General features: G+C 37.9%; 2 protein-coding genes and 1 long non-coding RNA gene across 3 annotated transcripts; all 3 read right to left on the reverse strand.

Moving 5' to 3' along the window:
- Positions 1-2,227: 2,227 nt before the first annotated feature.
- LOC121996366 lies at positions 2,228-41,521 on the reverse strand. The gene is made up of 9 exons (XM_042550316.1): positions 41,132-41,521; positions 29,266-29,500; positions 28,995-29,164; positions 25,963-26,105; positions 25,669-25,846; positions 24,941-25,508; positions 13,965-14,077; positions 5,098-5,341; positions 2,228-2,930 (listed from the first exon to the last, which is right to left on the reverse strand). Exons 1-9 carry the CDS (start codon positions 41,320-41,322, stop codon positions 2,709-2,711), a joined length of 2,064 nt encoding a protein of 687 aa, XP_042406250.1. The 5' UTR covers positions 41,323-41,521; the 3' UTR covers positions 2,228-2,708.
- A 10,363-nt stretch (positions 41,522-51,884) lies between these two features.
- LOC121993950 lies at positions 51,885-52,565 on the reverse strand. Its single transcript, XR_006115507.1, has 3 exons — positions 52,554-52,565; positions 52,364-52,464; positions 51,885-51,937 (listed from the first exon to the last, which is right to left on the reverse strand). It is a non-coding gene; the product is annotated as an uncharacterized LOC121993950 (long non-coding RNA).
- A 13,393-nt stretch (positions 52,566-65,958) lies between these two features.
- Positions 65,959-66,759, reverse strand: LOC121994803. The gene has a single exon (XM_042548720.1). The coding sequence runs from the start codon at positions 66,757-66,759 to the stop codon at positions 65,959-65,961; it is 801 nt and encodes a 266-aa protein (XP_042404654.1).
- Positions 66,760-72,089: the final 5,330 nt, after the last annotated feature.

Genomic DNA, 72,089 nt, shown 5'->3' on the forward strand with positions numbered 1-72,089 from the left:
ACACCACTTAATTCTAGGAGCGGTGCATATTTTTCTTCTATTGATATTATGTTTGAGACGTATATCCAGTACTACTAACTTATGTTGGATAGTTAAATATTTTTCAGATATGACCTTGCAATCTTTATAAATCTTTCTATTCTTCTTCTTAATAATAAGAAAGTCAATTTACGATTTATTATTCTCAATTTTGAACGTGACAAGCGTTCGTCTCTTTTCTTAAAAACATATTGGCTAATATAAGGTCATATGTTATTACAAAATCCAATATAATTTTCTCTCCATTTTTATTTCAAGCTCATAACCCTCATTCACTCTATCATATGTCTTATTTTTTACTCCTATGTGCTCATTTAGATCTCTTCTTATTAAAATCATTTCATTTGATGAAATATTTTATAATACCTCATCTAGATTGTCCCAAAACCTAGATTTGGTTTCTTCGCCTAATCTTATTTGAGGTATATATATGCTAATTACATTAATAATTTATTTCACCGATACTATCTTGAGAGTTATAATCATATCCCCTTTTTAACTATTCCTACAACTTAATCCTTTAATCAACTCTCTACAATAATACTAACTTCATTTCTTGTTACTTAAACATTAATTTTCCTATAATATTTATTTTTATCCAATGTATAGCGTAAGAATTCTTTCAATTTAATAGTACATCCAAGTTCTCTTGAAGATATAGCGGTCCTTGCTAATGCATTACAATTGGACTCCGCAACATGAACTCTCTTGTATTTTTAATACTACACTAGAGTTCTCATGGAGATATAATGATCCTTGTCAAGACACTACAATCAGACTCTATAACACGTTCCTTCCAAAGAACAACTTAGCATTAACACAATAAATTTGATGGATTCATTTATTGAATATTTATCTAAATTCAATGTAAGCTGACAATCTAATACAATCTTCACCCTTTTCTCATCCGAATTTAGGACCGTCCATGGTGGACCTGCAACATACTCTATAATCATCCAAATTCATTAAAGAAAGAGACTAAGAAGATTCATGATGCTTTGAAGGGGAGTATTGTCGCATTGTCGTTGGTAGCACAAAAGCACACAACGGTAAGGATGAGCCAATGCCTATTTACCAGGCTTCTGGTACCATTTAAGAATCTTTGAAGCTTCTACAAGCAAGAATTTAATCGTTGCTCATTTTATCTAGTTTTGTATATTAATTCTCTCCACTTATTCCTTGTTTGTATTTAGTTAACAGTATCCATAACTCATTCCCGTTAAATAACACATTTAACACAGTTAACAACATCCATAACCCATTCCCATTAAATAACACACCACCTTCTCAAAAAAATATCCATTGAACATATTCATTATATCAATATATCTCTTTCATTTATATTTCTTTTAACATTAATAATCATATTTATAGATCTCACAGTTCATTCAATTATTTTAAAATTATATCATATTAAATAAATATATTTTAAATATATTTTCAAATATTTAAATTATTATTATTATTATTTTAATAATAATCTTACTTTTTAAAAAATAATTTTACTATTTTAAAAAAATAATATTAAAATTTTTAATATATTTATTAAATAAAATAAATATTTATTATACTTTTTTAATAAATAAAATAAAAAAAATACATAGGGTGGGCTAGCCCTGGCCCACCCCACGTTATCTTGAACACATTTAAGACCTGAACATGTTCAAGAGAACCTTTCACATTGATTTTAACACCAAGGTGTTACCCCCAGGGCGTAGCGCAGACGGTGGACGCATGATATCTCTGACGTAATAGCCAGGGGTCGATTCTCAGGAACTGACGACCTGGGATTTACCCCGCCATGCGCCTATGGCCTGTGTACCTGCATGAACCTCCCTCCATATCCATGAGGCCGACACTAAGGAGACCGCTAAGGTAACGAATCTACCTTTTTTTAACACCAAGGTGTTATAATATACCATTAATACAACACATTATGGTTGCTCTAATAGACTAAATCTTAAATAGTAAGTTATCCTGTTGATGCTCCTTGACTTGTATAAATATGCCACCTTAAACACAGGCCAACATGATTAATCATTACCCAACATTATATCAAAATATAGCATGTATTACAACAGACAACCAAACAGTTTTTCAATTCTTTACGGAAGATTTAAGCTTGCATTGTTCAAGGCCAGCTAGCTAAAGAGAAATAAACTGCAGAAATAAACTGCAGAATAAAGCATGAGTTACAACTGGGAGAAAACACTTTCTCAACTCTTCTTTACAGCAGAATTAAGCTTGCATTGTTCAAGGCGATTGAGCTCGCCCAAGAGATAAAAACTTCCGCAAATTGAAAAACAATTCTCTTTCTGCAAGGAGAACAAGGTTCCATGGCAATTGTAGTTTCAGTGCTAGAAGCTATTGTAAAAAAATACAGAATTTTGTCAATATCAACAAAAATCAAACTCTTATGTATAAGAACCTCAAACCTAGAGAAGTATTCAAAGTCCTGTTTTATATGAAGGATATGATAGAACAGTGTTTAATTCATCGAGCATTCTCTACCATCTTCATCATGAAGGATATGATAGAACAAAGAGGAGTTTAATTCAAAGAACATTGTCTACCATCTTCATGGGCCACAGTAGAGACCTAGACAGCTGGATTCTTCACGGGTGATATGCAGATAACGACATTATGCACAATGGTCATGGACAATATGTTCACTTCTTTTTCTTATCATTTCCATCAAGAAGAAAAGGAGCTGCAGGTATGCTGAACCACCATTCTCTAAATCTTCTCATAAATTTCTCAGAGCTCACCCTTCGTGGAGGAGAATTCCGAGTAAATATTTCCAGGAATGCCATTATGAGTAAAAACTTAATAGGCAAAAAAGCTACTGCAAATGCCAGTAAAACCAGAACCAATATAGCTCTATCTGTTGCCTGCCCAGAAGAATCAAACAAGAAAACAGACACCAATTTAGTAATTAAAGTGCATGCACAAATAGAGGGAAATGACTACAAGATCAGTGAAAAAACTCCTAAAGGTAAGCAGATTGACAGTCAAGGGAGATTCACTTGCAGAATTTATATATATGTACATGATTACACTATTCACGTTTTATACAGTTCATCCACCAGGCACTACAATAATAACTGCTCTTTCGTGTTTATTTTTGTAATAATTCCTAAATCATGTTAAATTATTTTGATAACATTATGCCTTATAATGCAATCCATATCTTTCACCTTTTCCTGTAGGCAGGGATTAAAGAATCAAAAACTACTAAACCAAAAATAATCTTTCAAATTCCCAAGTACCAATCATTTACAAAAACATGAAGAATATGAAGCAAGAGAAAATTTACACAGTTATTCCTACTTAAGTTACTTGATTAACCTTCCAAAGAAAATTTAATTGCTTAGTCCCACTTAAGATACTTGATTAAACTTCCAATTTGCTTGGGATTCATTAATGATACATTTTTGACCTTATGCAACAATGATTAAAACACGATTAACTTCGCTTTTTTTACAATGGTGCACAGTGCATCCAGCCTCTTCTTAGGGTTGGAAAGGTTTGAATCCATGGACTACTGACATGGATGTACATACTAATTTTAAAGTTCCCTATCTTATTGAATAGTTATGAATAGTCACCCTGATGCGTTTTGTACTGTGTCGAGAGAAAAATTAGAATTTCCTCCTCAAGGAACCCTAGGTAGCTCCTTCGTTTACATAAATATTACAATAAACCTCTTACCTATTCTATATTTGCATAGTAATCCATATTGCTTCCCTCAAATTGATTCAAATATAAAAAACAATTTGTTGCAAATATATTCAACTAATACAACCTATGATACTCATCTAGAGGAGAAACTAGAGAAGTGCGCAGAATGAGAATGACATAAAAATTCTTAGAGTGATCTAAAGCCTATGGAATAACACGTGGTGAGAAGAGAGAATATATCCGTCTTGAAATGTCCATGTAATGACATGCAAAGAGAAGTACAAATTTATCTTAACACTAAAAGAGAGATGAGGTCCACAGAATGACACATGCAGAGAAGTAGGGCACATTGGCTTAAGATCTGCGAATGACACAGAAAGAAGGCAAGGCAGCTTGACATGCACGTAATGATACACACGTAGGGGCTCAGCCATTAATAATAACGTGTTGAATGAACTCACACGGGGATTGCTGAGAGATGATGGTGATGCACATGCAAAATGAACTTGCACGGAAAGAGGGAAACTCACACGTGCAAAGATCATAAATCCAGATCAACCACCTCACATGCACTCAGTTGACCCTATTTTATGCTATGTGAAGATGCATTTAGAGAGCTGCAGACGCATGTGGAGGTGGATGAATGGATGTGCATGGGTGGCTGGGGCAGGGGAGGCATCAGGACCATGAAGATCCAAATGCTCCTTTAGTTACTGATTTAAAGAGAGGACTAGAAACGGTGATCCAATGCACAGGCGGAGGGGCACAAGGCATTTCGAAAATCTGACAAAAAAAATTGGCGCATTGGAGCATACATGGGCGTGTGAGGCTCGAGTTGCATGAAGCATATGTTGGACAAATACACGTGGGTGGAGAAGAAGCACATACAAGGGGGGAGGTGGACCAATATAAAGATGCATGCACAATCATGCACAAGCAAAGGTCAAGCAATGCATGAAGGCAAAGAGAAACTGACACAGACATGGGCGGATGGTCATGCACAAGTGAAGGATAAGTGGGTTGGAGTGTACTAGTGGAGGTCAAGTGGTGCTATAGGGTGTCACAATATGAAGGAGCACATAGGCAGGGGGGTCATAAGTGGCATTGGACGTGGACAACACAAAGAAGATTGTGGAGAGCAAAGGGAGGAAGCTCAGATACCATGTTGAGGGAAAAATTAGAACTTCCACTTCAAGGAAGCCTAGGTAGCCCCCTCTACCTTTATATAGATATTATTGATCAATAGGAATATTACAATAATAGATATTACACAGTTGCATAATCCTCCATAGCATAATAATTTGTTGATGACAGCATCCAAGTGTGTTGAATATGAAAACAAATAACAAATGTAACTAAGGTGTGAAAAATCAAAACCTGGGAAGGAACAGCCAGTAGCAGTGCTCGTAATTTCAAAAGAATAATATTTCCATCCTGGACCAGCTCTTCAAGTTGAGAGATGGCATTCTGAACTGCCAATATCTGTTCCATTGTGGTCATTGAAGGTGGAACCTTAACCTTGAGCTGATCAATTGGCTTTCCTTGATTACTTATTCGAGTAAGCAGCATGAAGATGGCGAGAAATAAAAGTAACATAACAACAGCATATCCAAGCCATTCCCTGCAATCAAACAGTCAACTTTGTAGCAATAACTCTTGTTAGCTTCTTAATCTAATCGCAATGTAGCTTCAACTTTGTAATATTTCAAAAAAGCTTTTGGCCTAGAAACATTGAGTAGAAGAAAAACCAAATGTATGAAGAGACTTGCGGCACTTAAATAACAGAAAACATACATTAGAGAACTGTTAGAGCAACAGAAAACATACATTAAGTAATTATGTGAAATAGATCTATTAATATTCTCAGTGCTTTTGTACATCACAATAGCATACTGTGAGAACAAGATTTCATACGATCAAAGCATCAAAGGTCCTTTCAAAATGGAAACAGTACAATAATTGACAGAAACCATGTTCTACGTTTCAACTCTTTCTCAAAAAAAAAAAAGTAAAGCAAGAGTTTCAAACCAGTCAAAGTGTGTCTATCCTAAGAAATCAATAAATATAGCAACTTGCATTCCTGTAAACCTTGCTTCTTTCTAACACTAACTTAAGAACCAAGAAACAAACACAAGCCGTACAGCTCTGCTTGGTTCAAGAATGTGCATATGGATAGGGATTTAGTCTCTAATGACATCACAATTAAACAAATCCTGGCTTAAGGAATCTGACCTGAGGTGCTTGCTTTTTAATATTACCTGTATCTTCTTTTTCCTTAACATGTTACCCTTCAACGTGTGGGTTACAGGTGTTGTCATCGACTCTTTACATTCTACTTACGATATTTAGCCATATTCTAATGACCGCGACCACTCCATTTTTCATAAAATAGATGATTGCTCAAAAGAGAGAATTGGTTATGCTAGAGAATGTTTGAGGCAAGTGCAGAGAAAACTATGCCTGAACAACCTTGTAACTCACTAAATTATAACCTTGATATCACTGTCAAATTATAACTGGAAATTCAGTAAAAATAGTGGTTGCAATTTTTTGGCAGAATCGCACAAATTGCACAAATTGCAACTTTCTCAACATTCAACGGTGCCAAAATAGACTGTAATGCCAATAGCTCAGAGAAACTTCTAACCTAGCAATGAGAGTGATTATGTTTTTATATTACTACCTATCTTCCATAATAATGTGAGTTGTCTTGAAGAATTTCAAAAGTTAATTATGTGGTTCAAAGTGATATTTTAAGGACAATGGAGGACGTTGATTTGAAACCTGTCCTTGAAGATGTTGGTCCTCAGATGTTAAGATCACTTCTGCTGCTAGGTCTGTGGAAAATAATGGAAATTTCAACTTATTGTGTGAAGTCAAGATTGAAACTGCAGTGGACATGAATGAAGAGTCCAATCAATTTGAATTTGATGATGGGAATTCTATCACTAGAGAGGATGATCCTACTATAACTTCACTCTTCCATTAGAGTGAGGAGGTGGTGAAAAAGAACGGAAAATAGGAGGAATATGAAAGATGAAGAGGGACAGGAAGTGGGAAACCACCTGATCAAGGCAAGAATTTAATAGAAGATACAAGAAGCAAGAGATATTTTGTCATTGCATATTGGCAAAGTGAATATATTATGGCTGTTGCAACAACAAAATATCATAGAGGTTTATTTGCAACCTGATTCTTATACTGCATGTTACTTAGTAGATTATGACGATTTCTTGGAAGAGTAAAGGAACTGCTAGCACAGACTTATAACTATGAACTTGCAGCAGCAAGTTAGTGTTCTGGTGACATTTTCATCCATGGTGATTTTAAAAGGGAAACAAAATGAAATGAGACCCTTATTTTCGTTATTGTCAAAAGAGTGATCCATTTAAAAAAAATAATACTAAAAGAGCACCCCATTGTATTTTTCATCCCAAAAATGTCATGTTCCAGCGTTGTAGCAGTTTTGCCCAAAACTACTATACATAGAGCAAAATTGCCCAACTTGGTCCAAATTACTACATAAGAAATACTGTTCAGAATATCCTTATACAATTTAGTCAAAATTACTTGAACTTGGTCAAGATCTTCTATACTGTCGTCACAGTTTCGATTAAACTTGCTACACAAAGTACTATAACATGTAGTAATTTTGGTCAAAATTGCTACAAAGTGCAGTAGTTTTGGCCAAAGCTACTACAAAATATAGCATTTTTTATCTAAGCTGCCACAAATAATTTTGGTCAAATTGTTCCACGTTTAATTTTGGCCAAAGTTGCTACCCATTATAGCAATTTTGACAAAACTACTACAATAATGTGCTAGAACAACAGCACTTTTGGATGAAAAATAGGAAGAGTGCCCCTTTTATATATATATATATATATTTTTTTTTTCCTTCAAAATGGACTGCCCCTTTTGATGAAAATAAAAATAAGGGATGTCCTTTTGATTTTGCACAATAAAAATAAATAGAAAATGAGCAAGGCTGTATTTCTCTATTTTCCATTTGCAAAAACTTTTGAAGTCTAGGTCTTGAATGGGTATATAGATGGAGATATAACATGCACATACCAAAGTATATAGCAAATGAATAATTCTACAAGCATATTAAATGATGGAATATTCATTTTGTTGCTTGAATTCCTTTCTTAAAAACGGTATAATTTTCTACCCTTTTCTTCATCCTTGCTTTTTCCAATTAAAATGGATTGTATAATGTGTTAGGCTAAGGTGTTCTATGCCTAATAGATTTACATGAATAAGCTCGGTGATTGGTGATTCATTATGTCAATATCTTATCAAGATATACCGTGCCAAAAGATATTATTTAGGGATGCAATAGGCTTTGAGCTAGGCTCACATTTTAAGTATCTCTAAGTCATGATGCCTGTGAGAGGAAATGTTGAAGAAAGAATGGTCCATGCCCATTAGTCCCACAAAGAAAAGTACAATGGTCCATTCTATGTACTAAAAAGATGTCTCACTCTTCAAAGATGGTCATGATGGAATCAATGTTTCCAATAGTGACGAATAGCGCGCTACGATCAACGATTGTCTCGAATAGCCGATGTTATTCAGGACAACAGCGTCGATAGCGCACATAGCGTGTGCTATCGTGACCTAGCAGCCCATAGCGGGCGCTATGGTTGATTATGTTGGATCGGATGAGTGCGATAGGGGGGGGTGTGAATATCGCGCTTTTAAAATTTTTTTTTTACTTTAAAAACAAAGTCGTGCAGCGGAAAAGTAGAGAACAGATTCGGTTACTTGGTTCGGAGCTTAGGTCGACTCCTACTCCAAGGCCCGCGATCCTTGACCGCACCGATGGGCAATCCACTAAGTCTCTTCTTTCCGAAAACCTCGGAAAGAAGCAGTGCGTACAAAAGATGAGTAAGATAGTAACAGCCAACTATCTTACTTGAGTTAATTACAATGCAAGCTTATAATAAAAATATACCGACAATTTGATTTAGGATGCAGATTGGTCGGCACTTCTGGATGGAGTAGCTTGCAAGTTGTAGAGCAGTAGCATGATCAGCAGAAGCTTCCATAGAGATGAATTTCAAACCAAAACAGTGTTACTCAACCCTGGACCTCGAACTCTCTTTTATAAGAACCGTCGACGTTCAGTTGATCGATCCCTGGGTTCGGTCGACCGAACCCGCTCCCTTCCTTCTGTGCTGGGATTCGTTGAGATTTGATCTTCGAGCATTAACTGATCTTTAATGGTTCGGTCGACCGATAACCTTGTTCGGTCGACCGAATGGTGAACTTCCCTTCTCGCCGAGATTCGCACTTAATCCTCCATTAATGCTTTTACTGTTCGGTCGACCGAACCTCATTTTCGATCGACCGATCATGCTGTGATACCATGTTTGTGAGCCTGATCTGTTTTGCCAAATTTGCCTGTTCGGTTGACTGAACTTTTGTTCGATCGACTGATAAAATGTCTTTTTCGGTCGACTAAACCTCCTGTTCAGTCGACCTAACCCTTGGTCAAATGAAGGTTTTTGAGTGCTGGTCGCGTGGCCACTGACAGAGCCTGATTCTGAGTTCTGAGTCAAAAGTTATGACCATTTAAAGTTCAAGGGGTCATTTGATTCTGCAACACAAAGTTAGTTCGATATAACAATAATATTCCTGCAAAACAAAGTTAGCACAGTTATAATACATGAGTAGAAAAATGCATGAGTATAATAGTTAGGACTGTCTTGATCTCAACTTGGAAACCTTCCCAGTTTCTTCAGTTGGATCAGCGACCTTAGGTTGTTCCCTTCAAGAACCCGACCTCACTGTCGCTCCTCCAGTTATTTACCTCAACCTACCTGCCAAACGTTGGGTCCTCCAGACCTGTTTAGACTTTACTGTCTGGCCGTGACTAGGGCTTTCCCGATTGAGTAAATAGCCTACACACTTAGACAAATCATCAGATCATAACAAGACTTAATTTGAACCTTTGACAACATCAAAACTCAGGTTTGATTCTAGCGCATCTTACACCAACAGATTACAAAATAACTAGGGTAGAGGCAAGGAGGCAGAGGCGAACAGAATCGTGACCTTCGAGAAGGTAGGGCAGAGGCGACAAGCGATCGGCTAGCGGCGACCGGCAACAAGGGACGACCTTCCTTTTCGGTTTTCTTCGTTTGGTGTTTCCTTTTCGTTTTTCATTTCTTGAAGGAGAAAAAGCAATCGCGATTTCCAGTAGCTAAAGCCAGGCATCTGGATCGATCACTGCAAATAGAAAGGATCGGATCGATCGATCCAGATGCCCTAGATTGATTCCGAATTTTTTTCTAATTAATTAATTATTTGTTCTGATTTTTTTCTTTTGTTTTTCTAGGATTTTAATTATATATTTGGAATTTGCAATGTCTACGAATTTGTCAAAAAAAAGATAAAAAAGATATTGGTTGGAAGTATTGTTATCAAACGGAGGGGGAAAAATCTATTCGGTGCAAATTTTGTCATCATATATCGAATGGAGGGATTACTTGCTTAAAGGAACATTTAGCTCAAACTCATGAAGAGGTTGCACCTTGTGTTAGTGTTCCGGATGATATTAAGCAAGAAATTAGAGAATCACTTGACGAAATTAGAGCATCTAAAAGCAAACAAACTGAATTGTTACGAGAGATTGGTGAGGGTCCCAGAGTATGAGTACGCAATCATCAAAAGTTGGAAGTGTAAGTGGAAATTCAATTGGATGTTCTGGTAGTGGTGAATCAAAAAGTAAAGGTACTCTTCATAGGTTTGTTCGTTCGAAACCTAGACAAACAATCCTAAATTCGGCATACAAAAAAGATTTGCTTGTTGATGTGAAGCATAGAGTTAGTCATTTTATTTACTCTGTTGCACTTCCGTTTAATGTTGTGAATGATCCTTATTGGTTGCCTATGGTTGAAGGTATTGCGGAATATGGAAGAGGGTTCAAGCCTCCTTCAATGCATGAGTTAAGAACTTGGATACTTAAGGCTAAGGTTGATGGCATCAACCTAATATATGAGGAGCATAAAAAGGCATGGAAAAAATATAGATGCACTATGTCTGATGGTTGGACGGAAGGAAAGAATAGAAGTTTGATCAATTTTTTAGTGAATAATCCCGCCTAACACTTTCTTTTTGAAATTTATTGATACATTAGCTTCTGTTAAAAATGGGGAATTGATCTTTAAATATCTTGATGATGTTGTTGATGAGGTGGGAGAGAAAAATGTGATTCAAATTGTCAAGGATAATGCTTCAAATTGCATTAAGGCGGGAAAAAAAATTATAGAGACTAGACACGGAATTTGGTGGACACCTTGTGCAGCGCATTACACTAATCTAATGTTGGAGGATATTGCAAAGTTGAAGATTTTTTTTTGACACAGTTGAGCATGCTAAGATGGTTGTGAAGTTCCTTTATGATCATGGGACTATACTTTCTTTGATGAGAAAGTACACAAATGGTAAAGAAATTCTCCGTTCTACTGTTACTCGCTTTGCTACTTCATTTCTCACTCTTCAAAGTATAAGGTTAAAAGACCACTTGAACAAATGCTTGCTTCGAAGATTGGGTTAGTTCACTACTATCTCAAACAACTCAAGGGAAGATCGTGAAGAGAATTGTTGTTAATGATCCCTTTTAGCCACATGTTGCATTTTGTGTTAAGAGTGTTGTTCCTCTTGTAAGTGTGTTAAGGAAAGTTGATTCGGAGGAGAGATCAGCCATGGGATATATTTATGAACTTATGGATAAGGCAAAAGAGACAATAAAATTTAATTGTGGGGGAGTTGACAGAAAATCCAAACTCATTTGGAAAAAAAAATGATTCACGATGGACTCCACAACTTCATCCTCTATGCGCGGTCAGGTACTATTTGAACCCGCAATTGCATTATGAAGAAAGATTTTCTAATTGTGATGAAGTTAGAGATGGATTGTATGCTCGTCTAAAAGCGGACATCCAATTGGACTCGTATAACAAACCTAAAGGAGAATTCAGAAATCAAATAGCAAAACAAGCAAGAATGTTGCGGGTAAAATTTACTTATTGTAACCGTTTAAAATTATACTAGCATTCTTATTTTAAAATTATATATACATTCCTGTAATTTTCTTTATGTTATTAGCCTCATGGTAGGAACATTTTGGAAGTAAGACATCCGAGCTTACTACGTTTGCAATTCGAGTGCTTGGTCTCACTTGTAGTGCTTCGGGATGTGAAAGAAATTGGAGCACTTTTGAATCGGTGAATATTCTAAGTTTCTAACTCTACTTGAATTTTAATTGTTTTATAATTTTCATATCATTGTTTAATTTTTTATATATGTTTTCTTCTTTGTAATATTAGATTCATACAAAAAAAAGAAATAGTCTTGAACATGTGAAGTTGAATGCGTTAGTGTTTGTGAAATATAACTTCAAGCTTAGAGAGAGAAGCATTAGGACGAGAGACAAGATTGATCTCATCGTAGTTGATGAAATTGATTCGGATGATGAATGGATAACTGAAAAAGAAGGTCCCGTCCTCCCTGTAACTACTAAATGGCTTGAAGATGATGAATTATTTGAAAGTGGTACTATTGTGAGTGTGTCGTCGGCTCTCTTTGAAAGTCTTTTCGACTCAAATAAGCAAGTCGAAGATGTTGAGGATATAGTTGAAGTTCCTCCTACAAATTAAAAAAAAAAAAAGTTGTTGAAAATTCAAGTAAGCATATGCAAATTATTTACTTATATCTACTTCACCTATAATTGATTCTTAAATGTCGTATCTCTTATATAATAGGTGGAAGCAAAAACAAAAAAACAAGGTTGAGTCTTGCTGATGTGGAAGATAATCATCTTGATGCTGAAAATTATGATAGAGTAATTCCAACAACTTTTGAAAGTGGAAATTTTCTAACCATAGATACTATTGATGATGATAGTGATACAGACTTGGATGATACCGATTATTTGTAGGTTACGTTGTTCTAATTATAAGACTTTTTCAATTGTTGTTCTTGGATATTTTGACATGTAATGAATTATTATGATTAATTTTAGGTTATGTTATTTTTATTTTACTTATATAAGTATATTTTATTTTTTTAAATTTAAAAATTGGCGTGCACGAAAAGCTTGCACAATGCCCTTCGCTATTTACGCTACGGATAACAAGACAAAAACGCTATGAACCAACGCTATGCGATTTAAAACACTAGTTGGGATAGAATGGACTCTAGTCTGATTCATAATAGCGGAATTTTTTGAATCCTAATCACAAATCACTCTTATGTAGTTACTTGAAATTACATCAATACATGAATTTTTAACATGCTGAAATAAATTAATATTCCATAAATTCTAAACCCGCAGGTAAATTGTACAATAAGAGCATTGTAGATATTCAACAAAAATTATTTAGTAACTTAGCTTGATTAATTTTTTACCCATGTCATAAGTGTAGTCCTTTTATCATTTTTGTGCTCCCTTGACAAATAAGTCTCATAGTTTCACTAATTTTTTTTTATGATAACCTTTTCTCATTAAGGCAGAGGAAGATGAAATAACAAAATGGATCCCCACAATGAGGACACCAATTACAATGGAAAAGAAATATGGGAGTCATAATATTTGTTTTAATTGGATAATTTCATGCATATGAAGATAATTTGCTGACACTTTTCTGAATGAAAAGAATTAAATTTCTCAATGTTCATCCATTGAATAAATAATAGCCCGAGTTTTCTCATGTGGAATAAATTTAGCTGACAGAATGGAATATTCATCACTAAGCTAAAAGAACGCTATCCTGCCAAGAAGAGTATGCTGCATACTATGACAACAAAAGGCCGTGAGTCTGAGTATTTAGTCTGCTACATGATTTCTGTCCTGCCATTAAACTCTATGTCAAGCTATATTGTTAGCTGCAGATAATAATGATCCATATCTAGCGTTATGAGCTCTCAGTCCTAAATATTTATTCCCATATAAATCCCATAAAGTGAGAATCTTCATGGAATATAATTTTTAGAAAGTTCATATTATGTCCCTCAAAAGAATAGTTATTCCTAATTCCATATTATCAAACGTAAGCAGGAAACAACCATTGGTCCTTCGTGAAGCATATTTTTGCAGAAATATGAGATCTATATGTATAAAATGCCACTAAAATATATTGATGGTAACAAGCTGATCATAACAAAAATTAAATTCAGATTGGAGTAAACTATCTAACAACTTTCAGTAACAAGTAAAATTACTAAAACAACACCTGAAAATGATGAAACAAGATAAGGAACAGAAAACTATGGACTTGATAGGTTCATCCCACGAAGCCATAGAAATAAGGAAATCTCCCAGTTGGAGCATAGGTCGAAGGAGCTTCTGCAAAATTAAAGAAATCAAATAAGGAAGAAATTAGCAGTGACCGCTCCTTCAATGATGCATAAAAAAACTCCTTATGAAATGCATGTTATGGACTGAGCCCATACAACAAAAGAGAATCTGGAGCCCATCAAATATAAGAGATACACGCACGGCAGATTTAGAAAGGATGGTGCAAATCAAGAGAAGCAGATTTAGAAAGGATGGTGCAAACCAAGAAAATTGATTTAGCTATAATTATTTATAGTAATTAATTTTATTTGAGTCACGTATTTTTTATTTTAAGTAGAATTGAGTCTAGTATCTTTTTATTTTTAATAAGAATAAAACATGTCTTATTCAGGGGTTGTCTTATTCCTTCATTGAGAAGGAACGTCCTAGTTGTATTTAAATGGTTGAAATAATGCAAGAAAAATTATCATTGAGTTTTACAAAAGAAAGAAATTAAATCCATAGATCGAGAGGTTCTTTAATTTCCTCGAGCCTCAAATCCCTCCTACCACCATAGGCCGTCAAGGTCGTAAAACCAATAAGACGAAGGTTGATCCTGCCGACCAACCGGTAAACCGTCCCATTACACGATCCATAGCCAAGGGTCTCAACAAATTGGTATCAGAGCCCGTCATAATGGGTGACTCACAAGCACTTCAACAACGTTTTGATGCGTTTCTCAAAATCTACCAGGAGGATAAAACTTCCAATGAAAAATGGCAGCAGCTCATCCATGCTCAACTAGAGGAATTGTCGAAAAGCTTTTCTAATCTACACTCGCACAACAACCATCAAGGTGAAGAAAGCAGCAATCATGTCGATCCACAAATGCACCGCTCGAAAGGGTATCATGGTCATGAGGAGGGATCCTCATATATACCACGATATTCGAAACTGGATTTCCCACGTTATGATGGTGAGTCTGATCCTTTAGGATGGCTCAATCGATGCGACCATTTTTTTCTCCATCAACGCACTTTGGAGGAAGAAAAGGTGGGCCTAGCCTCGTTCCATCTTGAGGGAGATGGTCAACTATGGTTCATCAAACTCGAACGTGATCAACCTCATATTCAATGGGAGGAATTCAAATATCAGTGTAATTTGAGGTTTGGGCCACCTATTCGCAACAACAAATTGGGCGAGCTTGCAAAACTTCAACAATCAGGATCCGTGGAAGAGTACCAGCGAAAGTTCGAACAATTGGCGGCACGAGCGAGTTCCTTAACCTCAGAACAAGAAGTGCAAATATTCATTAGTGGCCTCCAAGATCATATTGCTGTAGAAGTCGAGCTTCACCACCCAGAAGATCTCATTTCGGCTATGAGTTTTGCTCGTCTTTATGAACACTGCTCCAAACGATCTGAATCAACGGTCACACCGTGGCGCACCCCCGTCCTGCCATCGAAGCAACCATTTATCAAACGATTAAATCGAACGGAAATGGAAGAACGGCGTGCCAAGGGCCTTTGTTTTAATTGCGACGAACTTTACATTCCCGGTCACCGTTGCAAACATCTTTTTTGGCTTGAGGGATTAGAAGATTATGATGAACAGAACCACGTCAAGGATGTTGAAATTTCCCTCAATGTGATCACTGGCACCCATGCTCCTCAAACCATGCGGATTCAAGGACGAATTAACCACACCCCTTGCTGGTCCTCATCAACTCGGGAAGTACTCATTGCTTTTTAAATTCAGCACTTGCATCAATCTTGGGCTTATCTATTGATAAAAGTCTAGCGCTCTAGTTGGTAGTAGCTAATGGGCGACGACTACAATGTCTTGGGGTATGCCGCAATGTATTAATCTATTTGGGTGATCACAAATTTAATGTAGAATTCTTCATTCTACCATTGGGGGACATTGGAGCAGTGTTGGGAGTCAACTGACTTCGCACCCTTTGTCCCATCCTTTGGGATTTCTCCCAGATGTGCATGAGTTTTCAACATACCGGCAACACCATTTATTTACAAGGATCGAGTGCTACTCTAACAATAGAAGTGGTCTCTCTCACAACAACTACCCTTCCAAAAGTTCATGAAAAACAACTACGACATATTTTGGAAAAGTATACTGCAATTTTTGAGAAACCCAACGGCCTTCCACCTTTTTGTAAGTGCTACCACAAAATTTTACTTGAACAAAGGTACCAATCGTATCGTGGTGCGTTCTTATAGATATCCCCATGCTCAAAAAGATAAAATCGAGCGTCAATTCAATGACATGATTGCCAAGGGCCTGATTAGACAAAGTACATCTCCTTTCTCTTCGCCAGTTTTACTGGTAAAAAAAGCAGATGACACATGGCGCTTTTGTGTGGATTATAGGGCTCTCAATGAAAAGATAATTAAAGATAAGTTTCCTATCCCTGTGATCGATGAATTGTTTGATGAATTACATGGATCCTTTTATTTTACTAAGTTGGATCTCAGATCCGGATATCACCAGATCCGAATGGAACCGGACAGCATTTCCATGACGGCTTTTCGCACTCACCATGGCCATTTTGAGTTCGTAGTAATGTCATTCGGGCTCACCAACGCCCCCTCAATTTTTCAAGCTCTTATGAATAATATCTTTGGCGATTTTCTGAGAAAATTTGTACTAGTTTACAATGCTTCTTGGGAGGAACATCTCCACCATTTGCAGCTCGTTTTTGGGATATTACAGCAGCAACGCCTCTTCCTAAAAAATTCTAAATGTTTATTTGCTCGAACGGAAATTGCCTATCTTGGTCACATCATTTCTCGTTCAGGGGTGGCCGTCGATAATGGCAAAATTGATGCAGTTCTCCATTGGCCACAACCCACTACTCTTCGTGCCCTTTGTGGTTTTCTGGGGCTCACGGAGTACTATTGTAAATTTGTCCAAGGATATGGAGTGTTGGCATCCCCTCTAACTAGCCTCTTGCGAAAGAACTCTTTTGAATGGAATGAGGCGGCGGAATTGGCATTCTAAAATCTAAAGATCGCCCTTATTTCCACACCGGTACTTGCCTTGCCCGATTTCTCAAAGTCATTTGTGGTGGATTGTGATGCTTCAGATATGGGGATTGGTGCAATTCTACAACAAGAAGGACGCCCCATTGCTTTTTTTAGCCGTCCCTTGGCCCAATGACACAAGAAGCTCCCTGCTTATGAGAAAGAACTCATCGGATTGGCCAAAGCTATACGACATGCTTATCTTTGGGGACACAAGTTTCTGGTTCGAACGGACCATTACAGTCTAAAATTTTTATTGGAACAACGGATTACCAACTCGCCTCAACAACACTAGATTAGTAAGCTGCTGGGTTTTGATTTTCTCATCGAATATCGAGCAGGCCGAAACAATGTGGCCGCAGATGCACTTTCATGTTGTGACAACAATAATGGACAGTTGACCGCTATCTCCATGCCTAAATTAAATTTAACAAAGGACATCCAATCTGAATACTCTACTTCCCCGGAAATTCAGCACCTTATTCAGGTGTCACAACAAGGCGAAGGTCGCATGGAGTACAAGGAAGGACTTTTATTCTTCAAAGGCAGAATCTATCTCCTTGCTACATCTCCTCTCACTTCTAAAATAATAACCATGATACATAATGAGTTTCAAGAAGGATATCAGAAGGCATTATATCAAATTACACGAGATTTCTATTGGTCCGGGATGAAACAGCAGGTTCACATATTTGTGCGTGAATGTCCAATCTGCCAACACAATAAAGTGGAGCATTTGAAGCCCGCGAGATTACTACAACCCTTGCCCGTTCCTCACCAAGTGTGGTCAGATATTTCCATGGATTTTATTAACGGGTTGCCTCTATCTCAGGGTAAAACTGTATTGTTTGTTGTTGTGGATCGCTTCTCTAAGTATGCCCATTTCATACCTTTATCACACCCATACACAGTTGTGAAGGTGGCTCGAGTTTTCTTTGATAACATTTTTAAGCTTCACGGTCTTCCAGAAACCATCGTCAGCGACCGTGATGAAACCTTCACTAGTTCTTTCTAGAAGGAGCTATTTCACCTTAGTGGGACGCAACTTTGTTTCTCGTCCGCTTACCATTCCCAATCGGATGGCCAGACCGAAGCCGTGAACAGGGTTATTGAGATGTATTTACGTTGCTTTACGGGAGAATTTCCAAAGAAATGGGTATATTGGATCTCTTAGGGAGAATTTTGTTATAATACCAGTTATCACACGTCCCTCAAGGCCACCCCGTTCGAGGTAGTGTATGGGTGATCGCCTCCACGCCTATTATCATATTTGGCTGGTACTTCTCATATTGAATCAGTAGATCAAGAGCTACAAACTCGGGAACAACTTTTGAAGAATCTACGAGGAAACCTTCTTGCTGCCCAAAATCGCATGAAACTTCAATATGATTCATCCCATCGGGAGGTACGGTTTGAGATAGGAGATAGGTGTTGTTAAAGCTTCAGCCTTATCGTCAAGTAAGTTTAGCGTCCAAGAAGCATTCAAAACTAACGTTTAAAATTTCGACCCGTGCCGAGGTTTCGGTCTCAAACCGGAACGATACGATTTCAGTATCGTATCGTGTCGTGCCGATACAGTTTCGGTATTTTTTATTTATCTATAGTAATTATAAGATAAATATATTTATTGTGTATATAAAAATAAGTTGTATATTGATTTATTATAAGTTCTCAATTATTGAATAATTTAATATTGTTAGAAAAAATAATTAAAAATAATTTTATTTAAATAGAATTGATATATTAATAATTCAAATTAAAATGGAAGTATCTATAATAATAATAATAATTATTATTATTATTATTATTATTATATAAATTAATACAAGATATTACATTATATTAATAATAATTATATAAATTAACTATTTATTCATTTAATTAATTATTAATTAAATAATATATATTTTAAATAGTAAAAACTATCAAGTAAAAAAAATTTAAAAAAAAATTAAAAAATATCAGAATATAAATATAATTTATTGGAATTTTTTTAAAAAAATTTAGAATTTTTTTAAAAATTTAAATGGAATTTAAATAATAAAAAATATATTAGAATATAAATAAGAATTATTATATATTTTTTAAAATTTTTAAATGAAATTTAAAACATTATTTTTTCAGAATATTAATTAATTAAATTTATTTAATTTATTTTAATTTTAAATATATATTTTATTAGGATAATTTAATTAGAGTTTATAAAAGTCTCTTTGAAATATCGCACATCCTCTACATATCCTCCTTGGGAATTTTTTAAAATAATTAAATAAAATAAATAATTATTAAAAAAAAAACTCGGGCAGTACGCGAGATCGCCTGCGATGACGCGATCATCGCAGGCGATCCCGCGAGGGGCGTCCGGCGGCGTCGGACGCCTTCGGCGCCGCAAAAACCATCGCGCATGACGCCTTCGGCGCTGCAGAAGGCGTCGCGCATGACGCCTTCGATGTCGAAGGCGTCGTGGGACGCCGCCAGAGGCGTCCTGCGTCTCCTCCGGCGCCGCCGAGACGGGAACGCCTCCCGTGCCGGTTTCGGCCGCCCGACGGAACGGTAAAAACCGTCCGCGCCGGGCGGCACGAAACGGCATTTCAAACCTTGTTCAAAACTATCTCCTCGCTTTTATGGGCCTTTTAAAATCATTGACCGTGTGGATCATGTCGCTTACAAACTCCAATTGCCAAACCACGCCAAACTCCACCCAGTTTTTCATGTGTCCTCTTTAAAGAAATATCATGGTAGCATCCCTAGCATCCCCACTCTTCCCCTCATACATCAGGAAGATTACATTCCTTCTCCTCTAGCAGTTCTCGACTATCGCTCACATCGTGGACGCTCCCAAATTATGGTTCATTGGGAGGGCTTATCCCCTGCCGAGGCTTCATGGGAAGATGCAGTGGCTATCATGGAACGTTACCCATCATTCGTGTTTGCAGACAAACCCGTTTCTAAGGGAGGGAGTAATGTTATGGACCGAGCTCATACAACAAAAGAGAATCTAGAGCCCATCAAATATAAGAGATACACGCACGACAGATTTAGAAAGGATGGTGCAAATCAAGAGAAGCAGATTTAGAAAGGATGGTGCAAATCAAGAAAATTGATGCAGCTATAATTATTTATAGTAATTGATTTTATTTGAGTCAAGTATCTTTAATTTTAAGTAGAATTGAGTCTAGTATCTTTTTATTTTTAGTAAGAATAAAACATTTCTTATTCAGGGGTTGTCTTATTCCTTTGTTGAGAAGGAACGTCCTAGTTGTATTTAAATGGTTGAAATCATGCAAGAAAAACTATCATTGAGTTTTACAAAAGAAAGAAATTAAATCCATAGATCGAGAGGTTCTCTAATTCCCTCGAGCCTCAAATCCCTCCTACCACCATAGGCCGTCAAGGTCGTAAAACCAAGAAGACGAAGGTTGATCCTACCGACCAGCCGGTAAACCATCCCATTACGCGATCCATAGCCAAGGGTCTCAACAATTCACCATCTAATTTGTAAATACAGAGTCTTCACTTCATGTTAAGCCTCTAGTAGAGGCCAGCAATAGTATATGTTTTTCCAAAATGGTTGGATTATCTAATATTATAATGGCACCACCCTTAAGTTTCTAGTTTCTAATTTGTGGCATCATGTTGCTTAGATTTTTCAGTTGTTTACATGAATTAGATTTGACAGGCATTATGACGACATTTTCAACAAATTTGGGAATCCTTAGGAATAAAGTTGAGTAGCAAGGAATGTGGAAATCAATCTTACTAAAAGATTTTCTAATACAAACACCCAAATTCAATAAACCTTGGTGGCTTCTGGACATTTGGGAATGAACATGATATACAGATAAATAATTTGTTTTGAATAAAAGAACCAACATGAAACTGGAAGAACAAGGCAATAACATCTAGTTTAAGAATATCCCAGGAGGCTTGTAAAAATTTGATGTTCAATCTTTCTAGGAACCTAATAGCATAGTGAATTTCCTCGTCAGAGAAAGAAACATAAAGAACAGAAAAATCAGTAATCACACCATCTAATGTCTCAGCCAACCAAGGTAGTAGTGCCCTGTGGAGTAGCCATTGAGTGAAGGCCTAGATAATATCTTCCTGTTTGGTAACAGGAGCTGTTCACTGATAACTGGTTAAGGAAATAGGTTAAATTTTCACCTTCTAGCGTTGCCCATTACCTTTTGTCCTTTGACTCTAATGAACCACTTTATTATGTGAAATGTGGTTCAATTTACCCTTCAAAGGCTTGCACTCTATTAAATCCTTAATTGAGATAAGAGTTACAGTTTCATTGTTTAATTTTATGTGATACACTTATTGAAGGTGACTCTGTTGCTAAATTATGCCTTTAGATGTGATTTCAACCATCCCTTTAGATGCTTACATTGTCTCAATTTAAATACCCAGTTTGAAGTAAAACCTGACAGTGACAGGCAGATACCAATTTCCCAATATTTCATCTACAAAACCTTCTTAAATCATCACTTTATTTTAAATTTTAAAGAACAATGTGGTGCAAAAGGACTACTCTCATTAGCTTGTAAAACTAGAAGATTGTCGCCTTATAGAAGTGCTAGTCTAGTAGTCCAAATTTGGAAAGGCTGTGACAAATTTAGGATTAGGGTAGAAGCCTTCCAATTTAACCAATAATGAAGAAAATTGTCCATTTAACCATGTATAAGTTCTTCCAGACAATGGAAGTTCATTTAAATTAATAGGAGCATTGCAAGTAGAAATAGCAAACAGCTCTAGTAAAACCTAAGTTCAAAATCTCAAGTCATGCCGAAATTTCAATTTTTGATTAAAATGATATTATTTCAATATTGTACCGATTTTTTTATATATGGCGTCTGTGACAAATTGGAGTTGGAAGGAGAAAGGAGATGAAGAAGAAAAAAATAAAATAAGTTAACTATATATTTAAATTCAGACGGTGTTCCACTTGCAATAACATAGCTTTGGCATTATCTTATATGGACAAAGCTAAAAATAACAACATTACTCAATTTATCTTATTTTCTGTTGTAGCATACCGGGGATATCAAGTATTGGCTTGACAGAATCATCAAATACTAGCAAGTTCAGTAATTTGTTGCAATAACACATTTGGACCATGCCACCCAGCATGGTACAAGATTTCAAATCATGAGTAATACTAATAAAGGTGTCTCTTGCTTGATATAGTGTGGCATTGGATCACCCTTAGTCACCAAAAGTTGATCCAGGATAAAGTGGATCAATGTCAACTCTGTGAAGTCTTCATAACAAGCATTTGAGGGTGGACAGGACTACTAATGGCCATCTTAAACCCAATTTACTGAATTAAACTAAGCTGGTTATATTGTGCGCATGTGCAAGACCAGATATAGTAGGGAACCTATTACAAGACCACCAAAAAACCCATTTGTTAAATGAGAATTCACTAACATTCCTATCATTTTAAAAGATCATTACCAAATACCTCAAAATAAATTATCTAAATTTCCTTGCTAGGATAAAAGCATTTCTCTCTTGAACGGCTCAGCCATAGAGAAGATTATGCTCTTAGACCTATCTAAGGCTACAGATATTTCCATAGAAAATGCAAAAAAGAATTTCAATGGATCTAGGAAGACGGAAGATCATACAAGTTAAACTAATTTCCAAGCCCATGCAACATCCCCTAACAACCAAAGAGTACAACAGCAACCAAGCCTTATCCCACTAGGTAGGGTCGGCTCCCTAACAACCAGTGTGCATCATGGAATTTAGAAGGAAACCAGCTAGCTTAGCAAGTTGACAAAACTCTTCATTTGAAGCATGTGAGCCATGGAGCCAATAGATCAGCTGCACAGAAGTTTCTAGCAACACAGTTATTATTCAAAACTGCAAAGAATTAAATGTCAACGAGCAGTAAGAGGCAATAACCATTCTTGAGGACATTGACAGGTGCAACTATAATGATCTTGTTGTAAGTAGAAAGCTTGGAAGGATAATCCCATCCAGAAGCCGGCCATCATCAATGAAAATTCCATCAAAAGTCTAGCATGAGTGTGACAGAGAGGGACTGGCCAAGGTCATCGCCATAGATGGAGAGTGTTGAATAAGTGTCAACTTCAAATTAGCAAAAAAGAACAATATCAAAAGAATGTGTCACATTTTTGCAGGAAGTCTTGATCGACAAAGATGTTCTACAAGCTTGGTTCTGGCAGATATGGTTGATTCAAAAGCGAAGACTGAAAATGGTGTGGTAACCAGACTCGAAAATGGGTGGTGGTTCTCCAATAGGTTTGTGGCACCATTGGAGAAAGGCTGTTGCAAAATCTCTACCTATATTTTTTGAATGTTAGCATTTAACAAGCCATTGTTGTTGAAGGGGATGATTAATCATGGAGGAAGAATACAATGCGAAGAGATGACAGAAAGCATGATGCAGAGGAAGAGGGGGAACTAGAAGGAGAAAAGAGAGAGAGGAGAAGCTGAAATCATGTATTTACTTGGCAAGAGTTGAGGATAGGGTCCACATGAGGTTGTCGTCCATCCTGGGCTTCAGGAGGGATCTATACCATTTAGATATCTTGGGGTTCCCCTTGTAGCTGAGTGGCTTTGAATTTCGGACTATAGCCCTCTCCTTGACTCCTTGGTCCAGCGTGTTAACAGTTGGCCGAAATACACTCTATCTTATGCAGGCAAGGCACAGCTTATTTCCTCAGTGCTTCAAGGGATGGAATGTTTTTGGGTCTGTCTTACCAGTGTCTATGGGGTCATAGACTGTATCTATAGCATTTGTAGATCTTTCATGTGGATATCTAAGCATCCTTCAGTATCTTGGGTTGATATGTGTAAACCGAAGGAGGAAGGAGGCTTGGGATTCCGAGAGTTAAAAGGTTGGAACTTAACTCTGCTAACTTAAGTACTTTGGCGGATTGAGATGAAAGCAAACACTCTTTGGATCAAATGGGTCCACCACAGGTATATGAGGCGTGCAAATGTGTGGTCCTTGGAAGTATCCCCTTCAAATTCACCTTTGATTAAGAGGTTACTGTTAATATTAACGGGACCGAATTCTTTTAGATGCGGACTTGGCGTCTGATGCTAGACAGACTGGCAGAATGGTTCGCACAGGACGATGGAGTGGCACGGGAATATTATTTCTTTAGACATCATAGTCCTAAGAAGGTATGGGCTCAACGGTGTGGAAAACTTACTTGAAGCCTAGTCATGCTGCCACTTGTTGGATGCTTGCCTTGGGGCGTCTTTGCAGTAAAGACAGGTAGGAGTACTCGGAGGATAAGCAATGTGCATTTTGTCGACAGGTTGGAGACATAGGAGCATCTGTTTTTTGGGTACCCTCCTATTGCTGAGTTATGGAAGAGTGTTTGGGATCTGCTACCACAGGAATAGGGTATTAATGAATGCTCGCTACTTGGCGTTGTCTTCGTTAATACACTATGTATGGAGAGCTAGAAATAAATGTATCTTTGAGAGTGAACAATTAAGTGTTGAGAGGATATTCAGGAGTGTGTGTACAGGTCTTTAGGGGTGCACTTTGATCTGATATTGCGTCAATCATAAGTAGCCACTATAAACCATTTTCTGTACTCTTGAACTATGATATGAAATGTTTTCTTATCAAAAAAATACTAGGAACCTCCCTGAAAAGTAAATGCTAACTCTAAGAGAGAATCCACCCTAATACCAACTTGAGGGATACAATCTGATAACATGGAAGACCCATATATAGTATATATTATAATACCTAATAACCAAATGGCAAAACTATTATCCACATATAGAAACTATTAATTATAATACAAATCAAACAGACTAAAGTACAAGGTATAAAAGAGTACTCTAAAAGTGGTTGACACTATTGAGTTGTAACAGCAAAGAAAAAATACAGTACCTTCATCACTGCAAAATTTGTATCAAGACCATCAACTTTGACTCCGTCTATTGTAGCCTGTGCTTTCTCTAACTGTTTATAGTTAATTCTAGTATCATTTACTGCCCTTTCTAAGGAAGTCAGTTCCCCGACAACTATTTCACCAACAAGAAGCTTGTCTTCAGTTGAAACTTGTGACACAAGCCCTAGATTTGACAAAATTCCCAAAGTAGAAATAGAGTACATTCCACTTCTTGAAGTGGATTGATTAGTTCGATCCAACCTCCTAGAGGCTATTACATTAGCTAGTGTTTCCAATATGTTGTCGCCTCCAGGAAGCTGATTGCAGAAATTGAACATCAGAAGTGCCTCATATTTGATAGCTGCTGACAGAAGTAAATCTCGAATGGCTTGTATACGTAGAATACCAAGAACAGATTTTGAAAGAGTTTCTTCTTTCTCAACACCTTCTATTTCATGTTTCTGAATGAATCGATGGGCATAAAGAACTTCTCGCATAATAGCTAGCCAATAATCACGACGCGAATGACCTGTAAGCTCAGGAAACTCCATGATCATTGGTTCTGATCTAAAAGGAAGATAGAAAATTATATTACTAACTGAATATTTACTGCTATGGGTTGTTCTCTAATAATTAATTAAGATTACCCAAATCAATTAGGAAAAAAAAATCAAAAACATTGACATTCAAAGAGAGTTTTATATTACAACTTAATGTAGAGACTCACAAAGATATTGACTTGTACATAACAGCCTTATCAAAAAGGCGGGAACCCCATGGCCCAGTCAACTCAGGCTTGATACTTTGCTTTAGATCATGTGCAAGTTCATATACCTTTGGTTTATCAAAGGTTACAACTCGCAGTGCTTCAAAATAGAGAGCATGGTCCGTCAGTGTCAATCTCCCTGCAATAAACAGAGCTTGAAATCATAAGAGGTGCTTAAAATAAGTTGTCCTCAACATCATAGATCATCTATATACTCTCATTAACTAAAACAAAGTGGGTCGTCAGAAGATGTACCAGGCCATGTAGAAGTTCCTATGTGTTCAAGCACTGGTTGGGTGGTCAATGTTCCGTCCACCTCAAGGATCCTTTCTTCTCTATGGAGGCGAAGACCCGAAAGAAGCGATGATTCGGTCTGAGTTTTCATCTTCTTTATTGCCCTGTAGAAGGAAAAAGGCAAAAATTATACATTCTATTTCCACTTTACAGTGCAATCCACAAGAAGATTCTTAAATTATGAGAAATGGCCATATGACATGTATACCATTTCCTACTTTCAACCAGACATCAAGGAATCGGCATCCAGTTCAATTGTTTTTAGTGGATGGAATAATAACTCTTTTACAGCTAACAAAATCGTAAGATTCTGGTAATCCAGATCAAGGAATGAAATGTCGTTCCGTGCCGCCCGGCACGGAAGGTTTTTAGCGTTCCATCAAGCGGCCGAAACCGGCACAAGAGGTGTCCACGTCTCAGCAGCACCGGAGGAGTCGTCAGATACGTCCGGCGACGCCAGAGGAGACATGGGATGCCTTCAGAGCCGCAAAAGGAGTCGCGGGACTACTCCAGCAGCGTTGGAAGCATGCCGCAACTCCTTCTACAGCACTGAAGACGTCGCAGAAAGCATCCAGGGACCCTACCAACGCCGCCGAACGCATCCAGCAACCCTTCCGCGCACGCCCCCCGAGCGACCGATTGCGGACGATCGCGGACGCCCAATAATTAATTATTTTATTTAATTAATTTAAATAATTTCTAAGGATGTGTGATATTTTGAATAAACTTTTATAAACTCTAATTAAATTATCCTAATAAAATATATAAAAAATAAATTTAATAAATTTTATTAATTTTCTGAAATTTTTTTTAATATTTTAAATTTCATTTAAAAATAAAAAAAATATAATAATTCTTATTTATATTCTAATATATTTTTTTATTATTTTTTATTATTTTAAATTTCATTTTAGATTTAAAAAAAAATCTTTAAAAATTCTAAAAAATTCTAATAAATTATATTTATATTCTGATATTTTTTTATTATTTTATATTTTTTGACTTGATATTTTTTTATTATTTTATATTTTTTTACTTGATATTTTTTTACTATTTAAAATATATATTGTTTAATTAATAATTAATTAAATGAATAAATATTTAATTTATATAATTATTATTATATATAAAGTAATATCTTGTATACTTATTATTATAAATAGATCCATTTTAATTCGACTTATTGATATATCAATTTTATTTAAATAAAATTATTTTTAATTATTTTTCTAACAATATTAAATTGTTCAATAATTGAGAACTTATAAAAAATCAATATACAACTTATTTTTATATATACCATAAACATATTTATCTTATAATTACTATATATAAATAAAAAAAAATACTGAAACTATATCAACATAGCACAATACGATACCGAAACTGTATCGTTCCGGTATGAGACTGAAACCTCGGCACAGGTCGAAATTTTAACCTTGATCCAGATTGCTACCACTTCTAACACAGACTATTCATAAGAAAACATATATAGTGACAACAAACAATTCAACTACCTTGGGTCATTCAAAAGTAATATTAGGAACAGCATGCACTTTACACAATGATGATTTATGAAATTAAGAATACATGCCAAAGGAAAGTTATGATAAAAGTGTGCCATGTCAGCAATTTAGAATCTTGTGTTGCCACACCCATCCATGTGCACGCTGAGACACAAAAACTGTCAGCATAGTGGCACCAGGTCTCAAATGGCATATCACATCACCAGCAACAATGCAAAAGTGATCTCCATACGAAGCATGGAGGAAAGTATGATAAGGCATTTGTGGTGGCTAGGAAAGGTGGTTAAACAATTTTCCAGCTGAACCCAAGTTTGAGTTGGCAGCAGTAGTAGGTACTATCCCTCCACTTCTTTTGCCTCTTCCTTTTTTTCTTCTTCCTATTCTCAAACTTCCTCTCCTGTTTTTGCCTCTTCGTCCTCTCCCCTTCTTCCTCTTCCTCCCATTTCATCACCACACCACCTTAACATGGTTTTCCAATACTAAACTACTTCAATCAGGAACCAAAATAGCCACAAAAGTGGTATTTTACACCTTGATGCATCTCAACTACAATTTTTGATGCAAGAGTTATTTATAGAAGAATTAGAAGAAAAGAATCAAAGGATAAAAGATGATTAATTGTTTTGATAATAAGTTTGGATAATTGATAAAAGAGGCAGTATTTTATTGCCAGATTCGCTTATCTGTGTCCTTAGTGTATGGGTCATTTGTATCCTACTGTTGAGGTTTCTTTCATCATTTTTTTTTTTGTCCCGGGTCTACGGTGCAAGGGAAGGGTGCCAAGTTATCAACTAGGCACTCATGGTTCGATCTCTAGCTACAGCACATTTGCAAGGATTTTTTCTCCAAATGGAGCACGTTATTATGGAATACTGGGCTTCTGGGCCGCCACCACGAGTGCTTCCCAATTTACCCTAGCCAGTAGGAAACTTCCGTAGGGTGGGACTGGGTTGATCACCTCAGATTCGGTGTTACCTAGTTCATCATTTCATCATCTTTTTTTATCCTATACAATTCACATATTGAACTGAAGAGTAAGCAAACTAAATTTACTTATAAGATGTGCAGATGCAGAAGGCATTCATGTCTCTGAGTGATTCATTGACATAAACACTTCTAAATGTATTTTGAGTGGAGGTGTGGTGCCATCCTTACGTATAACTCTTCCAAACAGAGGCACAAGATGTCTTTTGTAATAATTGCATATTGCAAATGGAGGGAAGAATAGAGTTGACCTAAGGTTATATAATTCATAGCTATTAACAAACATAGTCTGATAAGTAACTGCACAAGTAACAACCATTCATTAAGCAACAAAAAATCGTGAGTCCCAATTATTTAGGCTCGGAGGTAACCACCATTCAGTAACTAGCAGGATATTTCTAATTTAGACTACAACCAAATGCCAACCCAAAAATCATCAACAATACACAAACATTAAACCAGATTCCTTTTACGCAGAGGTACCTGTCTAATGCACCTAGGTATTTCTCATAGACTGCAAAAGTAAGTCGACCTCCAGTTGAAGTAGTGAGCACTTCAAAAAGATTGAAACAGGTAATTACATCTGCAATAGTGGGAATGGCAGGTGCTATTCTAGAAAAGGCCTCCACGCCTGCAGTTCTCTCTTTATCCACCTGCAGTAAAGCTAAGATCAGTGAACTCAAAACGAATAGGGAAACCGTTGACCAAAGTCATTGAGAACACCACCATGAAAAAGATGAATGTCAATCTTTACCTTGAGTGTAGGCTGACTTTCTGCTGCAGGTGCCTCCCAGGCTAACATCATATCAAATGTCAACCGTCGAAAGGTCTTGTCTGATAGATGGCCAGAAACTTGAGTAGAGAGAGCAAGGGTTCTAAAACAACAGTATTCCAAGAAGTTCCTTGCATAATTTGAAGAACTCTTTTTAGTATCTGAAGCAACTGAATTAAAATTGCTTTGGAGCTCATCCATAGTAACGTTGAGAATTCTGCAACAAATAAAAGCCAAAAGATACATCATTAATGCTGAAAGTAAACAGGTAAAGCATCCGTATGCCTTATTTTCTATATACCCAGATATCAAAAGGTGATAAGGGATTATTTTGAATTGCATGACATTAATGACATGAAACCAAAGTATTCAATATATTATTTGAAGAGAAAAACCAAGCCAGCAACTGCAAACTAGAACATCTGATTCTAATGGAAAGGTTGAGTTTGGAGATCAATGCTCAGGCTCAGACTTTGAGTTGAATGAATTACATACAAGATAAGCATTTTTTATTTTATATGACATCTAACCCTCAGAGACACAAGATTTCACCACTAGGATGTTTGGTAAGACCTAATTCGATATTGGACAAAAGATGATCAAAGACAAGCTTTAGGCTTGGACCCGAGCACCTCTGAAAGAGCTATTTCTCCAGTAGGATGCTATGACCCAACCATGCATTGTAGACAGAAAGGTTATACGCCAAGTCACATCAACAGTTGATACTTTTTGAGCATTTAGCAACATCAAACATTAAAAAATATACAACAACACCCTTGCATGCATTAAATATTGGAGAATAACTAATCCTAAAATAGCAGGCCAAGTAAGATTACACCCCTGCTAATAGGCACCAGACTGATATTCGTGTCCATTTCCTAGTTTCTACAAGCTAATACAAGTGTGTCTGAGATGCCAATGCCCCTATGCAACATAGTTTCCATGGATGCTAAGACAACCAACCACCTAATAGGCGTTCGGGGGTGGGGGCGGGGGCGGGAGCGGGAGCGGGAGCGGGAGCGGGTGTGGCACCCTCCTTCTTTCGAGCAACTTGAGCTTCTTCAATATTGATGAATTCAGTTGTCCGTTCAATCAGCAGATCAAAGTTGAATGGAGATTTTCTAACCAAATATCTAAAAAAAATCATTATCATTAAGTCCTGAAAAAAGAAACTTACTAAAATCTTCATAGTAGCCGTAGTAACATCGATAGCCACCTGATTGAACCTCTTCATGTAGGCTCGAATGATCTTCTTGGGCCCTGTTTAAGTGAGAAGAGGCTTCAAGAGGTTTTGTGATATCGCCGATTGCTGGAGAAATACCTTGCGAAAGTGGTGGAGAAATACCTTGCGGAAGTCCTTTAAGCGACGAATAAGGCCATCTGGCAACCGTTTGAACCATCATTGGGCTACTCCGCCAAATATGGTGAGGAATATCCGGCATTTTACACCGTCCGTAAATTACTGAAGAAGGGCAGCGTACTCAAATTTAAGGAGATGATCCTTCAGGTCAGTTGTTCCCGAATATTCTCCTATGTTCAAGTTCTAATAACGTTTGGGTAATGGATCATCCAACACCCTTTGAGAGAACGGAGTAGCAATTCGCTCAGGGGAGCTAGCTACAGCTTTTCCTTTGCACCTGTCCCGCACAGGTACATCTCCAGTAGACTCCTGGGTATTATTCCTTGGCCCAATTGTTCTAATGGCATACGAAAAAGTGCTCGGGGGCGTCGGATTGGTGAGAGAAGGGCAGGAAGCAAGCGAGCAAGGTCCTCCTCCTGAACCTCTCTCTCCCTTTGATGAGCAGTTATTGATGCTTCTGGATTTGGTGGTGGCAGCATACCACCAGTGTTGGCTTATTGTTGTTGAAGTAATTTCTACGCTCTGGTATTGATGAGCAACTCCAGATCTTCCTGTGTTAAGATGACGGTATTGAGTTTTCCAGCCTCCTCCATCGCAAAACTTCAGATTCAGGCGAAGATTCCCATAAACGACGCCAAACTTGATCCTGCACACAATCAGACGAGCCAACAAAGCGTTAGTGACTTAAGACCGGAGTAGGAATCCTTAGCTAGGCCCTCCAACGCTCAAGTAGTCTCCTCTCTTGAAAGTGGAAGAACAGTAAAGAAAATGCAAGAAAGTAGGACTTCAGATGCAAATGTTGGCATACCTTGTTAGTATTAGCTCTAGTACCAATTATGAGATAATTGTAAAGGGTTCATTTGGTATCATATATCATTATTAATAAAATACAAAGTTTGTTATTATATTTATTTCAGTTCAGTGTCGATTGAATAAGTATAATAATGTCCTTGGTAGTAGGTTCTTATCTACAACATATCAATTGGTTGAATTGATAGTGAGATATTGTAGATATACATGAAACACTGCTTTTAACTATTCCTAATCAAATATTAATAGACAAGGACAATATTAATGCATTAAGACTAGCAAGTAGGTCAACGGATAACCTAATCTCACGAGTCATGAATATGAGATATCAGGTTAACACATGGGTATATATTAGATAATATATATGAATAGTCCTTAGACCTGAAATCACTACGGTTCCCTACATAAGGAGTTGTGTACTTTGGTATCGGCAAACGTCACCTGTAACAAGGTGGATAATAAAGTCGATCACTGGATATGCAATGAATTATGCGGAGGAATGTAAGTGATGTAGATGGGATCTATCCCTTCCATATGACGGAAGCGATATATGTGGGCCCCTTGATTAGTACGACACAAGAATGCATGGTCATGCTCAAATGAGCCAATATGAGATATTGCGCTTATTTGATTGAGTGTCTACTCAGAGATCAAGAAACACAAAGATTGATAAGAGGATGACACATTCTATGCCTCATTCATCAATCTAGATATCGAGGATAGAAGGATTGAGTCATACAAGATAATAGACATGGAAAGATTAGGTCGGATCTCGACATTCTTGTTACTTGGGTAGCAATGATGCATTGCTAGATGTCACTCATTGCTTATGTTTCTAAAATGGTTTTAGATATATTGTCAACGTTACAAGAGTCTATTGGGTCACACACAAAGAATATGTTGATTTGGAGATGGATTATGGGGTTAAATTTAATCCGAATTATACACATTGAGTTAGACTTGAATGAATTCGGATTAGACTTATTGAGTAATGGATTAGACTCATTGGTTTATTGGGTTAATGGCTTATTGGGTTAATGGTTAATCCAATATTATAAATCTAACCCATTAAGATTAATGAATATTAATAGAGATTAATATATCATTAATCAAAAGGAAGATCAAGAGACAAAAATATTTTGTATTCATTGGATGAATACAAAAGTCATTTGAAAAAGTAACCTTTAGGTGAAGTAACCTTTTTGGTGAAGTAATCTATTTGGTAAAGTAACCCTTTTGTGAAGTCACCTTATATAGATGAAGTGACCTTTTGGGTGAAGGGGCTCTTCTTGGTTTTTGCTCTTTTTCCTTCGTCCACTCTTTAGCCAAAACTTCCACGAGAGGTTGCTAACACAACCTTTGGTTGTTTTTTTCTCCATTTCGTGAGTTCGTGAGATGGACGGAGAACATGTTCGTGTGGATACCATAGAGGCGCGGACGTGTTGATCGTGTTGAGATCTACATCCTAAAGAAACGTTGCTGTCGGGATTGCGAATGGCACGCAGCAAAGGTATATATCTTTTAACAAAACTTAGTATATGGTTTCCTTTGCATGGATCTTCTGGATAGGAACTTATTTTTCCGCTGCGCTTTTCAGCGTGTTTAGCACTATAGTTCCTTCCAGTGATATCAGAGCCACTTGTAAAGGCATATACTAAGTTGTTGTAGATTTTGATATGCGATATAGAAATGCATGAGATTTTACTATGATTTACGTGATTATGAGTAAGATTTAGGCCAACGGTCTTGGCTAAACTTTTGTGGGTAGCGGGATCTCGGGCATGACAGCAACTCATACAATGACTATGCAACTTTAGGGGCGCTGCCCCCTCACCCCGCAAGGGGCGCTGCCTCCTTAACCCCGCCCGCTAACTGGCTAGCGGGACCGTCGTGGCGTTGTGACTCATAAGTCTTTGTTTAAATCATAGTAGATTTTATGTCATAAAATATTATGAATGTTATGTAATATGGTGCATGGTTATGGCCCTTTACCCCGATGTGATTGGATGTGTGTTGTAATTCATAATACGGCTTACGTGTCGTGCCTCTCCCTTTTCTTTCTTGTTGTAAATTTAGACTACCCTCAAATGTAACTTGAGGTTTCTTTAGGTTTTGTAATGTACAAATTAGAGAAGAACAAGTCTACTAGACGACGGTGAAAAGAGAGGAGGACAACAATACATGACGATCGAGGAAGCACTTGGAGAAGATGCTTTGACCTAGGTTGACCTTACGATCTTCTCATTGGCTTGGTCATAACCATGTCACGTTTATTTTATGCATATATGTGATGTATGCCACGATATGCTAATTTTGTATGCGATGCATGTGTAGTTTAATCATGATTAGGTCTTTTTAAATATACCTACCAAAGTTCGATACTCACTACTACCTTGATCATTTGTAGTCAGGTTTGTCAAAGCAAAGTGACTCGTTTTATCTTGGTAGAGTGCGACAAGACAATAATAACATCCGACTATTAAACTTTGGGTGTGACTTAACTAAGTCGAGAACTTAGAGGCATATCCCATACGATGTAATTCAATTATACTAGTCTTGGGCGATTAGCCAAAGCTAACTCAAGATGTGTTATAATGTGGATTTCATAAGATGGGCAAATAAACAAATAGTCTTGTTCACCTAATGATACAAGAGTTACATAGAATGTAATTGGTAAACGTTGTCTATCTAAGTTATACAAATTTTGGGCGATTAGCCAAAACTAACTAAAGAAAAAGTATAATATGGATTTTGTCCTATTGGTACACGTTGTCTACCTAAGTTATACTAAGTCTTGGGCGATTAGCCAAAGCTAACTCAAGATGAGGTATAATATGGATTTTGTCCCACATGAATGTTATCGCAATTGGATTTGAAGCTAGTAGTGTGGGTAAAACCACATCCATGACTTGCTCCTACCAAAGCTTTACAATTTAGTGGGAGAATCATTTAATTAAAGGCCTAGTTAAATGATCAAAATATGATACTTATTTCTGTATTTTATTGTTATAGATCACCATGTCGTCAAATACTCTCACTCTGCGATCTGTCCTTGATAAGGGCAAGCTCAATGGAGCTAACTTTCTGAACTAGTATAGAAACCTTAGAATAGTTCTCAAACAAGAAAGAAAACTATACGTCATAGAGTAGTTCATTCCTGAAGCACCCTCCCCCCCACCACGACTGCTACTAGAGCTGATAAGGATGTTTATAAGAAGCATCATGATGATGCATTAGATGCATCATGTCTTATGTTCGCCACCATGAACTCTGAGCTTCAGAAGCAACATGAGAACATGGATGCTTATGATATGGTTGAACATCTTAGACAACTATATCAAGGACAAGCAAGGCATAAGAGATTTGAGATCTCCAAAGCACTGTTTCAATGCAGAATGCAAGAAGGAAGTCCCGTAGGGCCATATGTACTCAAAATGATTGGGTATGTTGAAAACCTACAGCGATTGGGATTTCCATTAGGCCAAGAATTGGCCATGGATCTTATCTTGCAGTCGTTGCCCGATAGCTATAGTCAATTCGTCATGAACTACAATATGAATGAAATTAACAAACCGCTGTCTGAGATGTTAAGCATGTTGAGAACTACTAAACTCAACCTTTAGAAGGCAAAGCCTAGTACCATGTTAATGGTGCCAAAGGGCAAAAGCAAGACTCATGCACTGAAACCTAAAGGCGGGGTAGCTAAGGAAGGAACCTGCTTCCACTATGGTGAAAAGGACACTGGAAGCGGAACTGCAAGTTATACCTAGAGAAAGTGAAACGGAAAGGAAGTGAGACTTCTGCCTCAAGTATAAATGTTATAGAAGTCAATCTATCTATTTCTTCTTCATGGATATTAGATACCGGGTGTGCATCTCACATTTGTACTAATGTGCAGGAGCTGAGAAATAGTATATTTTTGACAAAGGGCGAAATGGACCTACGAGTAGGTAATGGTGCAAGAGTTGCTGCTATAGCTGTAGGAGCATATTCTTTATTTTTGCTCACTGGACTTGTTTTAGAACTTGAAGAGTGTTGTTATGTGTTTGCCTTAACTAAGAACATCATCTCTGTTTCTTGTTTGGACAAGAAAGGATTCTCATTTATAAGAAAGGGCAAATGTTGTTCCGTTTATTTCAATGAAATGTTCTATTGTAGTGCACATCTCGTGAATGGACTCTATGTTCTAGACTTTGACAACTCAATCTATAATATAAATACCAAACGGTTCCAATCTAATGATTTCAACCAAATATATCTCTGGCATTGTCGCTTAGGTCACATAAATGAGAGTCGCATATCCCAACTCTATAAGGATGGACTTCTGGACTCATTTGATTTTGAATCATATGAAGTATGCGAATCTTGTCTTCAAGGCAAGATGACAAAAACTCCATTTAGTGGACATAGCGAAAGAGCTAATGACTTATTAGGACTCATACATACTGATGTATGCGGCTCTTTCAGAATAACAACTAGAGGAGGCTATCATTACTTCATTACTTTCATTGATGATATTAGTAGATATGGCTATGTGTATCTGATGAGACACAAGTCAGAATCCTTTAAAAAGTTCAAAGAATTCAAGAATGAAATACAAAACCAACTTGGTAAGCGTATTAAGATGCTTCGATCAGATCGAGGTGGGGAATACCTTAGCCAAGAATTTCATGATCATCTCGTTGAGTGTGGGACTATATCTCAACTTACTCCACCTGGCACACCACAATGGAATGGTGTATCAAAAAAGAGAAATCATACTTTATTAGATATGGTACGATCGATGATGAGTGAAACAGAACTTCCTACTTCCTTCTGGGGATATGTTCTAGAGACGGCCGCTTTCACACTTAACCGCGTTCCATCTAAAGCTGTCATAAAGACACCATATACAATATGGACTGGGAAGAGTCTCAAGATGTCTTTCATGAAGATTTGGGAATGTGACGCTTACGTTCGACGACAAGTCTCAGATAAACTAGGACCCAAATCAGACAAGTGCTACTTTATAGGATATTCCAAGGAAACAAATGGATATTACTTCTATAATCCCACACAAGGCAAAGTGTTTATTGCCAGAACTGGTGTCTTTCTAGAAAAGGAATTCATTTTTAGAAAAACTAGTGGGAGTCAAGTCGATTTTGAAGAAATTCAAGATACACAAACTAGCACCGAAGCCTTAATGGAAATTGAACAGGTACCACAAGATATTGTGGATCATGATTTTGTTACACCATAAGAAATTGTGGAGCAACAACCTATTCAAGTAGTACAAGCTCTACGCAAATCTGATAGGGCTCGTCGTCAACCTGAGAGATATTCTTTTCTCTTGTCTGACAACGGTGATGTAATGCTAGTTGGTCTCAACGAACCTATGTCTTATCAGGAAGCTGTACAGGGTCCAGATTCTGAAAAGTGGCTAGAGGCTATGAGATCTGAAATGGAATCCATGTACACTGACTAAGTATGGACTTTGGTTGATCCACCTGAAGGGATCAAACCCATTGGGTGTAAGTGGGTCTTCAAAGTGAAGACTGACAAGGATGGGCATATGCATACCTATAAAGGTAGATTGGTAGCTAAAGGTTTCAAGCAAATTCATGATATAGACTATGATGAAACTTTTTCACTAGTTGCGATACTCAAGTCTATTCGGATTTTACTTGCTATTGCAGCTTACTATGATTATGAGATCTGGCAGATGGATGTCAAAACCGCATTTCTTAACGGAAATCTGTTCGAGGATGTGTACATGACACAACCTGAGGGTTTTGTAGATCCAAAGAATGCTACAAAGGTTTGTAAGCTGCAAAGATCCATTTATGGATTAAAGCAAGCTTCTAGAAGCTAAAATCTTCGATTTAATGATGCGATCAAAACGTTTGGTTTCATTAAAAATGAAGATGAACCTTGTGTCTACAAGAAGGTTAGTGGAGCACAGTCATCTTTCTCATATTGTATGTAGATGGTATACTTCTCATTGGAAATGATATCCCTACTTTTCAGTCAGTGAAAACTTGGCTTGGGAATTATTTTTCAATGAAAGACTTAAGTGAAGCAGTCTATATTTTAGGAATCAAGATCTATAGAGATAGATCTAAAAGATTATTTGGTCAGAGTACATACATTGATAAGGTGCTTAAACGTTTTGCCATGGAGAATTCCAAGAAGGGATTCTTGTCGATGTCACATGGTATAAGTCTTTCGAAAACTCAATGCCCCTCTTCTAAGGAAGAAAGGGACCACGTGGATCATATTCCTTATGCATCTGTTATAGGGTCTATCATGTATGTCATGCTTTGTACTCGCCCAGATGTCTCGTATGCTTTAAGCATGACGAGCAAATACCAGTTAGATTCCGGTGAAGGTCACTGGACAGCAATCAAAAATATTCTTAAGTACTTGAAAAGGAATCAAGATTATTTCTTGATCTTTGGAGGCGATGAAGAGCTTGTTGTAAAGGGTTACACCGATGCTAGCTTCCAAACTAACAAGGATGATTACAGATCGCAGTCAGGTATGTGTTTAGCTTAAATGGTGGTGTTGTGAGCTGGAAGAGTTCAAAGCAGGACACAGTAGCTGATTCTACAACAGAGGCCGAGTACATTGCTGCTTCAGCTGCAGCAAAGGAGGCTGTTTGGTTCAAGAAGTCCATCACAAAGCTTGGTATTGTTCCTAATATAGCGAACCCAATAGACCTCTATTATGATAATAATGGGGTTATTGCACAGGCTAAGGAACCTCGCTCTCATCAGAGATCCAAACACATACTACGACGATTCCATCTCATTCGAGAGATCGTCGATAGAGGAGATGTAAGGATATGCAGAGTCCCGACCGATGCTAACATTGTAGATCTTTTGACCAAGGCTTTGACATAGAGGAAGCATGATGGTCACACTAGGTCAATAGGTATTCGATATCTTAGTGATTGGTACTAGTGCTAGTGGAAGATTGTTAGTATTAGCCCTAGTACCAATTATGAGATGATTGTAAAGGGATCGTTTTGTATCATATGTCATTATTAATAAAAGGCAAAGTTGGTTACTATATTTATTTCAATTCAGTGTCGATTGAATAAGTATAATAATGTCATTGGGTAGTAGGTTCTTATCTACAACATATCAATTGGTTGAATTGATAGTGAGATATTGTAGATATACATAGAACACTACTCTTAACTATTGATAATCAAGCATTAATATACAAGGACAATATTAATGCATTGAGACTAGCATGTAGGTCAACGGATAACTTAATCTCACAAGTCATGGATATAAGATATCAGGTTGACATATAGATATGTATTAGAGAATATATACTGAATGACCCGCCATGAAAATGTTTCATGGATCGTTATATGAGTGTCATAAACATTCTCATATGACTATTGGTATGAATAGTCCTTAGACCTGAAGTCACTATGGTTCCCTAAATAAGGAGTTGTGTACTTTAGTATCGGCAAATGTCACTTGTAACAAGGTGGACAATAAAGTCGATCATTGGGTATGCAATGAATTATGCGGAGAGATATGAGTGATGTAGATGGGATCTATCCCTTCCATATGACGGAAGCGATATCTGTGGGCCCCTTGATTAGTAGGACACAAGAATGCATGGTCATGCTCAAATGAGTCAATATGAGATATTGAGCTTATTTGATTGAGTGTCTACTTAGAGATCAAGAAACACAAAGATTGATAAGAGGATGACACATTCTATGCCTCATTGATCAATCTAGATATCGAGGATAGAAGGATTGAGTCATACAAGATAATAGACATGGAAAGATTAGGTTGGATCTGGACATTCTTGTCACTTGGGTAGCAATGATGCATTGCTAGATGTCACTCATTACTTATGTTTCTAAAATGGTTTTAGATACATTGTCAACGTTACGAGAATCTATTGGGTCACACACAAAGAACATGTTGATTTGGAGATGGATTATAGGGTTAAGTTTAATCCGAATTATACACATTGAGTTAAACTCGAATGAATTCGGATTAGACTTATTGAGTAATGGGTTAGGCTCATTGGTTTATTGGGTTAATGGCTTATTGGGTTAATGGTTAATCCAATATTATAAATCTAACCCATTAAGATTAATGAATATTAATAGAGATTAATATATCATTAATCAAAAGGAAGATCAAGAGACAAAAATATTTTGTATTCATTGGATGAATACAAAAGCCATTTGAAAAAGTAACCTTTAGGTGAAGTAACATTTTTGATAAAGTAACCTTTTGGTGAAGTAATCTATTTGGTAAAGTAACCCTTTTGTGAAGTCACCTTGTATAGATGAAGTGACCTTTTGGGTGATGGGGCTCTTCTTGGTTTTTGCTTTTCTTCCTTCTTCCACTCTTAGCCAAAACTTCCACGAGAGGTTGCTAGCACAACCTTTGGTTGTTTTTTTCTCCATTTCGTGAGTTCGTGAGATGAACGGAGAACGTGTTCGTGTGGATACCATAGAGGCGCGGATGTGTTGATCGCGCTGAGATCTACATCCTAAAGAAACGTTGTTGTCGGAATTGCGAAGGGCACGCAGCAAAGGTATATATCTTTTAACAAAACTTAGTATATGGTTTCCTTTGCATGGATCTTCTGGATAGGAACTTATTTTTCCGTTACGCTTTTCGGCGTGTTTAGCGCTATAGTTCCTTACATACCTTGCTAGTGGAGGGGATTCTCCTTTTTATACCACCTCACATAACCTTCGCGATCGTGAGGTGGTGCCCAGTTTGTTAGAATTTGTAAGGTGATGCAAGAAAGTATAACCTGAATGTTTCATGATAGTTCTGAGGAATCTTTTTTCTAACCATAGATGTACCTCCTTTGTCGTTTATGCTCCGCATCATTACTGAAGTTGTTGACGGAGAACGCTGTTATAACTGACTCATTAATGGAAAACTAATTAGTTTTCAAAGAAGATTTCAAAGGAATATTCCCCAACAATTACGATAGGCTGTCAAAATGTTGTCTGTTGTTTCCCTACTGAATACATCTCAGCCGCTCCACCGGAAACAAGTAGACCCTCACCTGAGTAGGTACAAAACCAAGCTGCATCTCAAGCTTAGACAAAAATACAATATATAGAAGAAACAGATTTTAGGGATTAAAACCAAATCCAAATTTCTCAATCTGGCATTGCTATGAGATAGTGGCAAATCTTGAGTTAGATCCCAGCGCAAAAGTCTTGAATTTAACCTAGACAAGTGGCTGCTTCATATGGGATCTAGCCAACAAGCAAGTAGGATCTAATGATGGTGGTTTGGCTAAATGAATATACATGTTAGCAAAAGGACAGTAGTCGTCGTCATTGTGTAAGCTCGAGCTTACGAACAGTATCACATTCAAGTAAGCCGAAACATGGAACAATGGTGGTCAATCATGTCTAATCATTACTCGATGAAAACCCTTTAAATAGGCAGCTAACCAACTTCTCGAGCAGGCTCAATGAGGCGCCCACAAAGCCCTCTAACTCTCACCTCGTCGCGCGGTTACATTCCCTAGCTTAGGCTTTGTCGCAATAAAGCCAATTCTAAAGTGAGGACAAACTCGAACACTAGATCGCAGTCTTTTATCTCAAGTTACATTAGTAGTTACCGGTAGTGTAATCAACTTCGAATCAGGAATATCAATATGAATAGCAAGTGATGAAGACGGCCAACGTACTGGGAGCAACGGCCGACGATGACGTTGGCCACAGGAGAAAGGTCAGATATCCACTTCCTCCGGCCGGATGGCGACCGGCGCATCTCCTCGTACTCATCCTCGAAGGAAGTTCGGCGGCTGAGCACCCACTTGAGCGACTTCTCCCGCACGATCCCTTGGATTAAATCGCGCGTCTTGTTCATCATCGCCATCTCCTCCCTCCCCAGAAACGATCGAGGTCCTTCCTCTTTCTCGAATCCAACCAGGTCCGTCCTAGGGCAGTGAACTCTTCGTCATGTCCCCGTTTCCCGGTACCATTCTTGATGCGCAAGGTCGCAATTACTGCGCCTCCAAGGCAACGGATCATCTGCGCCGATACAACTGACAAGGGTCAAAAGGGGGAGAAGCTACGGGATACAATAGGCTCGATGCGGTACCGACTGCGATCCCTAACTACCCGCTTCAGCCACTAGATACAAGATCACGCGGTGGCGGGGCCTGGTCTCAGACTCGCCAATCGTCGCCCTCCGAACCGTGAGCCCGGTTCGGTAAGTAAAAGGGTGGATTTGGAGTGAAGCTTTTTGGTGCTAGTTTTAGTTTGGTAATTTGGCTCGTTTGTTTAGTTAGTGTGTAATACGATTCTTAGTGGAGATGTTAGTTTTAGTTTAATCCTTTGGGCCGTTTCTTATTTATTCAGCAGGCGCACCTAGAATTTAGAAACATTTTAATTTTCTAATAGATTTATCAATTGAGAGGTATTTTGTGGCATCCCCTTTCTTTTGGGATACCCTTTGTTTTTTATTGGATAATGAAAAATATGATGATGGTCCACAAGTCTAACATCTTGTAATTATATGTCTGATTTAAAAAAATCCTATAAATATATTGTAGTTGGAAATTAAACCACGAATGTCTGAATGATAATTTAAAATCATTCCACTGTACCATAGCATCGAGAGCTATTGACAATGCTTTCAAGATTGCTATAGAGATTTTTTCAGATATGATTAACTCTGCAAGAAATAGCATGTATCAAAGGGCTTGTTGGGAGTTATTTGGCGAGGCAAAATGGCGTAGAATTACATTCTCATCATACCTCTGTGATGATGATATCATTATCTTATATAGGCGGAGAAGAGCGATGAAAAATTATGTCACCTCTTTCCAAAAACATGCCTCTTTCATCTCCACCAACGAGTGCAATCCTTTACAACAAACACGTGAAAAGAGACTCTCGTGTTCGGGCTTGGGAGCACAATCCATTTGGACTTAGAGGACTTGACCACTCGACACTCAAGGTGCTCGGGGGCGACGATCAACGCTTTGGTGATTGGGGTGCTCGACCGCGCTCATAAATGATCAACATTTGGGTGCTCGACCAAACAACGTTTGAGATGCTCGAACGATTGGCGCTCGAGTGCTTGAGTCATTGAGTGATCAGCTAGCACTTGAGTGCTTAAACGATCAACTCTTGGGTGATCAGGATGCTCGAGTGATCAGCACTCGAGTGCTCAAACGATCAGCGCTCGGGTGATTAGGGTGCTCAATCACATTCGAGTGCTCAAGAATTTGGCACTTGACACTCAAGGTACTCAGACTGTCACGCCCCAGAGGAGTCCCTGTCCGAAGAAATTTCGGCAGCACCTCCCCTGTATGGGTGACAATCTGAAGCATTTCTACAGACATAATATACATCAGCCACAGGCGGCTGGAATATACACACAACCACGCAGTTATATATATATCATCAGCCTCCACGGCTGGAATAAAACCAACACAACGAAAATGACAGAAACTCAATACAAACCAAAGCACAAAAACTGCTATCCGGCTAGGCTTACACAACCAACAACAAATACAAAATACCACATAACAACATCAACACTCCAAAAACAAAACCGGAGTACAGAGCTAAACAAACTGATACATAAACAAACAAAACATACGTGCAACTGATAAGTCTTCTGATGTGACGTGGGGACCAGCAGACAGGATACTCCAAGCGACATCATAACAACCTGGTACCTGAAAAATATAGAGTCCACGGGGGTGAGTTCAACAACTCAGCAGATACCTAGTTGACATGTATAGTAAACTATATCAAATAGTAATAACTATGGAGTACAGTCTCCTGAACAAAAGAAGGTAATGCATAATAGAAAAGGCTGAAGAGTACTGCACTCACCAGGGCCACCTATCAGAATAATCAGGTCGTCAGACCGGAAGTGTCATAAATCCTGTATGCATGTCAAACATATGCATCCATCCAAATGCAGCATATAAGTGCAGCAAACACAAGCAGTAAATGCAAAAATGCGTATGATGCCAATGATGCGTCCTGGTCACCCCTGACGCCAGTCAGTCATCTCACACACAATAGTGAGGCCGAGTAGGTAGGGCTGTGACAACCGTGCACTCTACCATCACTACACCTGATGAGTGAGTGAGTGGATGGGATGCTGTCGGAGTACTCCTGTCCTCTGACCCCAAATCATAAATGGGGGAGCTCAATACTCTCATCTCCCGGTATACGATAACGGGAAGGTATCTCTGCCGGCTACCACGCTGAGTCACCTGACCAACGGAGCCAAACAGAGTCCACCGTCTGCCGGCTACTACGCTGCTACACTAAATGCCAGCGGAGCCAAACAGAGCGAAACTGTCTGCCGGCTACCACGCTGAGTCCTCAGACCAACGGAGCCAAACAGCAGAACCGCCACACACCTGTCTGATATACCACTAACCCATGAGTGGTGGTGTGTGCAGTACATGTAACTGGCGATGTGCTCTACCATAGTGGAGCCGACAATCGCGCAGCATGCAATCATGATGCATGACACTAAGCATGGCAATAAACTGATCAGCATAACCATATCCATATACATAAAATGAGTATCATAATATCGATGGTCAAATACGAAGGTCTAAAGTACACAGGTCAGATAGGATATCAAAAAAAAAAAACCTAGGTCCTGAACATAACAAGCATGTTATGTCACTACCTCACTGAGCATATATATAATCATATGGATACTAGCATAAAATGCATAACAGGTGAGCAAACATGCATGTAACGAGAATCCGGTAGTGACGTACCGAAATAAGGACGAACATAATTATTACTAAAGGCTATATAACCTACTAGACATATCAACAAGACATATCAAAAAGATAAGTCAAGGTACCCGCCTCCGATAAGAGTATCGTATCCGGTCCAATCCGACATCGAGATGCTCGTCTCGCGTCAAAGTCCTGTGTCAATAATACATATGCATTTTTATTTAGCTAACAATTCATTAAATAGCTAAATAAAAATCCGTACGACTAATTTAGGGTAAAACCCTAATCACATCATCCAAATCAACCAACATAATTGATTGTATTCATTAAACCTTACCTTAGGATCAAACCAAAAAGGAAGATCACAGTGGTTAGTGCTCTCACCAACAATGTCTACCAAGTAAAACACCATACAGGGCCTACACAGAAGTTAATGTAATTAACCCTATGCTTACCTAATAAAAAGCAATACCAATAACTCAAATTCTGATCTACCTAATGTCACATGGTTAGTTCTGTCAAATCTGCTGAAACTGAACAAAACCAGCACTGATCTAATACTTAGACATTTCATTGCTCAAACCATACAAATCATTTAATTCATCTTCCAAAACTCACCTAGATTTGGAGACTCCTCAGTTGAGCCACGAAAGAGATACTTGCAGACAGAAATTCATGGCCAAAGCTACCGTAAAGCTGCTACCAAGGCAAAGCCGGAGCTACAACCATCACCCACCAACTTAGCACAAAACTCTTATACAAAAATTGGAATTCAGATCTCTATAAATCCAAAACCAAAATGCCTTACCCAATTTCTGTGGCGGCAGTTTCCTCTCTGCAAGCGATTCAACAAAAGCAGATAGATGAGATGAGTGAAGAAAGAACCGGTAATAGAAAAGCTAGGGCGAGGCGCAGATGGCGGATCAGCTCCAACCGACCAAAGGAAGTATGCTCAGCTCTTGGCCGGAGAGGAGTTCGGCCATGGACTCGAGAGGAAGAGGAAGAACCTCTGCTTTGGCTGGTTGTGTGGATGAACGACAACCGCGGTGTCGGGATCACAGCTAGGGAAGAGATGACCGGCGGCGTTAAGTGGCTAGGGCACGAACACTAGGCAAAGGAGAGGTGCTCGGCTGCCGACGCTCAGAAGAGGAGAATGAGGGCCGGCGCTATGGCTGAGAGGCCGGCAGATCGAGGTCGGCGTCGCAACGGCCAAAGGAGAGGAAGAGGAGAGGGAACTGTTGCGTGGCGGTTTTGGCAATAGGGTCGGCGACTCGGTGTTCGGGAGAAGGGAATAAGAAAAACAAGGAAAAAGAAAAATAAAAATCGAACTTTTCCTCTTTAAATTAGGTAGCCTAAACAGGTTTTTCCCGGACCCCGTTTTTATCCCCGTTAACTTGTCCATACGAGCTCCGAAAAATTCCCGAAAAATTTCCAAAAATTTCGAAAAATTCCCTTATTATTATTATCTATTTTTTCGGTATTTTACATTCTCCCTCACTAATAAAAATTTGGTCCCCAAATTTCAGTATCTACCATCAGCAAATACTAACAACAGGTAAAGCGTATAAATGCTGAACGGTAAATTAAACCACATACCTCAAGTGAAAAGGTAGGGGTATCGAGCTCGGATCGTATCCTCGAGCTCCTAGGTAGCCTCCTCGTCCGTATGATGCTGCCATCCGACTTTAACTAGGCGGATAGTCTTGTTCCGCAACTGACACTCTTTCTAGTCCAGAATCTGTACCAGAACCTCCTCATCAGTGATGTCAGGCTGAATAGGAACTAAGATATCTGTCAGCACATGCGTCAGTTCGGGTACATATCTCCTCAACATAGACACGTAGAACACATCGTACACGCCTACCAAGGACGGTGGTAGTGCTAGCCAGTAAGCTACCGCTCCATCCTCTCCAAGATCTGGAAAGGTCCAATGTATCGCGGAGCTGGCTTACCTCTGAGGCCAATCTCTTCACCCCTTTTCGTGGGTAAAACTCGAAGAAATACATGATCGCAAATGGAGAACTCTAAAAGTCTCCGACTCCGGTCAGCATAACTCTTCTGGCGGTCCTGTGCCTTTGACATCCTCCGTCTGATAGTACGGACCAACTCTGCCTCCTACTGAGCTCTATGAGGTCCCAACTGCTGGGCCTCCCCAACCTCATCCAGAGGGTGGGTGTCCGACAAGACCTACCATACAACACTTCAAACGGTGGCATTTGGATAGCCGAATGCAAACTGTTGTTGTAGATGAACTCCCAATGGCAAATGGTCCTCCCAACTACCTCTAAAATCCAATACACAAAACCCCAGCAAATCCTCTAGCGTCTGAATGGTCCGCTCTAACTGTCCATCTGTCTACGGATGGAAAGTTGTACTGAAATAGAGCTGCATGCGCAAGGCCTGCTGCAGACTTTGTCAAAAAAAAAAGACGTGAACCGGGGTCTCTATCTGAAATAATAGTCAACGGAACACCACGTGATCCGATGATCCTCCAGCAAAACAGATCTACCAATCGATCCAGGAAAACAGTCCTCCGGATTGCTAACGAGTGTGCGGATTCGGTTAATCGATCAACGATTACCCAAATCGCATCATGACCTCGTCGTGTTCTAGATAGACTCACCACAAAGTCCATGGTAATATGTTCCCATTTCCACTCAGGAATAGGAATCCGCTAAAATAATTCGGTAGGTATCTGGTGCTCATACTTCACCTACTGACAAACCAGACATCTCGCTACAAATTTCGCGATGTCTTTCTTCATACCGTTCCACCAATAAGAACGTCTCAAATCTCGGTACATACGGGTACCGCCTGGGTGGATCGCAAATCGAGAGTGATGAGTCTCCTGAAGTAGCTCCTGTAAGACCGGATGAGACTGAGATACGCACAATCTGCCTCGGGAGTATATAATACCCTCCTCGTCTCGTGTGAACTCGGTCTGCTGCCCAGAAGCTATCTAGCTGCAAATAAACTGCAACTACTGATCAGCAACCTAGGGCTCTCGGATCCTCGTCCTGATTGACGACTGAGCAACCATGGTAACCAGAGTACCCTGCTCTGTCTGTCCCTGCTCTTCAAGGCCCAATTCGGAGAATCCCTAAATCAAATTCATAACCATAACTCGGTGGCAAGCCAAAGTCCCTCTAGTCTTCCGGCTAAGTGCATCGACAACCACATTAGCTTCTCCCCATGTGATAGCTAATGGTACAATCGTAATCTTTAAAAAATTTCATCCATCTCCTCAGTCGGAGATTACGTTCCTTTCTAAGTAAACAGATATTTGAGACTCTTATGGTCAGTGAAAATCTCAAATGTCACACTGTATAGATAATGCTGACAAATCTTCAAGGCAAAAATAATGGTGGTCATCTACCAATCATGTACTGGGTAGTTCTCCTCATGCTCCTTCAACTGCCGAGAAGTAGGAGACTACCCTGTCGTGCTGAAACAAAACAGCGCTCAAACCCTGTAGAGATGCGTCGGTATAGAACAAGAATCTGTCCTCTCCCGAAGGTAAAACCAAATCGGAGCCAACACTAGTCTCCACTTCAGCTCCTGGAAGCTGGTCTCGTAGTCCTCGAACCACGTGAACTTCACGCCTTTCCTGGTCAGGCGTGTCATTGGCGTAACAACGCGTGAAAAATCCCCAACGAATCGTCTGTATATCGAGCCAGACCAAGGAAGTTGCGAGTCTCCTGTATAGACTACGACTACTCCCAACGACAACAAACTCAATCTCCTGTGGAACCACAGTATACCCTACTGGTGACTGTGTGTCTCAAACATCTCACAGAAGACAACCAAAATACGCACTACTGATCTTCGCATATAGATGTTCCCATCGAAACATCTCTAGAACTATGCAAAGATGATGTGCGTGACTCACCGCGAATCCGAAATAGATCACAACATCGTCAACAAAGACAATGGAAACCAATCCAAACATCCTGGAAATACTAAAATCATCAAGTCTCTGAAAACATCTAAGGCTTTCCAAGCCCTAATGGTAAAATCAAGACACAAAATGTCCGTATCACAGACATTCCTAACCATAAGATCTCTGATAATAAGTCGAAAATCTAATTACCAACAACATAAATCACCAAGGAATAAATACTCTAGTGTGAGAGCAACGCTCCATCACACGAAATACCACATATGTGGGAGCAACGCTCTATCACAAACAATCCATAATAAGTGGGAGTAACGCTCCACCACAATAATCCAAAATATGTAAGAGCAACGCTCTATCACAAACTAACAATAATATGTGGGAGCTCCGCTCCACCACAAACGATCCATAAATATCCAAGGCACCTAACTATCCAACTAGAGGCTGCACGAAATCACTCAACCACAGATCACTGTGGGTAGCCTAGGGTATAACCACCCAGTAAGCAAATCAAATCCATAGTCAACTCTATCATCCTCCTAGTGGGTCGGTCACCCACTAATGGGAGAATTAGTTGACCGAGTAAAACAACCAGTATCATAATGTAGACATTTAACATTCTACATTTAATATAGGTAGAATCATCATGATGCTACCAACCATACATCTGACACACGTGCACACACAACATATGAATGATCGATAAAATCCTCCAATTAGTACATACCAAATATACTCACATCATAGTATAGATCACCGTGACACCTCCAACAATGTATACCGAACCCGTGTGCATATATCATCGTAGGTAAAATCAACAATACCCCTTAAACAACACTCACATGACAAATATACACATATGCCAAGAGTATAATCAACATATACTTCTAATAAGGCATACTAAACTCAGGTGCACTCACAAATCACACATAATCAACAAGATACCTCAGATACCACACCAAACACATATGTACATATCTCAACACCGATGTAGTCGACAAGATACTTCCAACATGACACTCACACCCATGTGCACATACCACGACACAGATTTAAATCGATAAGATACCTCCAATATGTCAATCAGGCACGTACAGCTAACTAAATAGCTATAATCCACAAGGAACCTACAATAACCATATCTAGATGGGAATACCCACACTATCTACAAATGAACTATCCATTATAGAACTCCTTCAACTCATAACAATCATATGTACAATTCATAGATATGCATAATCAGCATATTTAATCCAATCTACCACACAAACCCTATGCCACCTTCTAAGTTATCCTATTAGGTACATATAGTCTAAAATTAAAGTTCTCATGGAATAGGATACATCGATCCTCTATCGACTGACCAAATCGTCAATAGTATATTGCTAATTCAATCCTTTCCCACGTCAGTATAAGCTAGGTACTCGATGTGCTCAAGATATCCAACTAAGCACGAATAACCCAAGATTCAAACATCTAAAAGTAAAGTAGGTCAATCCCCTACTGATCGGATCAACAAAACTAATCGGTCATCTACTAACTAATCAAGAATAAATAAAGTCTCTACAAGCATCTAAGGTAAATCGATCACGACTACCCAAGTCAACAAACATCAATCTATCTTCTACTGACCGATTTAACAAGAGTAAATTAATTATCTACGGATGAAATTAACTAAGATAACATGGTATACTACTGGCTAGGTCAACATAAAGATATAAATATTATCCACTACCCAGCTAATAAAAGCAGAGACTGGCATGTGCCTCAATCTGCTAACCAACTAGTAATAACATAAGCTAAAAACTACTAGTGTATGACATGTAAAATCACCAAAGCCTATAATCCTTAATCTCTATTAAGGTCAATCAAGATCAGTGGCTAACCCATCACATGTAATATACGCTACAACAACCAGACAGGTACTAATAAAGTATGCTAATACAGGTGATAAACTGTAATAGTCAACTGGGCATATACTAACAGAAAGGTAGGATAACAGTATATACCAACATACCTCCTATAGCTTGGAGATGTCCTGTTGCTGCCAGGTCCCAAAAACCCGAAAAATCACATCGAGAAGACTAAAACACGAAATCCGAAACACAGAAAAATAAGACTCGTAAGCAGAGTTCTGATACCAAATAAATGGGTATCAGATAAATCTCAAAAATCCAGAATACGTAGCAAGTATCGTATACCTGCTCTGATACCAATAAATTGTCACGCCCCAGAGGAGTCCCTGTCCGAAGAAATTTCGGCAGCACCTCCCCTATACGGGTGACAATCTGAAGCATTTCTACAGACATAATATACATCAGCCACAGGCGGCAGGAATATACACACAACCACGCAGTTATATATATATATCATCAGCCCACACGGCTGGAATAAAACCAACACAACGAAAATGACAGAAACCCAATACAAACCAAAGCACAAAAACTGCTATCCGGCTAGGCTTACACAACCAACAACAAATACAAAATACCACATAACAACATCAACACTCCAAAAACAAAACTGGAGTACAGAGCTAAACAAACTGATACATAAACAAACAAAACATACGTGCAACCGATAAGTCTTCTGATGTGACGTGGGGACCAGCAGACAGGATACTCCAAGCGACATCATAACAACCTGGTACCTGAAAAATATAGAGTCCACGGGGGTGAGTTCAACAACTCAGCAGATACCTAGTTGACATGTATAGTAAACTATATCAAATAGTAATAACTATGGAGTACAGTCTCCTGAACAAAAGAAGGTAATGCATAATAGAAAAGGCTGAAGAGTACTGCACTCACCAGGGCCACCTATCAGAATAATCAGGTCGTCAGACCGGAAGTGTCATAAATCCTGTATGCATGTCAAACATATGCATCCATCCAAATGCAGCATATAAGTGCAGCAAACACAAGCAGTAAATGCAAAAAAATGCGTATGATGTCAATGATGCGTCCTGGTCACCCCTGACGCCAGTCAGTCATCTCACACACAATAGTGAGGCCGAGTAGGTAGGGCTGTGACAACCGTGCACTCTACCATCACTACACCTGATGAGTGAGTGAGTGGATGGGATGCTGTCGGAGTACTCCTGTCCTCTGACCCCAAATCATAAATGGGGGAGCTCAATGCTCTCATCTCCCGGTATACGATAACGGGGAGGTATCTCTGCCGGCTACCACGCTGAGTCACCTGACCAACGGAGCCAAACAGAGTCCACCGTCACGGCCATTACTCGCTACACTAAATGGAGCCAAACAGAGCGAAACTGTCTGCCGGCTACCACGCTGAGTCCTCAGACCAACGGAGCCAAACAGCAGAACCGCCACACACCTGTCTGATATACCACTAACCCATGAGTGGTGGTGTGTGCAGTACATGTAACTGGCGATGTGCTCTACCATAGTGGAGCCGACAATCGCGCAGCATGCAATCATGATGCATGACACTAAGCATGGCAATAAACTGATCAGCATAACCATATCCATATACATAAAATGAGTATCATAATATCGATGGTCAAATACGAAGGTCTAAAGTACACAGGTCAGATAGGATATCAAAAAAAAAAAAAACCTAGGTCCTGAACATAACAAGCATGTTATGTCACTACCTCACTGAGCATATATATAATCATATGGATACTAGCATAAAATGCATAACAGGTGAGCAAACATGCATGTAACGAGAATCCGGTAGTGACGTACCGAAATAAGGACGAACATAATTATTACTAAAGGCTATATAACCTACTAGACATATCAACAAGACATATCAAAAAGATAAGTCAAGGTACCCGCCTCCGATAAGAGTATCGTATCCGGTCCAATCCGACATCGAGATGCTCGTCTCGCGTCAAAGTCCTGTGTCAATAATACATATACATTTTTATTTAGCTAACAATTCATTAAATAGCTAAATAAAAATTCGTACGACTAATTTAGGGTAAAACCCTAATCACATCATCCAAATCAACCAACATAATTGATTGTATTCATTAAACCTTACCTTAGGATCAAACCAAAAAGGAAGATCACAGTGGTTAGTGCTCTCACCAACAATGTCTACCAAGTAAAACACCATACAGGGCCTACACAGAAGTTAATGTAATTAACCCTATGCTTACCTAATAAAAAGCAATACCAATAACTCAAATTCTGATCTACCTAATGTCACATGGTTAGTTCTGTCAAATCTGCTGAAACTGAACAAAACCAGCACTGATCTAATACTTAGACATTTCATTGCTCAAACCATACAAATCATTTAATTCATCTTCCAAAACTCACCTAGATTTGGAGACTCCTCAGTTGAGCCACGGAAGAGATACTTGCAGACAGAAATTCATGGCCAAAGCTACCGTAAAGCTGCTACCAAGGCAAAGCCGGAGCTACAACCATCACCCACTAACTTAGCACAAAACTCTTATACAAAAATTGGAATTCAGATCTCTATAAATCCAAAACCAAAATGCCTTACCCAATTTCTGTGGCGGCAGTTTCCTCTCTGCAAGCGATTCAACAAAAGCAGATAGATGAGATGAGTGAAGAAAGAACCGGCAATAGAAAAGCTAGGGCGCGGCGTAGATGGCGGATCAGCTCTGACCGACCAAAGGAAGTATGCTCAGCTCTTGGCCGGAGAGGAGTTCGGCCATGGACTCGAGAGGAAGAGGAAGAACCTCTGCTTTGGCTGGTTGTGTGGATGAACGACAACCGCGGTGTCTGGATCACAGCTAGGGAAGAGATGACCGGCGGCGTTAAGTGGCTAGGGCACGAACACTAGGCAAAGGAGAGGTGCTCGGTTGCCGACGCTCAGAAGAGTAGAATGAGGGCCGGCGCTATGGCTGAGAGGCCGGCAGATCGAGGTCGGCGTCGCGACGGCCAAAGGAGAGGAAGAGGAGAGGGAACTGTTGCGTGGCGGTTTTGGCAATAGGGTCGGCGACTCGGTGTTCGGGAGAAGGGAATAAGAAAAACAAGGAAAAAGAAAAATAAAAATCGAACTTTTCCTCTTTAAATTAGGTAGCCTAAACAGGTTTTTCCCGGACCCCGTTTTTATCCCCGTTAACTTGTCCATACGAGTTCCGAAAAATTCCCGAAAAATTTCCAAAAATTCCGAAAAATTCCCTTATTATTATTCTCTATTTTTTTCGGTATTTTACACAGACGATCAAGGCTCGAGTTCTCGGGTGATCAACATTTGGGTGATTGGGGTGCTCAGTCGCACTCGGGTGCTCGAAAATTTGGCACTTAGGTGCTTGGGCACTTAAGGTGCTCGACTGCTCGAGTATTCAGTGTTCCACAATTCACTAGGGCTTGAGCAATGTTTGACACTTGGGCAATCAAACGTTTGACGATCGAGCGCTCAGCCACTCGGCCACTCAAGGTGCTCGGGCGATCAACACTCAGGTGCTCAGGTTGCTCGACCATGCTCAGGAGCTTAAGTGCTTAGGTGCTCAGGTGATCAACACTTGGGTGATTATCATCACTCGGGTGCTCAGGAGTTTAGCGCTCGACCACTCAAACACTCAGGGTGCTTAGTCACTCGAGCGTTCAGCAATTAACTGTGGCTCCCTGTTTTAGATGACTCAATATGATGACTGTGTCACATAGTATCTTAATCTAGATATCAATGTTGTCATGCATCTTTACAATTTGTAGTTCTTTATAGAATCCAAAAGAAGATTTTGCTCATTAACCTCGTGTTAATCTATATTAAAGACTCCGCCTTATGATTTGCGAACACAAATTGATTAAAGACCTATTGTGACAAAATGCTTCGACCTTTTCTACTATAATGTTGGAGGTAGGGTTGTAAATGAACCAAGTGTTCGTGAACAAACTTGGTGTTCGGCTTGGTAAGAGTTTGTTTATGTTCGTTCAATATATATAAGATTAATTAAACAAACAAGTTTGAATAGCTCGTTAAGCTAAACAAACAAGGTTGAACACATATGTGTTCAACTCGTTAACGTTCGTGAACAACGTTCATGAACAATGTTAACGAACTATATTTATTAATAAAACTCTTTTCAATATGCTAAATAAACAATAAAATAAAATAAAAAATTTTAAATTATCAAGCTCAATAACCAATCAAACAACTAAAAGTTTCGAACAATCAAACAAACTTAAATTGAGAGCTTGATAAAATCTAAACGGACCAAACTCAAGCCAAGCTCAAACCAAGGTTGAATTGAGAGCTTGATAACATCTAAACGAACCAAGCTCAAGTCAAGCTTCAAACAAGCTCAAGCTCATAAAAAATAAACCAAGTCAAGCTCGAACACTCATTTCATGTAACACCCGTAAATTTCCTCTATTCTAAAAGGGCAAAAAGAAATAGAAGAAGATAAAAGAAATAAAAATATATTCATAAATAGCCCGGGCAAAGATTTGATCCTGAGACCTCTTAGTTGAAATTAGTTTAAGTTACCATTAAGGTGGTGGTAAAACATCACATTAGCAATAGGAAACAATTCCTTATAAGCAGATTTTGTGCTAGGAGATGTTTCAACTTCCACTTAGTATAAAAAGAAAATAAAGAGACTAAAAACCTAACTCTTGATTCCCTTTCTTCCTCCCTAGCTGAATTCCCTCTCCCCTCTTGTACTTTTTCGGCCAAGAACCCTAGGGTTCCAAATTTCCAAAGTTTTTCAAGAAAAGAACCTAAGAGGAGGCTTCTCCATGAGGATTAGTACGTAGGGGAGGAGAAATCCGGAGACCAAGGCATATAAGGGAAGCTTATTCTCCCAAAACCCTAGTGGTATAATCGTAAGGAATAGCGAAAGGATGTAAGTATCTCTCACCTTCAGTATAAGTTGCTTTAAATATGTGTTTTGTAATGTCTTTTATGCATGATTTAGAAGATGCATGTTGAAATATGATTTAGACGTGTTAAGGAAGAAGCATGTCATATTATGTATGATGCCCTCTAAATTTTTGGGATTAAGAGCATGTTTAGATCATCTTGATTTGCTTCCTATTAAGTTTTGGGACTAAGAAGTATAATCAAGTGTCTAAAGTGCTTCCCTATAAGTACGGGAAAATTAAACGCACATAAGGTGTTTGGTTAAATACCAAGCAAGTGCAAGTACAAGAAATTAATAGTTAAAAGAAAATATTTTACTTTAAAAAGGCATGTACCGGACACAAGGTCCATTGGGGGGCTCCTAGATCACCCCTAGACCCCTAAATTGCTTAGTAGTACCTTGATAGGTTCGGGATTAACTACCTCAGCTCTTATTAAGGATGCGCGCAAAGTGGTACAATGTCGGGCCCAAAGCAAGATGATTATTATTTTCACTAATTATGTACTAAAATGTTTTCAAATTTCATGGCTTGTTTTAGTGTAAGCTTCCCAAGTTGAGAATTTGAGTCATATTGTGTAGCCTTGATGAACTCTATAATATGCCAAGAATCCTGTATTCCTTACATTCCTATAATGGTTTTTAAGTTGATGGCTCGCATGATAAACTGGTTTTAAAAATGCATGTCATGTACATATTTCCGAAGTATGGTTTTAGTGTGAGTTACTATCAAGTGCATGCTTGCGTTTCCCTCCAGTAGTTTTAAAAAGATGTCTTCTTTTAATGTATCGTTTTGTGAGTAGATGGTACTTACTAAGCATCCGCTTATAGATTTGCATTTCCTTGTACTGCAGATAAAGGTAAAGGAAAGCTCGAGTAAGAGAGGGCAGCAGGAACAGTGCTCGGTGGGTGTGTGTGTCGGAACCATGGAAGAAGATCTTGGAACTTGCTAGTGCAAGGAACATGTTAAACCTTGGTGTAGTGTATTTTCCTATCTTTTGGCTATGCATGAAACAAACACTGTTAAGAGTTGCTTATGATGATTTACAGTTTGGTAGTAATTAGTGTGTCACAGACTCTTCCTCAAGAAAAGGGATAGAATGATAGTCCAAGGAGGAGAACAAAGGGGAGAACAACCTCTTTTGTAGGGCTGAGCGTGACCCCCACACGACCCGTAACACGACCGTGTGGAGTCACACGGCCCCGGTCCTCTCCCTTTTGGCCAAAGTGACACGGCCGTGTGAATTCACACGATCGTGCACCTCCTGCTCTCGGCCAAGGTGACACGGTCGTGTGGTTTTACACGGTCGTGCCAGAGTGGGGTGTGTGATCCCCACACGGCCGTGTGGAGTCACACGACCCGAACTTTCTTCTCTTGGCCAAGTTGACACGACCGTTTAAATTTACACGGTCGTGCCATGTTCCCTCTCTGGAGGACTTACACGGTCGTGTGGTATACACGGTCGTGCCCAACCTAGTCTCTGGAAGGGGTTACACGGCCATGTGCTACACACGGCCATGCAAAGCTTAGCCTCTGGAAATGCCACACGGTCGTGTGACACACACGGTCAGGTGATGGGTCTTGCTTCAAAGGTGACACTACCGTGTGTCCTTTACATGGTCGTGCCCTGCACTAGCAGGGAAGGCCTTACACGGTCGTGTGGCACACACGACCGTGCCCAGACTCGGACCCGGTAAGGTCACACGACCGGTTATCACCACACGACCACGACTAGCTCCTTCTCGGGTGAGGCTACACGGTCGATCAGGGTCACACGACCTAGACCCTCTAGCAGCTCTAGACTTCATCTCAGCTCTGCATCGCTCCAAACCACGACTCAACAGTCGAAACAAGTTCAGAGTAGATCTTTGAACCGAGCAGTGTGCATATAACGAAATCTTTAGAATGTATGAAAAGTGTAATGTCCGTGACTTAGGTTTTAGGGTAATAAGTAGGACGGACGTTACACTTTAAAAGTTTGGTTCATTTTAAACTCGGCTCGATTCGACTTGATTACCTTATCAAATAAGCTTGAACACCTCAAAGCTCGACTTGTTTATGACCATAGTTGGAGGTCGTGAAAATGGTTGCATAACAACCTTTTCCATTATCATAATACTTAGTAATAATGTCATTAAAATCAAATATTGGAAATCATAAGATAAATTTTTAAATATTTTTAAATATTATTTTCCATTATAACAATAATTCAAATATTTTAAAATAATTTTAAAAATTTTTACATACCATACTGATTTTTTTTAAAACAAAAGAAAAAGTAAATGTGAGGTTAATGTGTAGATAACTAAAAATCGATTGGAAGCAAACTAAAGATTTCAATAGGTTGCATGCCTTTTGAAGATACTAGCCAAGTCTCATCTTGGTGGTTGACTAGACATCTATTAATTGATTAAAAGGGTTGGAGGTCAAACATTCTGACATTGGTTTTAACGCGATGAAGGTAATTGAAGGGGAAAAAATTAAAATTATCACCTTAGTTTCTTTCTGAAAAGAGATAAATTAAAAAAGATATTTATCTTAACATAATAATTTTATATATGGAAGAGGATATATATCTAATGACATGTTTTATATTCCTTAAAAAATAATCTCATGATCTATTAAAATAATTTTTCATATAGATACCAAACGCCGACAACGCGATGTACCTAATGTTGCATGTATACGTAGCATTAATTTCTCTACTATAAGTAAATCAAATCTGGACATTTTTTTTTTAAAGATATGACACGAATTTTTAAAAATGTTCTCCAATAATGTGGAATTAATGTTTTTTTAAAATTATTTTTTCTTTTGAAAACTAGATAAGTATTTAGGAATTATTATTAAAAATATCTTTAAATACTTAAATTGTTAATTTTTTAATAAAAAATTAATTTAAATAACTTGAGAAATATCGACACATTAATGTATAATATGTATACTTTAAACGAAAGAATAATTTAAAAAATAAAAAACATTATAGTAATAAAATATAATTAAAATTTATCATTAATTATTTTTATGAATTATCTTTCGTAGTCAATTTTATAGAATCTTCTTTTTATCTCCCATATTCTCGAGTCAATTAAACAATAGCAGCGCAATTACATAATTTTTGAAGTAATTAATATACATAGTCAAATTAATTAAGTAATAAGAATATATCAAAAATAAAAAAAAATACATGACATATTATTAGGGGATAACACCTTTCAACCTGTACAAGAAAGAAAAAGAAGAGAAAAAGAGATCGCGCTGAACAACGAGATAAAGACACACAAGAAAGAACAAAATATGAGGAAGAAGTAAAGGGAGAAGAGTTATCGTGATTCGTTGATATGCTTACTCCACAAAAAAAGTTGAAGCTTTATTAAAATTTTCTTTGCACAAAAAAATCCACATCATTATTATCATAGGTTTATAATGATTCCTATAAATAGTACTCAAACCCCAACATGTCAAACTAGATTTGAAAAACTATAACAGAATTATATAATGAATTTTCATTATATAATTCTATTACGAAAAATCGTAATAGAATTCTATTAAAAAAAATCATAATATATTTTTGTTCCATAACATCCCTTACATTGGCCTTCACTCAGATATGAGCTACCCGTCAACAATCTCCACGTTGACGAATATTCACCCTTTCGAAGAATACTAGTATTTGAGTAAAACTCCATTTGGATATTTGAGTCTGGGCTTTCTTCCTCTAGCATCTAGAGATATGGATCAAGTTCAAACAATGCTTGAACTTCTCTAGGTCACTGATTTTGTAAACATGTCTGTAGCATTTCCTAGAATGTGAACATTCTCAATTTGAATTTCTTTAGAAGCAATCAACTCTATTTTATGAAACCTTACATTAATGTGCTTAGTTCTCACATGATACACTTGATTATTCACCAAATAGATAACATTTTGATTATCTCATAACAACTTGACTCCACCTTACTAGACACACAGTTCTCTGACCAATTCTGTAAACCATAAAGCTTCATTCGTAGCTTCAGCTGCTGCCACCATGTACTTTAACTTCGTAGTTGATAATACAACAATAGATTGTATCATAGACTTCCAACAAATAGGTCCCCCCACCACAGTGAATATGTATCCTATAGTAGACCTCCTGTCATTTAAATCTCCTACATAGTATGTATCCATGTACTCATCAACTAAAGGATCTTTCAGTTGTCTACTGAACATGATGCCATAATTAGTTATATTTTTCAAGTATCTGAAAATCTAATTCACTGCATCTTAATGCGGTCGACTTGGATTTGGGAGAAACTTGTTCACCATACTAACTGCTAATGTTAAATCTATTCTCGTACAAATCATATCATACATCAGACAACCAACTACATTGGCATAAGGAACCTTTGATATCTCTTGAAACTCCTCTTCCATTTTTGGGCACTGTATACTAGATAACTTGAAGTGATGCGCTAAAAGTGTGCTCACCGACTTTGCATTCTTCATGTTGAACCTATCCAACACCTTCTTTACATAGTTATGTTGAGATAACCATAATCTCCCTACAACTTTATCCCTGTGAATCTCCATCCGAAGAATCTTCTTGGCCTCGCCTAAATCTTTCGTGCCAAATTCCTTGCTTAGTAGCCCATTTAATTTGTCGACTCTTTCTTCTTCTTGAACAATTACTTACATCCTATAGATTGTTTTCCCTCAGGAAACCTGACTAAATCCCATGTTTTATTCTTATGCAGTGATTCTATCTCCTCCGTTATAACACTCATTTACTTATCCTTCTCAAAAATATATACCACCACATGAAAAGATGCAAGATCTCCACTACTTGTGATGAATGTTAGATCTTGTAAAACCTAAGCCACATGAATTCTAGACAACCAAAATAAAAATTCGAATAAAAAAAACAAGAACAAGATCTAGTTTCAATGTAAAACATGGCATAATAAAGTAATACAAAAGATCTTGAGGAGGAGGAAGAAGAAGCGGAAGCAAACGAGCAGGATCTTCCAAGGGGCTTAGGGGATGACGACATCAAAAAGCTCTAAGTCAATGGGAAACTAAAAGTTTTGCCAAGATTATCCTATGAGGGACTTCCCTTTATATAGGAATCCAATCCATTATCAGCTCATAGATAATAACGGATTGAGCTAAAGGGTTATATACATTGAACCCACATCTAATAACCCGAAACCTAATAACTTTAAGTTAGATCACTTAATGGGTTTCAGTATCGCAAGTCTCTTAAATCACATGTGAGCCTACCTTAAGGGATATTAAATCCAACAATCTCCTACTTGGGATATATTTGATTATAGATAATGCACGAATGTAATTTTAGTTAATATCATACTTTATGGGTACAAGATACCCCTGTAAATAATTTGGTCCATTAACTTCATTGGTATAGGACTAAAGAGGTCATAACTACTGTATATGATCGTAACAAGCTATAACAGTAATCACAATACTAATGTCATTAATGGCATAGATCAAGATGTGGATATATAGAGTGAAAATTATATAAAATATGATCAATACATGTTAATTTTCAACTGATACTAAGTAACCCAAAATGTCTGATCATATTTGTAAATACCAAATGCTAAACTACAATAGCAAATAATGATCTAAACCTTATAATTTCTAAATAGAATGTATATCATATTTACAAACACCAAATGCTAAAAATAGTAGTAAATCATGATATTGTATTTCAGAGTGCCTAACAAATAAATAAAATCCCATGAATATTTTGAATTTTAAGTATGTACAATAATCAAAATAAAATATTTATCTTTATTACTTCATTGTAATAAAATAAATATAAACTCATACTAGATGAGTTCTTCTTCCATAAGAAGGACTCTCATATGCACAACATGTGCATGAAATACCTTAGGTACCAAGCCTTTGGTGAGTGGATCAGCCAATATGGAATCTATGCTGATGTGCTCTATCATGGTCTGACAATTCTGAACTCTTTCTTTAATCGCTAGAAACTGGATGTTGTTGTGTTTGAACTTCGACGAACTGCGGTTGTTCTTGGCATAAAGTTTTACAGCTTTATTATCATAGTAGATCCTTAGTAGCATGTTAATGTCATCAATGATCTGCAATGCTGTGATGAAGTTCTATAGTCAAATCACATGATTGGATGCTTCATATCATGCTATCAACTCTGCCTGCATAGTAAAAGTAGCTATTAGCATCTGCTTGACGCTCTTCCAAGATATAATTCCTCTAGCCAGCATGAAAATATAGCCTAAACTAGATCTCCTACTATCTAAGCATTTAGCAAAATCAGAGTTTGAATATTCAATCACCTCAAAATGATCTGATCTTCGATATGTGAGCATGTGTCCTTTAGTTTTTTGTAAATCTCACATCACTCTCTTTACCACTTTTTAGTGTGATGGTCCTGATTTATTAATATATTTGTCTAGCATCCCCACTATAAATGTTATATCTAATCGAGTACAAAGTTGTGCATATATGGGACTTCCCACTGCTGATGCACATAAGAATTGTTCCATTTTCTTTATTTCAAGTTCAAGCCGTGAACATTATTATATGCTGAACTTGTTACCTCTTAACATAGGTATGCCACTAGGTGTATAGTTCTATATATCATACCTTATAAGTACCTTTTCAATATAGGTCTATTATAAAAGTCTAAGAATACCTCTTAAGCAATCATGATAGATCTGCATGCCTAAAATAAAGGATGCTTCACCAAGATCTTTCATTTCAAAATTACTAGATAGAAATGATTTGGTTTCATGCAGGAGACTCTTATTATTGCTCGCAAGCAATATATTGTCCATGTACAAAATAAGTATAACAAACTTGCTCCTATTGAACTTAACATATATGCACTAATCTGTAGAGATCTTATGCGAAAAATAATATAATGCAACGGAAAAAGGCTCCCTCCAGAGATCTATGCGAATACGGTATACTCGTTCTTGTTACTCTATCATATAGAATAGTTAACTTTGTTGCGTGAATGATACTCCTAATAGCAACTTTGATTCTTCGGTAAATCTCAACGTGATTAGAACATCCATGACTCCATGGTATCCATATGAACACGTTCCACATTTGTCGCACGAACTTAGATTTAGAGAAGAACCACCTTCTTTGTGGTAGCAAGTTTGGGTGGGTCAGCCAAGAGAAGAGATGGAAGAAGATAAACAAAAACTCTTACACAAAAATGCAATGCAAAAGGCTTTTTGTACTCATCCAATGAATGTAAAAGGTTTTTGCACTTTGGTCTTCCTTTCTTTAATGCTCCATTAAGTTGTTTAAAGGACATTAATCCTCCATCCATTAATCTCTTTAATGGACATTAATTCTTAGTGGATGAGTTTAATCTATTAAATTTAATTTGGATTAGACTCAATCCAATGATCCAATGGTTGAATTTACTTGAGTCTAACTCAACTCAATCCAACAATCCAATGGTTGAATTCACTTGATTCTAATTCAGATTAGACTTAACCTTATATTTTTAGGGTCAATCATGTTTAAGTCAAACTAAAATAACCCATCTCCAAATCAATATATTTTTTGTGTGTGACCTAATAAGTTCTTGTAACGTTGGCAATGTATCTAAAACAACACTTTACATACATAAGCAATGAATGACATCTAGCAATGCATCATTACTATCCAAGTAGCAAGAATATTGAGATCCGACCTAACTTTTCTGTGTCTATTATAATGTATGACTTGATCATTCTATCTTCAATATCTATATTGATCAATGAGGAATAGATTATGACATTCTCTTATCAATCTTTATATTTCTTGATCTCCAAGTAGACTCACTTAACCAAATGAGTTCAATATCTCATATTGACTTAGTTGGACATGCCCATGCATTTTAGTACTCCTACTTAATCAAGGGGCTTACAGATATTACTTTTGTCATACAGAAGAGATAGATCTCATCTACATCACTCACATCCCTCCGCATAACTTATTGCATACTCAATAATCGACTTTATAGTCCACCTTCTTACAGGTAATGTTTGTTGATACTAAAGTACACAACTCCTTATATAGGGAATTGTAGTAACTTTAAGTCTAAGGACTATTTATACCAATAGTCATTATGAGAATATTTATGACACTCATATAACGATCCATGAAACATTCTCATGGTAGGTCAATTTAGTACATATTCTCTAATATATACCCATATGCCAACTTTATATTTTATATCCATGACTTGTGAGATTAAGTTATCAATTGACCTACATGCTAATCTCAATGCACTAATATTGTCCTTATATATTAGTACTTGACTAGGAATAGTTTAGAGTATTATTCTATATATATCTACAGTCTCCCACTATCAATTTAACCAATCGATATGTTATAAACTATAACCTATTATAGTAGGACATTATTATACTTATTCATCTGACATAGATCTGAAGTAAATATAATAACCATAACCTTTGTCTTTTATTAATAAAATATGATATAATATATCCTAAGTCAATTAACTCTTGATTAGCTTTTAGGGCTTACACTAACATAATCATCAGGGTTCTCTTTAAAACCAAATAAGACAACTACTTGATCAAATTTTTCAGTACCATTGACAGGATGCTGTTTTAAATCATAAATGAACTTCTTTAATCTACATACTAGGTGCTTTGAGTCCTTAGACTCAAAGTTCTCTAGTTGCACCATATATATAGACTTCTCTATATCTTCATTAAGGAATGCAATTTTTACGTCCATTTGATATAGTTTCAAATCATAATGAGCTATAAGTGCCATGATTATCCTATGGGAGTCTTTTGTCGATATAGGTGAGAAAGTCTCCTTATAATCAATGTTTTCTTTCTGAGTGAATCACTTAGCAACAAGACGAGCCTTATACTTTTCGATATTGGCCCTTAAATCCTATTTGGTTTTAAATATCTATTTACAACCAACGGTCTTCTTACCTTTAGGTAATTTAATAAGTTCCTAAATGTCATTGTTTGTCATAGGCTTCAACTATTCTTACATGATGTTAATCCACCTTTCAAGGTTAGAGCATTATTTGATTTCTTAGAAAGATGTAAGATCACTTTCCAACCCTATGTCAAAATCATGCTCTTAGAGATAAACATAATCATAAGAATTCGTGGTTCTCTATTCCCTTGTGGATTGTCTTAAAGATACTTATGTTTGAGGTGGTTGTGGTACTTGCGCATAAATATGAGGCAGTACTTCAATTTCAGCGGTAGACTCCTCCAATTACATTGGAGATATCATGAGAATATCTTAGTTCAGTACGCTTATTGTATGTGTGATAGCCATAATGTGCATGCGTTATGGTAACCACACCGCTACCGATTACACTAGTAGTGACTATAGGAGGTTAGCGCCAACGCATTCCTCAAAAGATACTTCCCTAACCTTATCACTCTCACTGTCCTCAATGAACTTGATATATCTCTTTTCGAAGAAGGATCTATTAGAGAGATCATAAAATTTATACCCTCTTTACTTCTTAGAGTAATCTATAAAATTACAGCTAACTATTCTTCAATCCAGTTTCTTTTCATTAGGCCTGTAAGACCTAGCTTTAGTTGGACAACCCTAGACGTATAAATGTCTAATGCTAGGTTTTCTATCTATCCACACCTCGAATGAGGTTTTAGTTACTGCCTTACTAGGTACTCTATTGAGTAGGTAAACTATATTCTTGAGTGCTTCACTTCATAAAAAATCTGGTAGAGAAGTGAAAGTTATCATACTTTTTACCATGTCTTTTAGGGTATGATTGCGATGTTCAGCTATACCATTTTGACTAGGAGTACCAATCATGGTATACTTGTTAGAGTGTATACTAAAAGTCTAGCTTTTTGCATAAACATTTATTTTTAAATAAGAATCACATTGGTCAAATGTCTACATTTATGCTAAGTGTAGTTGTCCATTTAATTTATATTGTAGATAACATGGTGTGAGGAGACACATATAACTGACTTAACTCCATAGAAAATTTTCACCGATCATCTAGGTAAATTAAGAAAATACGCATGAAGACCCTCCTGGCGGTCAACATTCTCAGGAGGCAGATCTCCTGGTTCATAAAAAAGTGGATCAGGGGATGAACCACTTGTAGTTGTGATAGGATCGTGGCCGCGATTCAACCACAATTAGTTGTGATCCCTCCCTGGGTTCATTGCCCCCTCATGTTATAGTTTAAGTTGGGACGGGTACCTAGAGGCCACCGACCACTAGCCATGGGCAAGTGGCTAAGCGCTAAGCGGGGAACGACCTCTCGACAGCTTCCGGCCACCCGTCCCGACTCAAACTAATACCTAGGGATAATGAACCCAAAGAGGGATCATAACTAATTACGATAGGATCACGATCACGATTTGATCATAATTACAAATAGTCCATCCGTGATTTATTTTTTTTTGTGAGTTAGGATCTGATCTCACATTCTCAGACTCGTTATCCATTGAGAGAATTTTTTTTAATAATATATCATAAATGAATCTCAAATTTTAGATTTTTGATCAGACAAAACTATGACACTCTACCAGACTAAAAAGGGAAAAATAATAATATATACACATTGCAAAAGCATCTGATTAATAAAATTATTTATTTATTATTTTTTTTTTTGGTGTGTTCCTGCTTGCCCGTTGCAGAATACTGAGCTAAAACGTATACCAGAAGACATCATGATTGAAGGATCTAGCAAATAAATTCATGTCTTTGACCAAGCCGCCGTGCTTTACAGTTTCTGTTGGATCTCATTGTTTATCTTTCTCAGAAGGTGGCATATAGCAATCGACGATCGATCGAGAAGTAAATTGAAGGATCCAGCACAAATTGTTCATAGAAATGCAAAACAATCCAGCACGAAACCAGAGGAGATCAATAATCGACAGAGAAGAGAGGAGAAGAGAAATGGAAACAAGATCGGACCCAGCTCTTGACGCACCCATCCCTTCACCTCAGCACACAAAAAGATGGAAGAGGAAAAGGGGAGAGAAAAGTAGCTTTCTATCATTGCAAACAAACAACGCCGGCCACAATCATTTCAGTTCGAGAAATCACACACCGCGCTTGTAGGGAAAGCAAAAGTTGAAGATGCCCATAATCCTCGGCATCGGCACGTTCAGGATCGGGCTGATCCTGACCGCTTTGTTATTGGCATGAGACGATCGCCGGGAGCTCGGATTTCCCGAGTAGTAGTACACTCTGCTTTTGGTGTTGTCGCCGGAAGGGGAGTTGCAGGGTTTGAAGCTTCGCATGGCTCTCGGACTGTCGGACTTGCTCCTGCACAGCAATGGGATGGGGCAATTGCGGCTGAACCTTCGCTGGTTCCCGACGCTGCTGAAATTCAGACTGCTGCTTCTTTGGGACGACCACTGCTTGATGTTTTGTAACTCCGGCGATGCGCCGGAGGACTTGCTCCGCAGCAAAAGGCTGCCGCTGCTCCAGACCAGGGCCTTGCGCAGGGAGAAAGACCTCCCGCCGGCGAGGTTCTCGTGGGAGTTCGCCGTGACATCCTGAGGGCTGTCGCCGTTCCGGTCGGACGATGTCGTTGCGGGCAGCTGCTTAGGGGGAGGATTTGCTGGAGAGGGAGCCGGCGGGGGAGACGAGGAGAGGGTGGTGGTGGGAGGGCGCTTGATGGGGAGTGGCAGGAGCTTACCTTCGGAGAAGAGGTCGTCCGCGAGGGTGGGGACATCGGGGCAGAGGGTGAAGTCGAAGTCGAAATCAAAGTCGACAGTGGCATCATGGTCGCCGCCGGCAGAGGTGAGTTCGTCGGAGATAGCAAAGTCGTTGGAGAATGAAATCCTTGGGCTAACGCCCGCCGCGTCGTGGTCTCCATCTCCCCAGTCGCTTCTCATAAACGATGACCACGACGAAGAGTAGAAGAGAACGAAATTGCACGAACGCCAGTTGACGGCAGTTATTTATATAATAATTAATCCAAAGCCAAAAAGAGATTAACAATTATAAATAAATCATCAATAAAAAAAAATAAAATAAAAATAAATAAAAAAGCCCAGCTCTCTACAGCTTGTTTGCTTGAGCTTCAATGCTGCGTACGCTGCACTGATCCAAGCAATTACTTCTGGAGCAGAAGAGGAATCGACAATGTCTGTGAGCCAACAGAATCTCTGCAATGCCTGCAGTCACATCATCAAATGGATCTTCACCAGATATAACGTGTATACGATGAAACGCACAGAGGGGGATTGGCAAAATACATACAAAAAGGGAGACTCACTGGAGAAGTTGGTCAAGAGACGACGACTTGTCAGGACGATGCAGCAGAGCAGTGACAGGGAGGATGTGTGACAAGGTCCGCTGCTTGAGGTAAAGCTGTCAGCGACCAGCAATGGCCGAGTTGATCCTCTGATTTGACTGTAAAATCGTTAGCTTGTTGATATCGCGCAACCATCCAACGTACGATCCATTAATTTTGTGAGTTCGCGAACAATTTGTAGAGAAATTAAACGAGCAGAGGCCTGAGCCAGGACATCTTAAACTAGAATTTTATTGATAGATTTCGTAATTAATTACCTAGATGATTATTAATTATATATATATATATATATATATATATATATATATATATATATATATATATATATATATATATATATATATAGTAATCAATTTCGGTTAAACATTTTCTCTTCACTATTTAATAATTTTTCACTCAGTAAAAATTGTAGATCCTCATTTTGCTAAAATCTTAGATTACAGGTTGTTCACCGTGTCAACGCCTTTATTCAAAAGCCGGAGGTTTGAAGCCTTCTATTTTGATATCAATTTAGTGTTTAAACTCAATTTTATCGTCTCCTTCGTGTATCCTTGTTAACAGAAATATTCATTCTGAGTTGTTTGTAGTTTGATCGGGCCTTAGGACATGATTTTTAAGTTCATTTTAGAAGGTGAGTGGAAGTCAATCGAGTTTAAGCTTTGATTTTAGTCCCATTTTTTGGCATTCATTTTGAGTATATGGAATATTGAGTGATGTGGTATTCTTGTGTAGAGGTGCAAGGAATTTTTCGAATGTTCACAGCATAGCAAGGGTTGTAAATGTAAGAGGAAATTTTGAGTTGTTTAAATCCTCGTTTCAACAGTTAGTTTCGAATTTTAATAGTGATGACTTGAAAATTTCTTTGATTTTAATATCGTTATTGCTTTCAGATAATCAGATATTAAATATTTGAGCGAGCCAGAGTTATTTCATGAAAAACAAAGGTTATCTAGTTTTTGTGTGCATTAGAAATTCTTGCAACTTATAATTTAGTATTCTAATAACGGGTTCAAATGGAATCTCACCAACTTCTCGATGGATCTATCTATTATCCTTCCAAACCAAGATATTACCTCTAAAAGTCATTTTAGCTAGGTTAAACGGTATAAATCCTATTGTGTTAGAATTATTTAAGGATTGAATGTTTCCTCTATTAACATTGATATCGAAGGATTTGAAGATGAGAGTCAAAATATGACAATAAAGCATAAAAATTTGATGATTAACAACGATGGTTGCATGATGAATGTTGGAGTTAAGATGCACAAACTTAAGTTAATATTCAATTTATGTCGAAGTGCATATAAAAGAAATGAATGAAAGGGTCATATTAGAGCTGGACTTTGAGCGTAAATTGGTAAAACACATGGGACGAGGACTTTATACAAAGCATAGTCTTAAACTCGAAGTTTACTAGATCGAAAAATAATGAGAGTCAGATGTTGATTACCACCAAAGAACTATGTGTAAATAAGACTTAATTAATATGAGAGAGTATTAGAAAAAGATAATTTCATATTTGGAAAATAATCGATTGGTGAGGAAAATGGACTAAGCTCAAGTTGGTTCCTGAGGTTGTAAATGTAATGTTAATACCCTCAACTTGCAATGTGTATGAAAGATCATCGATTTTAGTTAACTTGTAGAATTTAGAGCACAAATCGAGATTGATTGTCTGGTTGCAATAGATGAGTTAAGACAAACTAAAGTGGACTATGATTTCGAGAATGTTTGAACAACAATCTGAAAAGAATTGCTGACTTGGTCATATTAACTTATGTATGATTCAAAGGTTAATAGTCGATGGACTATTAGGTTTATTAGTGTTGGAAAACTAATACCATAGAATTGTATAAAACGTACATTCTGAACTTGGTACCTTCTAAATCAGTACCTTCTACTTCCACAGAATTGTATAATGGGCGTAAGCCTAGTCTAAGATACATTCAGATTTGGGGTAGTCTAACACATGTACTGAAGGGAGACACTGACAAGTTGGAATCACGAATAGAAGTTTGTCTGTTTGTAGGATATCCCAAAGGAACGAAAAATGGTTTGTTTTATAATCCTAAAATCAGAAGATCATTGTTAGCACCAATGCTCAATTTTTAGAGGGAGATTATATAATGAACCATAAACCCATGAGTAAAATTGTTCTAGAAGAAATAAGAGAGGACAAGCCTAACTTAGTACCAACAGTACAAGATGAAATATCACAAGATACTGCAACACGTTTCACAAATTATACACAACCACAGACAGTGCCTCGTCGTAGTGGGAGGGTTTTAAGGCAACCTGAGAGATTAATATTTTTGGGAGAGTCGTCGGACTTGGTCCCAGGTAAACATGAACCTGATCCCCGAACATATGACGAAGCACTCCAAGATATAGATGCAGAATCTTGGCAAAGAGCAATGAATTCAGAAATAGAATCTATGTATTCTAATAAAGTCTGGGAGCTTGTGGAACCACCAAATGGTGTAAAAGCCATTAGATGCAAGTGGATCTACAAAAGGAAAAGAGGGACAGATGGGAAGGTGGAAACCTTCAAAGCAAGGCTTGTTGCGAAAGGGTACACTCAGAAAGAGGGAATCGATTATGAGGAAACTTTTTCGCCAGTAGCCATGCTTAAGTCTATCTGGATACTCTTATCAATTGCCACTCATATGGATTATGAGGTTTGGCAAATGAATGTCAAGACAGCTTTCCTTAACGGAAGTCTTGAAGAAAACATCCATATGAAGCAACTAGAGGGGTTCATTGAAAAAGGCAAAGAACATCTTGTTGGTTGCTACTCGGAAAACCTAGAGGTTCCACTGTACAAAAATTTTGTACAAAGGTCTGAACCTTTTCCTAGCTACCATGTGTTCTTTTAAATTAAATTTTGGATCGCCTGCGGAACTTAACACGTTTGATCCAAAACTTAATCTATTCGTTCTTTTAGGTTTTGACTTGGGTCTCCTGCGGAACTTAACACGTTCGACCCAAATCGCCTTAAGTTATTAATTCCATTAAATATTAATTTCCATAATTGGTTCCCAGTACTGACGTGGCGAGGCACATGACCTTCTTGGATATGGGAGCAACCACCACCGACTAGACAAAACCTTTTATAGAAAGCTAATATTTAATTTCCTAAAATAACTTTAGGTTAACCAAAAAGAACAATCAAATCACAAGGATAAATAAAACAAAAGAACACAACATCGAAAAACATATTCGAAATACTAGAACGTAAGCCTCTTGTATTTGGTATTATTTTCATAAATAACTAGAATGATGCGGAAAAGGGAAAATTACTAGTTATACCTTCTAGAAAGACCTCTTGATCTTCTATCGTATTTCTCTTCTAATCTCGGACATTGTGTGGGCAACGATCTTCCGAGATGAGAAACCACCAACCACCTTCTTCTCCTCCTAGCTAGGTTCAGCCACAAAGAAAGAAGCTTCACCAAGGAAGAAAATCAAAACACTAACCAAGCTCCAAGAGATGCTCGCTTCCTCTCCTTCTTCTTCTTCTTCTCCAAGTAGTATCCGACCACCACAAAAGCTCCAAGGGAAGAGAGAGGTTCGGCCACCACAAGAGGAAGAGAGGGAAAGGATGGCCGGCGACACCAAGGAACAAAAGAGGGTGAGAAAATAATAGAGGTTGTTCAATGAAGGCACCCTCACCTCTTCTTTTATATTCCTTGGCCTAGGCAAATTAGGAAATTTAATTACAATAAAATTTCCTCAATTTCCTTGACATGATTTAATTGAGAAAAATAAAATAAAATTTCCCCAATTGAAATCTTATGGCCGGCCACATTAATGAAATCAAATTGGACAAGTTTCAATCAACAATTAAAACTTCCTAATTTGTTTCCGGAAATTTTTAAAAAATAAAATTTCTCTTCAAAATCTCTTCATGGTTGATAAAAAGGAAATTTCTATAATTTTAATTTTACATCATGTGAATAATTTTTAAAGAGAAAATAAAATATATCACCAATCTACAAATAAGGAAAGAGATCTAATCTCTTTCTTTAATCTATTGTAGATCTTTTACAAGAGAGATATTTTAATTTTAATTCTCTTTAATAAATTATATCTTCCACATAATAAAAATTAAAATTAAATTTCTTTTTTAATTTAATTTGGTCGGCCCCCACTAGCTTGGGTTCAAGCTAGAGTCGGCCACCCAATCTTATACCTAGGCCGGCCCTAGCTTGGTTCCCAAGCTAGCTTGGCCGGCTTCCTATTGGTGGGTATAGAAGGTGGGTATAGGTGGGTATAGTACTCTATAAATAAGAGGCTACGATAGGGACCGAGAGGAGGAATTGGTTTTGGTCTCCCGATAAAATTAAGCATCCCGTGTTCGCCCCGAACACACAACTTAATTTTATCAATAATAATTCATTCCATTAGAGAATTATTATTGAACTACCGCACCAATCCCAAATTATATTTTTGGGCTCCTTCTTATTATGAGTGTGTTAGTCTCCCTGTGTTTAAGATATCGAATGTCCACTAATTAAGTGAGTTACTGATAACTCATTTAATTAATATCTTATTCCAAGAGTAGTACCACTCAACCTTATCGTCATGTCGGACTAAGTCCACCTGCAGGGTTTAACATGACAATCCTTATGAGCTCCTCTTGGGGACATTATCAACCTAGTATCTCTAGGACACAGTTTCCTTCTATAATCAACAACACACACTATAAGTGATACCATTTCCCAACTTATCGGGCTTATTGATTCATCGAACTAAATCTCACCCATTGATAAATTAAAGAAATAAATATCAAATACATGTGCTTGTTATTATATCAGGATTAAGAGCACACACTTCCATAATGACCGAGGTCTTTGTTTCTTTATAAAATCAGTATAAAAGAAACGACCTCAAATGATCCTACTCAAT

The sequence above is a fragment of the Zingiber officinale genome, chromosome 6A, assembly GCF_018446385.1.
Source record: "Zingiber officinale cultivar Zhangliang chromosome 6A, Zo_v1.1, whole genome shotgun sequence".
Lineage (NCBI taxonomy): Eukaryota > Viridiplantae > Streptophyta > Magnoliopsida > Zingiberales > Zingiberaceae > Zingiber > Zingiber officinale.

Bases quoted from the DNA above. Each gene is read 5' to 3' on its own strand.
- LOC121994803 (XM_042548720.1), bottom strand. From the start codon at position 66,759: ATGAGAAGCGACTGGGGAGATGGAGACCACGACGCGGCGGGCGTTAGC.
- LOC121996366 (XM_042550316.1), bottom strand. From the start codon at position 41,322: ATGGCGATGATGAACAAGACGCGCGATTTAATCCAAGGGATCGTGCGG. The intron at 29,165-29,265 runs GTAAAGATTGAC...GCTTTACTGCAG, and splicing joins AAAGTCAGCCTACACTCAAG to GTGGATAAAGAGAGAACTGC. The intron at 2,931-5,097 runs GTTTTGATTTTT...TCTTCTGGGCAG, and splicing joins TACTGGCTGTTCCTTCCCAG to GCAACAGATAGAGCTATATT.